Raw genomic sequence first — 72089 nt, forward strand, 5'->3', positions numbered from 1 at the left:
AAGTATGTGTGGAGAAGTTGGAACTAGAACATTGTGATTAACACAAGTACCACTGTTTTAATAATATAAGTATGTGTGGAGAAGTTGGAACTAGAACATTGTGATTAACACAAGTACCACTGTTTTAATAATATAAGTATGTGTGGAGAAGTTGGAACTAGAACATTGTGATTAACACAAGTACCACTGTTTTAATAATATAAGTATGTGTGGAGAAGTTGGAACTAGAACATTGTGATTAACACAAGTACCACTGTTTTAATAATATAAGTATGTGTGGAGAAGTTGGAACTAGAACATTGTGATTAACACAAGTACCACTGTTTTAATAATATAAGTATGTGTGGAGAAGTTGGAACTAGAACATTGTGATTAACACAAGTACCACTGTTTTAATAATATAAGTATGTGTGGAGAAGTTGGAACTAGAACATTGTGATTAACACAAGTACCACTGTTTTAATAATATAAGTATGTGTGGAGAAGTTGGAACTAGAACATTGTGATTAACACAAGTACCACTGTTTTAATTAATATAAGTATGTGTGGAGAAGTTGGAACTAGAACATTGTGATTAACACAAGTACCACTGTTTTAATAATATAAGTATGTGTGGAGAAGTTGGAACTAGAACATTGTGATTAACACAAGTACCACTGTTTTAATAATATAAGTATGTGTGGAGAAGTTGGAACTAGAACATTGTGATTAACACAAGTACCACTGTTTTAATAATATAAGTATGTGTGGAGAAGTTGGAACTAGAACATTGTGATTAACACAAGTACCACTGTTTTAATAATATAAGTATGTGTGGAGAAGTTGGAACTAGAACATTGTGATTAACACAAGTACCACTGTTTTAATAATATAAGTATGTGTGGAGAAGTTGGAACTAGAACATTGTGATTAACACAAGTACCACTGTTTTAATAATATAAGTATGTGTGGAGAAGTTGGAACTAGAACATTGTGATTAACACAAGTACCACTGTTTTAATAATATAAGTATGTGTGGAGAAGTTGGAACTAGAACATTGTGATTAACACAAGTACCACTGTTTTAATAATATAAGTATGTGTGGAGAAGTTGGAACTAGAACATTGTGATTAACACAAGTACCACTGTTTTAATAATATAAGTATGTGTGGAGAAGTTGGAACTAGAACATTGTGATTAACACAAGTACCACTGTTTTAATAATATAAGTATGTGTGGAGAAGTTGGAACTAGAACATTGTGATTAACACAAGTACCACTGTTTTAATAATATAAGTATGTGTGGAGAAGTTGGAACTAGAACATTGTGATTAACACAAGTACCACTGTTTTAATAATATAAGTATGTGTGGAGAAGTTGGAACTAGAACATTGTGATTAACACAAGTACCACTGTTTTAATAATATAAGTATGTGTGGAGAAGTTGGAACTAGAACATTGTGATTAACACAAGTACCACTGTTTTAATAATATAAGTATGTGTGGAGAAGTTGGAACTAGAACATTGTGATTAACACAAGTACCACTGTTTTAATAATATAAGTATGTGTGGAGAAGTTGGAACTAGAACATTGTGATTAACACAAGTACCACTGTTTTAATAATATAAGTATGTGTGGAGAAGTTGGAACTAGAACATTGTGATTAACACAAGTACCACTGTTTTAATAATATAAGTATGTGTGGAGAAGTTGGAACTAGAACATTGTGATTAACACAAGTACCACTGTTTTAATAATATAAGTATGTGTGGAGAAGTTGGAACTAGAACATTGTGATTAACACAAGTACCACTGTTTTAATAATATAAGTATGTGTGGAGAAGTTGGAACTAGAACATTGTGATTAACACAAGTACCACTGTTTTAATAATATAAGTATGTGTGGAGAAGTTGGAACTAGAACATTGTGATTAACACAAGTACCACTGTTTTAATAATATAAGTATGTGTGGAGAAGTTGGAACTAGAACATTGTGATTAACACAAGTACCACTGTTTTAATAATATAAGTATGTGTGGAGAAGTTGGAACTAGAACATTGTGATTAACACAAGTACCACTGTTTTAATAATATAAGTATGTGTGGAGAAGTTGGAACTAGAACATTGTGATTAACACAAGACCACTGTTTTATTAATATAAGTATGATTGGAAGAACATTGTGATTAACACAAGTACCACTGTTTTAATAATATAAGTATGTGTGGAGAAGTTGGAACTAGAACATTGTGATTAACACAAGTACCACTGTTTTAATAATATAAGTATGTGTGGAGAAGTTGGAACTAGAACATTGTGATTAACACAAGTACCACTGTTTTAATAATATAAGTATGTGTGGAGAAGTTGGAACTAGAACATTGTGATTAACACAAGTACCACTGTTTTAATAATATAAGTATGTGTGGAGAAGTTGGAACTAGAACATTGTGATTAACACAAGTACCACTGTTTTAATAATATAAGTATGTGTGGAGAAGTTGGAACTAGAACATTGTGATTAACACAAGTACCACTGTTTTAATAATATAAGTATGTGTGGAGAAGTTGGAACTAGAACATTGTGATTAACACAAGTACCACTGTTTTAATAATATAAGTATGTGTGGAGAAGTTGGAACTAGAACATTGTGATTAACACAAGTACCACTGTTTTAATAATATAAGTATGTGTGGAGAAGTTGGAACTAGAACATTGTGATTAACACAAGTACCACTGTTTTAATAATATAAGTATGTGTGGAGAAGTTGGAACTAGAACATTGTGATTAACACAAGTACCACTGTTTTAATAATATAAGTATGTGTGGAGAAGTTGGAACTAGAACATTGTGATTAACACAAGTACCACTGTTTTAATAATATAAGTATGTGTGGAGAAGTTGGAACTAGAACATTGTGATTAACACAAGTACCACTGTTTTAATAATATAAGTATGTGTGGAGAAGTTGGAACTAGAACATTGTGATTAACACAAGTACCACTGTTTTAATAATATAAGTATGTGTGGAGAAGTTGGAACTAGAACATTGTGATTAACACAAGTACCACTGTTTTAATAATATAAGTATGTGTGGAGAAGTTGGAACTAGAACATTGTGATTAACACAAGTACCACTGTTTTAATAATATAAGTATGTGTGGAGAAGTTGGAACTAGAACATTGTGATTAACACAAGTACCACTGTTTTTAATATAAGTATGTGTGGAGAAGTTGGAACTAGAACATTGTGATTAACACAAGTACCACTGTTTTAATAATATAAGAAGTTGGAACTAGAACATTGTGATTAACACAAGTACCACTGTTTTAATAATATAAGTATGTGTGGAGAAGTTGGAACTAGAACATTGTGATTAACACAAGTACCACTGTTTTAATAATATAAGTATGTGTGGAGAAGTTGGAACTAGAACATTGTGATTAACACAAGTACCACTGTTTTAATAATATAAGTATGTGTGGAGAAGTTGGAACTAGAACATTGTGATTAACACAAGTACCACTGTTTTAATAATATAAGTATGTGTGGAGAAGTTGGAACTAGAACATTGTGATTAACACAAGTACCACTACCACTGTTTTAATAATATAAGTATGTGTGGAGAAGTTGGAACTAGAACATTGTGATTAACACAAGTACCACTGTTTTAATAATATAAGTATGTGTGGAGAAGTTGGAACTAGAACATTGTGATTAACACAAGTACCACTGTTTTAATAATATAAGTATGTGTGGAGAAGTTGGAACTAGAACATTGTGATTAACACAAGTACCACTGTTTTAATAATATAAGTATGTGTGGAGAAGTTGGAACTAGAACATTGTGATTAACACAAGTACCACTGTTTTAATAATATAAGTATGTGTGGAGAAGTTGGAACTAGAACATTGTGATTAACACAAGTACCACTGTTTTAATAATATAAGTATGTGTGGAGAAGTTGGAACTAGAACATTGTGATTAACACAAGTACCACTGTTTTAATAATATAAGTATGTGTGGAGAAGTTGGAACTAGAACATTGTGATTAACACAAGTACCACTGTTTTAATAATATAAGTATGTGTGGAGAAGTTGGAACTAGAACATTGTGATTAACACAAGTACCACTGTTTTAATAATATAAGTATGTGTGGATTGGAACTAGAACATTGTGATTAACACAAGTACCACTGTTTTAATAATATAAGTATGTGTGGAGACTAGAACATTGTGATTAACACAAGTACCACTGTTTTAATAATATAAGTATGTGTGGAGAAGTTGGAACTAGAACATTGTGATTAACACAAGTACCACTGTTTTAATAATATAAGTATGTGTGGAGAAGTTGGAACTAGAACATTGTGATTAACACAAGTACCACTGTTTTAATAATATAAGTATGTGTGGAGAAGTTGGAACTAGAACATTGTGATTAACACAAGTACCACTGTTTTAATAATATAAGTATGTGTGGAGAAGTTGGAACTAGAACATTGTGATTAACACAAGTACCACTGTTTTAATAATATAAGTATGTGTGGAGAAGTTGGAACTAGAACATTGTGATTAACACAAGTACCACTGTTTTAATAATATAAGTATGTGTGGAGAAGTTGGAACTAGAACATTGTGATTAACACAAGTACCACTGTTTTAATAATATAAGTATGTGTGGAGAAGTTGGAACTAGAACATTGTGATTAACACAAGTACCACTGTTTTAATAATATAAGTATGTGTGGAGAAGTTGGAACTAGAACATTGTGATTAACACAAGTACCACTGTTTTAATAATATAAGTATGTGTGGAGAACTAGTTGTGATTAACTAGAACATTGTGATTAACACAAGTACCACTGTTTTAATAATATAAGTATGTGTGGAGAAGTTGGAACTAGAACATTGTGATTAACACAAGTACCACTGTTTTAATAATATAAGTATGTGTGGAGAAGTTGGAACTAGAACATTGTGATTAACACAAGTACCACTGTTTTAATAATATAAGTATGTGTGGAGAAGTTGGAACTAGAACATTGTGATTAACACAAGTACCACTGTTTTAATAATATAAGTATGTGTGGAGAAGTTGGAACTAGAACATTGTGATTAACACAAGTACCACTGTTTTAATAATATAAGTATGTGTGGAGAAGTTGGAACTAGAACATTGTGATTAACACAAGTACCACTGTTTTAATAATATAAGTATGTGTGGAGAAGTTGGAACTAGAACATTGTGATTAACACAAGTACCACTGTTTTAATAATATAAGTATGTGTGGAGAAGTTGGAACTAGAACATTGTGATTAACACAAGTACCACTGTTTTAATAATATAAGTATGTGTGGAGAAGTTGGAACTAGAACATTGTGATTAACACAAGTACCACTGTTTTAATAATATAAGTATGTGTGGAGAAGTTGGAACTAGAACATTGTGATTAACACAAGTACCACTGTTTTAATAATAATATAAGAACATTGTGATGTGTGGAGTGTGGAAGTTGGAACTAGAACATTGTGATTAACACAAGTACCACTGTTTTAATAATATAAGTATGTGTGGAGAAGTTGGAACTAGAACATTGTGATTAACACAAGTACCACTGTTTTAATAATATAAGTATGTGTGGAGAAGTTGGAACTAGAACATTGTGATTAACACAAGTACCACTGTTTTAATAATATAAGTATGTGTGGAGAAGTTGGAACTAGAACATTGTGATTAACACAAGTACCACTGTTTTAATAATATAAGTATGTGTGGAGAAGTTGGAACTAGAACATTGTGATTAACACAAGTACCACTGTTTTAATAATATAAGTATGTGTGGAGAAGTTGGAACTAGAACATTGTGATTAACACAAGTACCACTGTTTTAATAATATAAGTATGTGTGGAGAAGTTGGAACTAGAACATTGTGATTAACACAAGTACCACTGTTTTAATAATATAAGTATGTGTGGAGAAGTTGGAACTAGAACATTGTGATTAACACAAGTACCACTGTTTTAATAATATAAGTATATGTGGAGAGTTGGAACTAGAACATTGTGATTAACACAAGTACCACTGTTTTAATAATATAACATGTGTGGAGAAGTTGGAACAGAACATTGTGATTAACACAAGTACCACTGTTTTAATAATATAAGTATGTGTGGAGAAGTTGGAACTAGAACATTGTGATTAACACAAGTACCACTGTTTTAATAATATAAGTATGTGTGGAGAAGTTGGAACTAGAACATTGTGATTAACACAAGTACCACTGTTTTAATAATATAAGTATGTGTGGAGAAGTTGGAACTAGAACATTGTGATTAACACAAGTACCACTGTTTTAATAATATAAGTATGTGTGGAGAAGTTGGAACTAGAACATTGTGATTAACACAAGTACCACTGTTTTAATAATATAAGTATGTGTGGAGATGTGTGGAGTTGGAACTAGAACATTGTGATTAACACAAGTACCACTGTTTTAATAATATAAGTATGTGTGGAGAAGTTGGAACTAGAACATTGTGATTAACACAAGTACCACTGTTTTAATAATATAAGTATGTGTGGAGAAGTTGGAACTAGAACATTGTGATTAACACAAGTACCACTGTTTTAATAATATAAGTATGTGTGGAGAAGTTGGAACTAGAACATTGTGATTAACACAAGTACCACTGTTTTAATAATATAAGTATGTGTGGAGAAGTTGGAACTAGAACATTGTGATTAACACAAGTACCACTGTTTTAATAATATAAGTATGTGTGGAGAAGTTGGAACTAGAACATTGTGATTAACACAAGTACCACTGTTTTAATAATATAAGTATGTGTGGAGAAGTTGGAACTAGAACATTGTGATTAACACAAGTACCACTGTTTTAATAATATAAGTATGTGTGGAGAAGTTGGAACTAGAACATTGTGATTAACACAAGTACCACTGTTTTAATAATATAAGTATGTGTGGAGAAGTTGGAACTAGAACATTGTGATTAACACAAGTACCACTGTTTTAATAATATAAGTATGTGTGGAGAAGTTGGAACTAGAACATTGTGATTAACACAAGTACCACTGTTTTAATAATATAAGTATGTGTGGAGAAGTTGGAACTAGAACATTGTGATTAACACAAGTACCACTGTTTTAATAATATAAGTATGTGTGGAGAAGTTGGAACTAGAACATTGTGATTAACACAAGTACCACTGTTTTAATAATATAAGTATGTGTGGAGAAGTTGGAACTAGAACATTGTGATTAACACAAGTACCACTGTTTTAATAATATAAGTATGTGTGGAGAAGTTGGAACTAGAACATTGTGATTAACACAAGTACCACTGTTTTAATAATATAAGTATGTGTGGAGAAGTTGGAACTAGAACATTGTGATTAACACAAGTACCACTGTTTTAATAATATAAGTATGTGTGGAGAAGTTGGAACTAGAACATTGTGATTAACACAAGTACCACTGTTTTAATAATATAAGTATGTGTGGAGAAGTTGGAACTAGAACATTGTGATTAACACAAGTACCACTGTTTTAATAATATAAGTATATGTGTGGAGAAGTTGGAACTAGAACATTGTGATTAACACAAGTACCACTGTTTTAATAATATAAGTATGTGTGGAGAAGTTGGAACTAGAACATTGTGATTAACACAAGTACCACTGTTTTAATAATATAAGTATGTGTGGAGAAGTTGGAACTAGAACATTGTGATTAACACAAGTACCACTGTTTTAATAATATAAGTATGTGTGGAGAAGTTGGAACTAGAACATTGTGATTAACACAAGTACCACTGTTTTAATAATATAAGTATGTGTGGAGAAGTTGGAACTAGAACATTGTGATTAACACAAGTACCACTGTTTTAATAATATAAGTATGTGTGGAGAAGTTGGAACTAGAACATTGTGATTAACACAAGTACCACTGTTTTAATAATATAAGTATGTGTGGAGAAGTTGGAACTAGAACATTGTGATTAACACAAGTACCACTGTTTTAATAATATAAGTATGTGTGGAGAAGTTGGAACTAGAACATTGTGATTAACACAAGTACCACTGTTTTAATAATATAAGTATGTGTGGAGAAGTTGGAACTAGAACATTGTGATTAACACAAGTACCACTGTTTTAATAATATAAGTATGTGTGGAGAAGTTGGAACTAGAACATTGTGATTAACACAAGTACCACTGTTTTAATAATATAAGTATGTGTGGAGAAGTTGGAACTAGAACATTGTGATTAACACAAGTACCACTGTTTTAATAATATAAGTATGTGTGGAGAAGTTGGAACTAGAACATTGTGATTAACACAAGTACCACTGTTTTAATAATATAAGTATGTGTGGAGAAGTTGGAACTAGAACATTGTGATTAACACAAGTACCACTGTTTTAATAATATAAGTATGTGTGGAGAAGTTGGAACTAGAACATTGTGATTAACACAAGTACCACTGTTTTAATAATATAAGTATGTGTGGAGAAGTTGGAACTAGAACATTGTGATTAACACAAGTACCACTGTTTTAATAATATAAGTATGTGTGGAGAAGTTGGAACTAGAACATTGTGATTAACACAAGTACCACTGTTTTAATAATATAAGTATGTGTGGAGAAGTTGGAACTAGAACATTGTGATTAACACAAGTACCACTGTTTTAATAATATAAGTATGTGTGGAGAAGTTGGAACTAGAACATTGTGATTAACACAAGTACCACTGTTTTAATAATATAAGTATGTGTGGAGAAGTTGGAACTAGAACATTGTGATTAACACAAGTACCACTGTTTTAATAATATAAGTATGTGTGGAGAAGTTGGAACTAGAACATTGTGATTAACACAAGTACCACTGTTTTAATAATATAAGTATGTGTGGAGAAGTGTGTTAACACAAGTACCACTGTTTTAGATGTGTGGAGTTGGAACTAGAACATTGTGATTAACACAAGTACCACTGTTTTAATAATATAAGTATGTGTGGAGAAGTTGGAACTAGAACATTGTGATTAACACAAGTACCACTGTTTTAATAATATAAGTATGTGTGGAGAAGTTGGAACTAGAACATTGTGATTAACACAAGTACCACTGTTTTAATAATATAAGTATGTGTGGAGAAGTTGGAACTAGAACATTGTGATTAACACAAGTACCACTGTTTTAATAATATAAGTATGTGTGGAGAAGTTGGAACTAGAACATTGTGATTAACACAAGTACCACTGTTTTAATAATATAAGTATGTGTGGAGAAGTTGGAACTAGAACATTGTGATTAACACAAGTACCACTGTTTTAATAATATAAGTATGTGTGGAGAAGTTGGAACTAGAACATTGTGATTAACACAAGTACCACTGTTTTAATAATATAAGTATGTGTGGAGAAGTTGGAACTAGAACATTGTGATTAACACAAGTACCACTGTTTTAATAATATAAGTATGTGTGGAGAAGTTGGAACTAGAACATTGTGATTAACACAAGTACCACTGTTTTAATAATATAAGTATGTGTGGAGAAGTTGGAACTAGAACATTGTGATTAACACAAGTACCACTGTTTTAATAATATAAGTATGTGTGGAGAAGTTGGAACTAGAACATTGTGATTAACACAAGTACCACTGTTTTAATAATATAAGTATGTGTGGAGAAGTTGGAACTAGAACATTGTGATTAACACAAGTACCACTGTTTTAACACAAGTACCACTGTTTTAATATAAGTATGTGTGGAGAAGTTGGAACTAGAACATTGTGATTAACACAAGTACCACTGTTTTAATAATATAAGTATGTGTGGAGAAGTTGGAACTAGAACATTGTGATTAACACAAGTACCACTGTTTTAATAATATAAGTATGTGTGGAGAAGTTGGAACTAGAACATTGTGATTAACACAAGTACCACTGTTTTAATAATATAAGTATGTGTGGAGAAGTTGGAACTAGAACATTGTGATTAACACAAGTACCACTGTTTTAATAATATAAGTATGTGTGGAGAAGTTGGAACTAGAACATTGTGATTAACACAAGTACCACTGTTTTAATAATATAAGTATGTGTGGAGAAGTTGGAACTAGAACATTGTGATTAACACAAGTACCACTGTTTTAATAATATAAGTATGTGTGGAGAAGTTGGAACTAGAACATTGTGATTAACACAAGTACCACTGTTTTAATAATATAAGTATGTGTGGAGAAGTTGGAACTAGAACATTGTGATTAACACAAGTACCACTGTTTTAATAATATAAGTATGTGTGGAGAAGTTGGAACTAGAACATTGTGATTAACACAAGTACCACTGTTTTAATAATATAAGTATGTGTGGAGAAGTTGGAACTAGAACATTGTGATTAACACAAGTACCACTGTTTTAATAATATAAGTATGTGTGGAGAAGTTGGAACTAGAACATTGTGATTAACACAAGTACCACTGTTTTAATAATATAAGTATGTGTGGAGAAGTTGGAACTAGAACATTGTGATTAACACAAGTACCACTGTTTTAATAATATAAGTATGTGTGGAGAAGTTGGAACTAGAACATTGTGATTAACACAAGTACCACTGTTTTAATAATATAAGTATGTGTGGAGAAGTTGGAACTAGAACATTGTGATTAACACAAGTACCACTGTTTTATTAATATAAGTATGTGTGGAGAAGTTGGAACTAGAACATTGTGATTAACACAAGTACCACTGTTTTAATAATATAAGTATGTGTGGAGAAGTTGGAACTAGAACATTGTGATTAACACAAGTACCACTGTTTTAATAATATAAGTATGTGTGGAGAAGTTGGAACTAGAACATTGTGATTAACACAAGTACCACTGTTTTAATAATATAAGTATGTGTGGAGAAGTTGGAACTAGAACATTGTGATTAACACAAGTACCACTGTTTTAATAATATAAGTATGTGTGGAGAAGTTGGAACTAGAACATTGTGATTAACACAAGTACCACTGTTTTAATAATATAAGTATGTGTGGAGAAGTTGGAACTAGAACATTGTGATTAACACAAGTACCACTGTTTTAATAATATAAGTATGTGTGGAGAAGTTGGAACTAGAACATTGTGATTAACACAAGTACCACTGTTTTAATAATATAAGTATGTGTGGAGAAGTTGGAGCTAGAACATTGTGATTAACACAAGTACCACTGTTTTAATAATATAAGTATGTGTGGAGAAGTTGGAACTAGAACATTGTGATTAACACAAGTACCACTGTTTTAATAATATAAGGATGTTTGGAGAAGTTGTGCTAGAACATTGTGATTAACACAAGACCACTGTTTTATTAATATAAGTATGTGTGGAGAAGTTGGAACTAGAACATTGTGATTAACACAAGTACCACTGTTTTAATAATATAAGTATGTGTGGAGAAGTTGGAACTAGAACATTGTGATTAACACAAGTACCACTGTTTTAATAATATAAGTATGTGTGGAGAAGTTGGAACTAGAACATTGTGATTAACACAAGTACCACTGTTTTAATAATATAAGTATGTGTGGAGAAGTTGGAACTAGAACATTGTGATTAACACAAGTACCACTGTTTTAATAATATAAGTATGTGTGGAGAAGTTGGAACTAGAACATTGTGATTAATACAAGTACCACTGTTTTAATAATATAGGTATGTGTGGAGAAGTTGGAACTAGAACATTGTGATTAACACAAGTACCACTGTTTTATTAATATAAGTATGTGTGGAGAAGTTGGAACTAGAACATTGTGATTAACACAAGTACCACTGTTTTAATAATATAAGTATGTGTGGAGAAGTTGGAACTAGAACATTGTGATTAACACAAGTACCACTGTTTTAATAATATAAGTATGTGTGGAGAAGTTGGAACTAGAACATTGTGATTAACACAAGTACCACTGTTTTAATAATATAAGTATGTGTGGAGAGTTGGAACAGAACATTGTGATTAACACAATACCACTGTTTTAATAATATAAGTGTGTGTGGAGAAGTTGGAACTAGAACATTGTGATTAACACAAGTACCACTGTTTTAATAATATAAGTATGTGTGGAGAAGTTGGAACTAGAACATTGTGATTAACACAAGTACCACTGTTTTAATAATATAAGTATGTGTGGAGAAGTTGGAACTAGAACATTGTGATTAACACAAGTACCACTGTTTTAATAATATAAGTATGTGTGGAGAAGTTGGAACTAGAACATTGTGATTAATACAAGTACCACTGTTTTAATAATATAAGTATGTGTGGAGAAGTTGGAACTAGAACATTGTGATTAATACAAGTACCACTGTTTTAATAATATAAGTATGTGTGGAGAAGTTGGAGCTAGAACATTGTGATTAACACAAGTACCACTGTTTTATTAATATAAGTATGTGTGGAGAAGTTGGAGCTAGAACATTGTGATTAACACAAGTACCACTGTTTTATTAATATAAGTATGTGTGGAGAAGTTGGAACTAGAACATTGTGATTAACACAAGTACCACTGTTTTAATAATATAAGGATGTGTGGAGCAGTTGGAACTAGAACATTGTGATTAACACAAGTACCACTGTTTTAATAATATAAGTATGTGTGGAGAAGTTGGAACTAGAACATTGTGATTAACACAAGTACCACTGTTTTAATAATATAAGTATGTGTGGAGAAGTTGGAACTAGAACATTGTGATTAACACAAGTACCACTGTTTTAATAATATAAGGATGTATGGAGAAGTTGTAGCTAGAACATTGTGATTAACACAAGTACCACTGTTTTATTAATATAAGTATGTGTGGAGAAGTTGGAACTAGAACATTGTGATTAACACAAGTACCACTGTTTTAATAATATAAGTATGTGTGGAGAAGTTGGAACTAGAACATTGTGATTAACACAAGTACCACTGTTTTAATAATATAAGTATGTGTGGAGAAGTTGGAGCTAGAACATTGTGATTAACACAATACCACTGTTTTAATAATATAAGTATGTGTGGAGAAGTTGGAACTAGAACATTGTGATTAACACAAGTACCACTGTTTTAATAATATAAGGATGTTTGGAGAAGTTGTAGCTAGAACATTGTGATTAACACAAGTACCACTGTTTTATTAATATAAGTATGTGTGGAGAAGTTGGAACTAGAACATTGTGATTAACACAACACACACTGTTTTAATAATATAAGTATGTGTGGAGAAGTTGGAACTAGAACATTGTGATTAACACAAGTACCACTGTTTTAATAATATAAGGATGTATGGAGAAGTTGTAGCTAGAACATTGTGATTAACACAAGTACCACTGTTTTATTAATATAAGTATGTGTGGAGAAGTTGGAACTAGAACATTGTGATTAACACACATACCACTGTTTTAATAATATAAGTATGTGTGGAGAAGTTGGAACTAGAACATTGTGATTAACACAAGTACCACTGTTTTAATAATATAAGTATGTGTGGAGAAAATGGTACTAGAACATTGTGATTAACACAAGTACCACTGTTTTATTAATATAAGTATGTGTGGAGAAGTTGGAACTAGAACATTGTGATTAACACAAGTACCACTGTTTTAATAATATAAGCATGTGTGGAGAAGTTGGTACTAGAACATTGTGATTAACACAAGTACCACTGTTTTAATAATATAGGTATGTGTGGAGAAGTTGGAACTAGAACATTGTGATTAACACAAGTACCACTGTTTTAATAATATAAGCATGTGTGGAGAAGTTGGAACTAGAACATTGTGATTAACACAAGTACCACTGTTTTAATAATATAAGCATGTGTGGAGAAGTTGGTACTAGAACATTGTGATTAACACAAGTACCACTGTTTTAATAATATAGGTATGTGTGGAGAAGTTGGAACTAGAACATTGTGATTAACACAAGTACCACTGTTTTAATAATATAAGTATGTGTGGAGAAGTTGGAACTAGAACATTGTGATTAACACAAGTATCACTGTTTTAATAATATAAGTATGTGTGGAGAAGTTGGAGCTAGAACATTGTGATTAACACACATACCACTGTTTTAATAATATAAGTATGTGTGGAGAAGTTGGAACTAGAACATTGTGATTAACACAAGTACCACTGTTTTAATAATATAAGGATGTTTGGAGAAGTTGTAGCTAGAACATTGTGATTAACACAAGTACCACTGTTTTATTAATATAAGTATGTGTGGAGAAGTTGGAACTAGAACATTGTGATTAACACACATACCACTGTTTTAATAATATAAGTATGTGTGGAGAAGTTGGAACTAGAACATTGTGATTAACACAAGTACCACTGTTTTAATAATATAAGGATGTATGGAGAAGTTGTAGCTAGAACATTGTGATTAACACAAGTACCACTGTTTTATTAATATAAGTATGTGTGGAGAAGTTGGAACTAGAACATTGTGATTAACACACATACCACTGTTTTAATAATATAAGTATGTGTGGAGAAGTTGGAACTAGAACATTGTGATTAACACAAGTACCACTGTTTTAACAATATAAGTATGTGTGGAGAAAATGGTACTAGAACATTGTGATTAACACAAGTACCACTGTTTTATTAATATAAGTATGTGTGGAGAAGTTGGAACTAGAACATTGTGATTAACACAAGTACCACTGTTTTAATAATATAAGCATGTGTGGAGAAGTTGGTACTAGAACATTGTGATTAACACAAGTACCACTGTTTTAATAATATAGGTATGTGTGGAGAAGTTGGAACTAGAACATTGTGATTAACACAAGTACCACTGTTTTAATAATATAAGCATGTGTGGAGAAGTTGGAACTAGAACATTGTGATTAACACAAGTACCACTGTTTTAATAATATAAGCATGTGTGGAGAAGTTGGTACTAGAACATTGTGATTAACACAAGTACCACTGTTTTAATAATATAGGTATGTGTGGAGAAGTTGGAACTAGAACATTGTGATTAACACAAGTACCACTGTTTTAATAATATAAGGATGTGTGGAGAAGTTGTAGCTAGAACATTGTGATTAACACAAGTACCACTGTTTTATTAATATAAGTATGTGTGGAGAAGTTGGAACTAGAACATTGTGATTAACACAAGTACCACTGTTTTAATAATATAAGTATGTGTGGAGAAGTTGGAACTAGAACATTGTGATTAACACAAGTACCACTGTTTTAATAATATAAGTATGTGTGGAGAAGTTGGAACTAGAACATTGTGATTAACACAAGTACCACTGTTTTAATAATATAAGCATGTGTGGAGAAGTTGGAACTAGAACATTGTGATTAACACAAGTACCACTGTTTTAATAATATAAGTATGTGTGGAGAAGTTGGAACTAGAACTTTGTGATTAACACAAGTACCACTGTTTTAATAATATAAGCATGTGTGGTGAAGTTGGAACTAGAACATTGTGATTAACACACATACCACTGTTTTAATAATATAAGTATGTGTGGAGATGTTGGAACTAGAACATTGTGATTAATACAAGTACCACTGTTTTAATAATATAAGTATGTGTGGAGAAGTTGGAACTAGAACATTTTGATTAATACAAGTACCACTGTTTTAATAATATAAGTATGTGTGGAGAAGTTGGAGCTAGAACATTGTGATTAACACAAGTACCACTGTTTTATTAATATAAGTATATGTGGAGAAGTTGGAACTAGAACATTGTGATTAATACAAGTACCACTGTTTTAATAATATAAGTATGTGTGGAGAAGTTGGAACTAGAACATTGTGATTAACACAAGTACCACTGTTTTAATAATATAAGTATGTGTGGAGAAGTTGGAGCTAGAACATTGTGATTAACACAAGTACCACTGTTTTATTAATATAAGTATGTGTGGAGAAGCTGGAACTAGAACATTGTGATTAACACAAGTACCACTGTTTTAATAATATAAGTATGTGTGGAGAAGTTGGAACTAGAACATTGTGATTAACAGAAGTACCACTGTTTTAATAATATAAGTATGTGTGGAGAAGTTGGAGCTAGAACATTGTGATTAACACAAGTACCACTGTTTTATTAATATAAGTATGTGTGGAGAAGTTGGAGCTAGAACATTGTGATTAACACAAGTACCACTGTTTTAATAATATAAGTATGTGTGGGAAAGTTGGAACTAGAACATTGTGATTAACACAAGTACCACTGTTTTAATAATATAAGGATGTGTGGAGGAGTTGGAACTAGAACATTGTGATTAACACAAGTACCACTGTTTTAATAATATAAGTATGTGTGGAGAAGTTGGAACTAGAACATTGTGATTAACACAAGTACTACTGTTTTAATAATATAACTATGTGTGGAGAAGTTGGAACTAGAACATTGTGATTAACACAACTATCACTGTTTTTGTAATATACGTATTTGTGTAGTAGTGGAAACTACATCATTGAGATTATCACAAGTAGCACTGTTTTAATAATATACGTTTTTGTATACTCGGCAAAATGCTACGTATTATATTTACATAATGTACCAATTGTAGTAAACCAACAATACAAAACTGTTTCTTGACATGTCGGTTTACAAAGGTTTTGGGTGAGGTTCTTGAAAGTTCTGTTGGCAACAATACTGGAAGATGCACTAGTAGTTACATGCATTTCTAAATATATATTTAAATAAAACAAACATTGATATTGAAATAAATATACATTGGTAAACCTGTTAATATTTCCTCGTTAGAGAAATAAAAATTGACATTAGAAAATATGTAACTAAGATATTATATATATACTTATACAGTGTGAATAATTCATTAAATATAATACAACTAAATAAAGTTATACAACTTGAATAATTATAGCAGTATACAACACAACCAACACAAATAACCTTATGATCATAATAGGACATAACACGTGAAAGTACGCCAATATAAATGCCATCTATTTTGCTGAAGACCCAACACAGTCAACAATTACACGACTAGAAGGTACTTTACAAGTTGGGATAAGGTTCGAAAGAGAAAAGGTAATTTTTGGGTAATATTTTCTAACCAAGTGACAGGTATGGCAACATTTGCAAAAACTGAGAAAGACCTTGCCTCACGTTGGCCAAACGAAATGTCTCATAATCTTGTCACATGTCTTGTTGAGATCTAAATGACCTCCCATGGGGAGTTCATGGACAACTTTTAATGTTTTAGCATGATGTACTTTGGAAACAACTATTTGGTAAATTATAGCCCAACTTCCAAAAAGGCACATCTGGTGGTTTCCATTTCTTCATGATCACACCATTTATAAAAACGTAACCGTTTGGATCTTCATCCAGTGCATCTTTTATTGGTGCATATTTAAATAATGAAGAAATCTGAGGAACCTATTCTCAGTTCTTAACTTTTATCAAACGGCACATCATGAGGTGAACCAGATCCTTTACGTCCATGATTGCCACTTGCCAAGAAACTGCCAGTAAGACAGTTATTCACAAGATCCCTGTCAGATCCGAAACATGTTTGAGAAAAATATGTAATATTGTCCTCTGATCGTGTGTCTATTATTTGATTTTGGCTTAATTTCTTAAACCATCAGGGACACACCTCTGGATTTTTCTCAACAATAACATCATTCTTAGATAAAATAGTGATCGGCTCGCTAATCAGTTTTGGCCCATCAACAACTCTTCCAGTAGTCAAATCGTTTCCGAACAACCCTTAATTGGCAGAGTAGGTCTTAGTCCAACCACAAAATGGTCCTGAAACTAGGTGTGATGTTAAACAAACGTTATGAAGAGGAACATTAACAAAGCCACTCTTAGTACCCTGAGTAATAACAGAATTACCAATAACAAAACCTGAATCTAAATGCAGTTTACCTTCTAACAACAATGAATGAGTAGCCCCAGTATCATGGAAAATACAATAGGTATGATATTAGCAGTATCATTTGTCAAAGACACAGAACCAACAGACACAAAATGTCTAAATTTTCCTATGACTACATCAGTCTTTTTATCAGTGACCAAATAAACAACATCAGGTGATTTGGTGAAACTATATGTTAACATGAACTCATCGGTTGTTGCCTCCTTTTCTATTATTTCTTTCAAACACCAACAATCGGACACAACAGATCGAGGTTTTAAAAAAATGGCAGACAGTTCTTGATGATTTTGATGAATGTTTATCCTGGTTCTCACAAGATTTCAAATTAGATAAGTTGGATTTTTTTTAGGAGAGTCCTCAACTTTAGCGGATTTGACAGGTACTGTTTTTTTTGCTGAGATGGCAGGAGTTTCTATTCATGAAAATTTGTTTTACCTGTTAAAGTGTAATCACTGGATGGAGCAAGTGGTTCTTTTCATCCAAGTTAGTCTTGAGATCATCATTTGGATTAGATGTGAATTTCGTGAAATTGTTGCCAATATGTTTCGAATTACACCGTCGATCAAAATAAACATCTTTCTCGTGAGAGAATTCTATATAAATTTGAATATCTTGCTTTCCATAACCTCGAAACTTTTAGCGATAAGCCTCGTTATTAACTCGTATGCTTTGAAAATAGCTGCTTTAACTTCATCATAGTTGGTAAAAACTTCCTGAGCGAGAGAGTTCTGCATAAGCATCTTGTGCTTTGTAACAATAAAGACTGTTTACCGGTGGGACATTCTATTGTTAGGGCAACCTTCTTAAAATATTTGAAATATTTATCAACTTCATTCTCATAAAATGGTGGTATTTTAGTATATCGATTGAATACAAGGTTGTTATATTAGCTTGGTCTGTTTGAGGTGACTCTAATTTCTATTTCTTGCAACCTAATTTTTTTTTCGGCCTCGAGACGTTTACTTTCTTTTTCATCTTCGATAAGAGATTGTTCAAACTCGATTTGTTTAAGTTTTAACTGGATTTCTAACTTTTCTTTTTCACTCATCTCTTGGCTAGTGGAGAAACTGGAGAATTCCCATAATGCTTCCTGCATGAGGAAGCATTGACTGATGTTTCAATAATACGTTTTTTACTTTATTTTATCTCTTTGTTTTCTTAACCTATAATTCTAAAACTTTGGCAATTTTCAGCAATTCACCTTTGTTATACCTTTCGTTTTGTTCAAAGGAGTGTAATTTAGGTAATCCTTGAGATTAGACATGATCTAATCTTGTTGGCATAATAAATATAAATCGAATTATGATTACATTTGAATTTAGGACGAATTTGATCTCTGATTAAGATCCTGGACAATCCCCCAATTTATTATTTTTACGTATTATAATTTGTCCCGGACGAATCTTCGATTTATTGTTACGTATTACGAATTCAAACAGACTGAGCTGCGTTCAATTGTACTTTAGAAATTAACGAAACGTCCATATCTATCAGATTTATGATATTTGCCAACAAGATTGATGCAAACAGTTTTCTCTCTTAAACAAATATATTTTAATATACAAACAACAATACAATTTATGATAATGGTTATTAGAAATAGTTATTACAAATGGTAACTTATACAGAAAAGGTTTACAAATTTACAAACAATAATGAGTGTTCTATCTAATATGAAACTGAATGTTTTATCGACGGTTCACGATGAACGAATTACTTTCACGTTGATACACAGGTACACGTCACTTTTAAGGAAGCTAGCTAGCTTCTTCATATGTAACTTTTTCACCTGAAGTTAAACAGTATTTTCGTAAAAATACTTGTGACAAAAGCTAATTCACTGAATTTAAATTGTTTGTAATGTTCGAAATCTACAAACATTCTTGGTCAAATATCTGTAATTTTCCGATTAATAAGCCTTTATCTCAGTTATAGCTTAGGAGATTTAAATTATACTACCTGTAATAAACCAATAATATTAAGACTTTCTTAGGCGAGGTTCTCGAAAGTTCAGTATTCAAAGATACACCAGTGCTTTCGTAAAACATACATTGTTTTACAGTCGAGAATCTTCTACAAATTTAGAGAATAGACGGGACTTCTGCAGCATATATTTAACAATATCAGTCACATGCATTTCTAGATATATATTTAACTTCAGCAAACACTGATGTTAATAGACATTAGCAAATCCGTTACAACGCGTACACGTGTAGTAGATGAAACTAGAATATTGTGATTAACACAGCTAGCATTATTTGAATAATATATCTATATGTTTAGTAGATCTCCAGAGCACTGGTTATTTTTGTGTTTTGAAAAGTTAATAATCATTAAATATTTATCGTATTTATCCATTGTTAATGATGTTAAAATCCTAGTGGATCTTCCTCATTCAACTTATCCACAACTCATGAGCTTGAGAAATCTAGGTTCTAAATCTTCTACCATCCTATCTGTCAGGGAGAAAAAAAACTACATTTAGGACCTGCATGGGCAGGTGGTTAAGGCGCTTAACTCGTAATCTGATGGTCGCAGGTTAGAATCCCCATCACACAAAACATGCTCGCCCTTTCACCAGTGAGGGCATTCTAATCCCACTATTCGTTGGAAAAATAGTAAACCATGAGTTGGTGGTGGGTGGTGATGCCTAGTTCCTTTCCCTCTTGTCTCACACTACTAAATTAGGAACGACTAGCCCTAGTGTAGCTCTACGCGAAATTCAAAAAAACAAACAATGTTATTGATTTTGTATAAGTTATTCTTTTTACCAGTTTAGAACAAATACCAGATTGTTTTCTTTGTATTCGAATGGTTTGGTTTATTTAAAATTTTGTGCAAACCTACACGAAGATTATCTGGATTAACTGGTCCTAATTTAGCAGTGATAGACTACTAGGAAAGCAGCTATTCAAAATCACCCACCGCCAACTCTTAGCTACTCTGTTACCGACGGATAGTAAGATTGACCGTAACATTATTATGCCTCCACGGATGAAACGATGAAGAATACTCGAATCTGCTACCCCGAAGTTGTGAATCGAACGCCCTAACCACCGGGTTTTAAGTTCGAACTTCAATGTGTATCGTAACGTTATCAGTACTTTAAATTATATTTAAACTTTATTTATCAATGAATATAACTGTTCTGAATATATGTGTATATTATGTTATTAGAAGCAAACTCAAGGCTTTTAATACGACATAAATTTAATAAAGATGTATTAATGTAAAGTTATTATCCAATAAAGAGTACAGAAAGATGGCTTATGGGAGTATTCAAGATTGATATAAAATATCACCCTATGACATAATATTCAAGAATAGAAAAAATAATAGGATATAATTTCATTATTTTATTGTTTTTTTTTTAATTTAACGCAAAGCTACACGAGGACTATCTGCGCTAGCCGTCCCTAATTTTGCAGTGTAAGACTGGAGGGAAGGCAGCTAGTCATCACCACCCACCGCCAACTCTTAGGCTACTTACTCTTTTACCAACAAATAGTGGTATTGACAGTCACATTATAACGTTCCCACGACTGAAAGGGCGATCATCTTTGGTGTGACGGGGATTCGAGCCTGCGACTCTCGGATTACGAGTCGAGTACTTAAACCACCTGGCCATGCCGGGGCCTTTATTTTTATTAAATTAGAAAATATAAGGATATGCTAAGTACGCTCCGTAATAAAAATGATAAGTTAGTGTGTACAATTTAAAATATTCTATATTTTTCATCACTGACTACAGTTATAAGTATTTTTGAGAGAAAGTGAACAATAATATGTTAACAACACTATATGTGGTATATCCAGTGTTGACTCGGCCTCTCGTCCAGTTTGGGATACGACAGATACGGTAGTGGTGTAGGTGTTATTCATATAATCAATTCCACCCAAACCAACTGTTAATTAAGTGAAGTGTAATTAATATCAACGTTTGTAAGGTTTTAATGTTGAAATACTTGAATTAGAGATAGACATACATTTGTTAATTGTTTTTCCGACTGTCTTGGTTTTTTAGCGATTTTAGGTTAAATTTTAAAATATTTTAATTTCATTGTCTTATCTGTTGTCTAAACACGATAGTGTTAAGTTTTCACCTTCTAACTGCATGTTTATTATTGTTACCACCATATAGAGTAAACATTTTACCTTTTGTATGTGCCCGTGTCATAAAAAAAAAAACGATTCCACCTTTAAATGTGTTAAGTCGTTAATTAAAGTGAGCACAAGGGGTATAAATACGATCTATTAACACATTGTTTATTAACACACCACCATACTCTACAGCTGGCTTGTGACAACGTTTACATGTAAGAAACAGACGCCGATCGTCTCTTTGTTCTATGTTATGTCACTAAAGCTGGTGAGCTCATTTTGTTTTATGGTTTTTCAGAGAAAACTCAACAGAAAATGAGAGACAGTTGAAGAGTACCTAGATTTGTTTCTTTCAACACCTTTAGTGACTACAGAATAAAATTCAAAATAAAAAAAAAAACAGGTGATGTTATGTTATTTTCACTTCTACATAATATAATATGAACAAGCATGCCGACGAGTCACTAGAACTATATAATATACGCAGACTGACATTATTTGTATTTTATTTTACGACTTCTCTGCTTGACAAACCTCAGACTAATAAGATAGAATTATTAGATAAATGTGCCGTTTCATCCTCTTCTACAAAGCGCACGCGAAATGAAGTCATTACTAATTAATCCCAGCACTAAAAGTCTTGGTGATGAGGACATTCTGGACGAAGTGACCAGAGACCATTTTCTGAGTTGTTGTTTTTTTTTTTGTTTGTTTTTTTCAACGCCAACTGAAAAATGTATTTGAATGAACCGGAAGTAAAACAGTGATGGTCCAACGATGATGAACGGGATATTCTATCTGGGTGTGAGGACCTTAAGGTGATAAAACGTCCCAGAAGACTTTTAACAGCACACCGTATACACGGATTTAACTGACATGATACGAGTACGGTAACAGGTGGTGTTTCACAACACACACACACACACACACACACAAATCGAAGCTGATAACACGTAGGAAATCAGCTGGGTTGGTTCCAAACTCCTCTGAGGTTGTAGCTTGTCTCAAGGCACAATGTATGGGCCAGAAACCACGTGATAAGTAAGAGGACGACGTTACAGATAATTATGCTTCCTTGGCTGGTATGTTGTCCATGGTGCATAGCTGCTGGCTTATCCCCTAGTAGAAGAAATGGTTTAAAATGAGCAAACATTCGCTGTGTACATTTTGAAGCCACTTAATAAAGTAAATAAAATAGTTCGTAATATTATTTTGTGTTAGTTCTGAAAATGGTACTGTATTAAGTTTTCCAGCTACACAAGCAGCGTTACAATATTCAAAACTGCTGTACCTTAGTGGTGATTTAGGAGACATTATGCAGATATATCAGTTATGTATTTACAGACAAGGAACCAATTACTCGTGTGTCACCCTTTTATCATCAAACTACAATCATTATTCATTTGTCGTAATGTGAAAGTAGTATGAACTACTAGTTTGTTTGTCACCCCCTTACCACGAAACTAGAATCATTATTTTTTGTCGTAATGTGAAAGTCCTATGAACTACTAACTTGTTTGTCACCCCCTTACCACGAAACTAGAATCATTATTTTTTGTCGTAATGTGAAAGTCCTTTGAACTACTAGCTCGTTTGTCACCCCTTACCACGAAACTAGAATCATTATTCATTTGTCGTAATGTGAAAGTAGTATGAACTACTAGTTTGTTTGTCACCCCCTTACCACGAAACTAGAATCATTATTTTTTGTCGTAATGTGAAAGTCCTATGAACTACTAACTTGTTTGTCACCCCCTTACCACGAAACTAGAATCATTATTTTTTGTCGTAATGTGAAAGTCCTTTGAACTACTAGCTCGTTTGTCACCCCTTACCACGAAACTAGAATCATTATTCATTTGTCGTAATATGAAAGTCCTTTGAACTACTAGCTTGTTTGTCACCCCTTACCACGAAACTAGAATCATTATTCATTTGTCGTAATATGAAAGTATTTTGAACTACTAGCTTGTTTGTCACCCCTTACCACGAAACTAGAATCATTATTCATTTGTCGTAATATGAAAGTCCTTTGAACTACTAGCTTGTTTGTCACCCCTTACCACGAAACTAGAATCATTATTCATTTGTCGTAATATGAAAGTACTATGAACTACTAGCTTGTTTGTCACCTCCTTACCACGAAACTAGAATCATTATTCATTTGTCGTAATATGAAAGTCCTTTGAACTACTAGCTTGTTTGTCACCCCTTACCACGAAACTAGAATCATTATTCATTTGTCGTAATATGAAAGTCCTTTGAACTACTAGCTTGTTTGTCACCCCTTACCACGAAACTAGAATCATTATTCATTTGTCGTAATATGAAAGTCCTTTGAACTACTAGCTTGTTTGTCACCCCTTACCATGAAACTAGAATCATTATTCATTTGTCGTAATGTGAAAGTCCTATGAACTACTAACTTGTTTGTCACCCCTTACCACGAAACTAGAATCATTATTCATTTGTAGTAATGTGAAAGTACTATAAACTACTAGCTTGTTTGTCACCTCCTTACCACGAAACTAGAATCATTATTTATTGGTCGTAATATGAAAGTCCTTTGAACTACTAGCTTGTTTGTCACCCCTTACCATGAAACTAGAATCATTATTTTTTGTCCTAATGTGAAAGTCCTTTGAACTACTAGCTTGTTTGTCACCCCTTACCACGAAACTAGAATCATTATTCATTTGTCGTAATATGAAAGTCCTTTGAACTACTAGCTTGTTTGTCACCCCTTACCACGAAACTAGAATCATTATTCATTTGTCGTAATATGAAAGTCCTTTGAACTACTAGCTTGTTTGTCACCCCTTACCACGAAACTAGAATCATTATTCATTTGTCGTAATATGAAAGTATTTTGAACTACTAGCTTGTTTGTCACCCCTTACCACGAAACTAGAATCATTATTCATTTGTCGTAATATGAAAGTCCTTTGAACTACTAGCTTGTTTGTCACCCCTTACCACGAAACTAGAATCATTATTCATTTGTCGTAATATGAAAGTACTATGAACTACTAGCTTGTTTGTCACCTCCTTACCACGAAACTAGAATCATTATTCATTTGTCGTAATATGAAAGTCCTTTGAACTACTAGCTTGTTTGTCACCCCTTACCACGAAACTAGAATCATTATTCATTTGTCGTAATATGAAAGTCCTTTGAACTACTAGCTTGTTTGTCACCCCTTACCATGAAACTAGAATCATTATTCATTTGTCGTAATGTGAAAGTCCTATGAACTACTAACTTGTTTGTCACCCCTTACCACGAAACTAGAATCATTATTCATTTGTCGTAATGTGAAAGTACTATAAACTACTAGCTTGTTTGTCACCTCCTTACCACGAAACTAGAATCATTATTTATTGGTCGTAATATGAAAGTCCTTTGAACTACTAGCTTGTTTGTCACCCCTTACCACGAAACTGGAATCATTATTCATTTGTCGTAATGTGAAAGTACTATGAACTACTAACTTGTTTGTCACCCCTTACCACGAATCTAGAATCATTATTCATTTGTCGTAATGTGAAAGTCCTATGAACTACTAACTTGTTTGCCACCCCTTACCACGAAACTAGAATCATTATTCATTTGTCGTAATGTGAAAGTACTATGAACTACTAGCTTGTTTGTCACCTCCTTACCACGAAACTAGAATCATTATTTATTGGTCATAATATGAAAGTCCTTTGAACTACTAGCTTGTTTGTCACTCCTTACCACGAAACTAGAATCATTATTCGTTTGTCGTAATGTGAAAGTCCTTTGAACTACAAGCTCGTTTGTCACTCCTTACCATGAAACTAGAATCATTATTCATTTGTCGTAATGTGAAAGTCCTTTGAACTACTAGCTTGTTTGTCACTCCTTACCATGAAACTAGAATCATTATTCATTTGTCGTAATGTGAAAGTCCTTTGAACTACTAGCTTGTTTGTCACCCCTTACCACGAAACTAGAATCATTATTCATTTGTCGTAATGTGAAAGTCCTTTGAACTACAAGCTCGTTTGTCACTCCTTACCATGAAACTAGAATCATTATTCATTTGTCGTAATGTGAAAGTCCTTTGAACTACTAGCTTGTTTGTCACCCCTTACCACGAAACTAGAATCATTATTCATTTGTCGTAATATGAAAGTCCTTTGAACTACTAGCTTGTTTGTCACTCCTTACCACGAAACTAGAATCATTATTCATTTGTCGTAATGTGAAAGTCCTTTGAACTACTAGCTTGTTTGTCACTCCTAACCACGAAACTAGAATCATTATTCATTTGTCGTAATGTGAAAGTCCTTTGAACTACTAGCTTGTTTGTCACCCCTTACCACGAAACTAGAATCATTATTCATTTGTCGTAATATGAAAGTCCTTTGAACTACTAGCTTGTTTGTCACTCCTTACCACGAAACTAGAATCATTATTCATTTGTCGTAATGTGAAAGTCCTATGAACTACTAGCTTGTTTGTCACTCCTTACCACGAAACTAGAATCATTATTCATTTGTCGTAATGTGAAAGTCCTTTGAACTACTAGCTTGTTTGTCACTCCTTACCACGAAACTAGAATCATTATTCATTTGTCGTAATGTGAAAGTCCTTTGAACTACTAGCTTGTTTGTCACTCCTTACCATGAAACTAGAATCATTATTTATTGGTCGTAATGTAAAAGTCCTATAGTTTAAATCGTCAATGTACGGTTGCTCACGTAACCCTTTTCATTCTCGCATTCACTTTCTTTCATAAATTAGTGGGAAATTCATTAATTACCAAATTATATCAGAATATTATTTATAGACATTCATAATAATATTTTCAAAACAAACGTTTCTCTTTAAACTTATGTATGTGGAGCAACAACAGCTAAAACCAATACTTTCCATATTACTGGCTAAAGAACATGTTTTACCAATAACATAATTCTGAAACGAATAAAGAAAAACCGATTAGAAAACTTAAAGACCGAAATAAACATTAAAGGTCCTTTGTTTTCCGTCTTAGATAAAGTCAACTTTGTAAAACAAACATAACAAAACAGAATTCTTTCAACTTTAACCCGAACACTGATTGGTTACTCCATCTGGTCCTCTTTCAAATATTGTCTTATTAAAACATTTTATACAACAACAATGGAGAGTTCGCTTGTTGTTGTTGTTTTCTAAAGTCATTGAGACGTTCCTAGCACAACCCGTTATCAATTTTTGCTTTGACAATGCAGATAAATGTGTGAGTTGCATGTTGTACTCGTCGAACCAGAATATTTACTAGCACTAAAAATAAGTGTCGTTGTCCGCCTTAACATTATAAGGATAAAGGTATACTAAAGTCTATGATTTTTTAAGAATGATTAAATTAATCAGTGAGTCCTTTAAATATGCCCTGAAATATTACTCGTTTCACGTGGTTTTCAGAGGTGGAAGACGTTCATGACCAGCAAACCTGAGCTCAATGTGCTTGTGTGTTTTGAATTTCGTGCAAAGCTACTCTATGGCTATCTGCGCTAGCCGTCCCTAATTTAGCAGTGTAAGACTAGAGGGAAGGCAGCTAGTCATCACCAGCCACCGCCAACTCTTGGGCTACTCTTTTACTAACGAAGAGTGGGTTTGACCGTCACATTATAAGGGAAGGCGAGCATGTTTGGCGCGACTCGGGCGCGAACCCGCGCCCCTCAGATTACGAAGCGCACGCCTTAACACACTCGGCCATGCCGGTCCTGCTCGATGTGCAAGGTGGTACGGGGTATGTCCCATAAGTCGATTCAGACTACTCTACTACAAACCCACTACCGATCCGTTTCGAAATACTCTGGTATTCACGAAGATACCGAAAATAATTAGATTTAATCATTCGAGAAAGGAACAGGAATCTACATAGCCTTCAAATTAGGAACGATTTAGATTGACTTGGTATTATTTTCAAGGAATTACTACGTTTGATTAATATAATAACGACCCCGTTAAATTTGCATTCTCACAGGAAAAACCTTACCGTATATCTTATCCAGTGTCTGAATGAACTACACAAGTTTAGGGTTAATGAATTTATGTGGAATTTGCCTTCATCATCTTTACCTTTAATCCAACGTTTCAAGACGTTAGTTTACTACTCGTAAACGAATTTAAGAATTCTCAAACAGCTTGTTTTGTTTTTTTTATTTCGCGCAAAGCTACTCGAGGGCTATCTGCGCTAGCCGTCCCTAATTTATCAGTGTAAGACTAGACGGAAGGCAGCTAGTTATCACCACCCACCGACCAACTCTTGGGCTACTCTTTTTATCAACGAATAGTGGGATTGACCGTCACATTATAACGCCCCCACGGCTGAAACTGGGATTTGAACCCGCGACCCTCGGATTACGAGTCGAACGCCTTAACACGCTTGGCCATGCCGGGCCCTCAAACAGTTCTGCGAACAAAATTAAAGATAGGCTGTAACATATAGCTATCTACCACTTATAATGTGTGACAAATAAAACTTTATTATACTTTCCAGGCTAGACAACTTTGAATTACGCAGACTTTATTTTGGTAAAAAAAAAAAATCTGTAGAACTTATCATGAGAAAATCCTGGACATTTGGTTTCTAAAACTGTTGTGAATTATATTAAGATATCAATTTTGATCCCCAAAAATAACCTTTATATCTTGACCTTGATTTCGTGCTAATGTCAAAGTTATTCCACAATGTGGAATATCACGGCCCGTTTTTCTTCAGATGTTTGAACACAGGAACGCGTAGGGACTTCAATGCGCGGAATAACAAAGTAAAAATAGAATTGTGTTTTAAAAGCAAGTCCGTAGTCACATTATTATTACTACAAATGCATCAGTTGGTACATCAGAGCTGGTTCTTAGCCATTTAGAGACACATTAATACCAAAAATAACTGGGAAAGCTTAAGAAAATAGGCCTTTTCTTCATGAGAATATGTGTCTTTATTCTCAGAGACAGTTGATAAACCTTACTACATGGAGTTAATCTAGAACAATTCCTCTACACTTTCACACGTGGCTGACGGTAGCTACTCTCAAAATATCGAGTGAGCCAAGTATTTGTATACAATTTTCGGATTATTTATTATCTCTTCTTATCTTTTCATTCAGAGTTTCCTACTAGAGTCATAGAACAAACTTAAAGATACGTGGTTATAACCACTTAATCTACAATCACACAGTTTTGTGAACTGAGAAAAACTACGAAAAAAATAGTGTAGTATTTTCCTACCATGTCACCCTTCTCCCTCAAGTTAATGCTGACATCAAACGTCCTGAAGATAAGGGTGACAGGTGAAACAGTTAGAGTTATGAGAAAGTATGGTGACATACAGAGTTTGAGTAAAACAATTGAACTGTTTATTAATAAAACCTTAGGAGATGTAAAACAGACCAAAAACGTTCGTAAACACGTTTACTGGCCAGTTTTGATGTAACCTCTCTCTCCACAAAAGTCCCAACAACTGAAGCCTGCTAGATAGCTTTAGAACAACCCTAGCAAGCAATTACCAACCTTTATAGAATTTACTACCATCAAAACTTTATGTTCAATAATCAAAACTACCTACAAATAAATTGACTAAGTATGGGGAATCCCGTGTCACCAGTTCTAGCTAACATTTTTATGACACAGACTGAATCTCAAGCGATCAATTCAGTCTTACGACCACCACTATACTGGTACAGGTATGTTGATGATACAATTGCTGGATTCACATCTACAGAACACACACTTAGTTTGTTCAACCATGTTAACTCGTAACACACACAACAGGAAAAAAAACTAACCAAATAGCATTTCTTAACCTCAAGATCACAAGAACTGATACACAATTCAAAACAGAAATTCACAGAAAAATCACCCATACTGGATTATACATTCCCAGCACATGAAACAAAACAAAAACTCAGCATATTAAGAAACCAAATAAACACAGCCACAAAACTATGTTCACCTGATAAAATGAACAAAATAAAACAACACTTCACCAACATCAACAGATTTCTTCGAAAAACCGTTGAAAAAAATTATATGCACACATCTAAACCAACAACAAACAAACAATAATAAATACCAAGATACAACAAACTACAAAACCTTATACTGCTGCATACCATATATTCCCGACATCAACAGAAAAATAACCAACATTTGGAAAAAAAAAACTTATAATAAAACACAAAATTCCAGTAAACACCAAATTTATTCAATAACCAGGTACAAAACTAAAGTCAAAAGTACGTAAAAACTACATTGACAAACACAACACCAATATAATTTATAAAATACAAATGCCACGACTTCTATATTGGAGAAACAAGCAGAAAAATGGAAACCAGTTTCAAAGAACACAAAAAAACACCTTCACACGTTTTTGAACACTGCAAATAAAATAAGCACAACATAACCAAAGAGAACACCCAGATACTAAGTAGAGAAACAAATATAAAGAAACGCAAAATCAAAGTAGCCCTATTTATACAACAACTAAAACCAAAATTAAGCCAATATAAAAGAATATCTTTATACCTATACTAATTAATAACCTAATATTTAACTGCAACGCCCCCTACAATCCCATGCCCTTTTATACTCTCGTCCCTAAGATATGTTCCCGGTAATGGTCAGCAGTAAACTCTCCCTTTGTTAACCTGAAAATGACCTAAGAAAGTTGACACGTTGTTCTGTACTTTATTTTAATTAAAGTCATAATATCAATAACAGCCATCTTAAAAATATAGCATTGTTACAGAGTGTATTCTGTATATCCACTACTGTCAGTGCTATGTGTCATTATGACAATATATACGTAATTGTAATGTGTTCGAACATTGAAACGTCAGAAGGGTTTACGTTATATTTGAGACTATTCTTTGGGCTATAGCTCTACTCACCATCGAGAACGTGCACGGTAATATTTGCAGGTTCTGAATACGATGGTGAACATGAATAATTTCCGGAATTACTCGACTTAGCGTTTTCGATCCGAAGCTTGCTAACCGTTGTAGGACCTTTGTCTGTTACCACCTCAATTCCTTTGTCGGTTTCATAATTTATCATTTTCCCATTGTGGTACCAGAAAACGTATATAGGAGGGTCCTTGTTGTCCGTGATGACGCACGTCAGGTTAATGATGCTTCCACTTTGGATGTAGAGTTTTTCTCCTTCTATAATTACTGCTTTAGCCACTAGGGAAATTAAGAAACATTTATATTTCAACCATTATTTTATAATGAATTCTGAATTTTGATTTTGTTTAATTTTAGCATGCAGGGTACTTATATCTATTTCATTAAAAAGCAATTTTTTTATTTTGCTATGAAGACGTATTAGGTTCAGTTCGAACTTTCCTAATATAGTCTTATTTTTACTTTTATTATATGAAAATGCGATCCCTTTTCATCTTGTTCTCCGCAGCTTATTCGATGGTAAAATTATTCACTTCACATAGACAACTCCGAACTAAAATTACACAAATTAAAATAATTTCATAAATTTATTTTGTATTTATTATTAGGTATAGAATTATTAAATTAGAAAAATGCGCCGAAAATTTTGTTGTTTTTTTTTGAAAACTCATATTGAACTTAAATTAGAAAAATGCAACCCGGATAATCGATACCTAAAAAGCTTATTTAAGGTCTTTTTTTTTATATGTCTAGAAGAAGATAAAAGCTGGAACAGCGGTAAGTCTACACGGACTTACAACGCTAAAATCAGTGGTTCGATTCCCCTCGGTGGACTCAGCAGATAGCCCGATGTGGTTTTGATATACGAAAATCTCTCACACACACAGTAATACAAGCTTAAATAGAGAATGACTTGAAGACATTGAAAATAATCCTAACCAACACCTCCTAATTAAAGTTGTGTGTTAAGATCCATGTCACGTTTAAGAGCAACACCTACGTTCAATTAACGTAGTACAAAATTCTTACCGACAACGTTCAAAGTGTAATTCAGACTAAGTTTTGGCTCTGTACTGATCTGGCACTCGTAAATTCCACTGTCGTGCTTTTTGGTGTACTGTATTTTCAACGTCCAATCCGTTGTGCCTTCCAGATGAAGGGATTTGAATCTCTGGTCACTGGTATAGGTGTAGCTACCAACAGTCAATATGTGGAGATCATGTTGTCGAACCCAGGACACCTAAATAAAAACAAAGAATCAGGCGTAATATCATTGCTTATATCCCTTCCAAAACACTTTCACACACTGTGCATTGTCAGTAACGAACAATAAACGCCATTTTGATTATGCTTTCAGTAATTTTTTTTTAGCTTTGCATGTTAATTTAGAAATAGGCGTATTGTTTTTTCCTGATCAACGAAATGAATTTGTTTTTTATGATTTTTTTAAATAAAATCCAAACCTACTTCTGCGACGTTTATTCAGCGAATACAAATGTGCATATAAAAAAAGAATAATTGTTAAATTCGATGTCACATTGTTGCTGGTTCTGTTTTTGTTATAAGTTTTAAACAGGAAGCACTTCTACGTACCTGAGCTAAGCCTAATTAGGCTAAATAATTTTATGAGTATAGATAATGATAAGGTGCAATTCGGAAGGCTTGAAAATACCTGATTAGGTCTATAAATATGTACGAAGTAATCTAGGTAACTGATACTAAGCTTTGATATCAAAATGAGAACACGTGCTTAAGAATAGCTGAGCTATGGTCGAAACGTGAGAAATTCGAGAGTTTTTTACGCATATTCTAATTATGTGTCATAATGTGTTAAAATATGTGGAAAACCATCCATTTCAACCCTCTTTTTAATTTCGTTTACAATTAGCTGCCAGTTCTGGAAAACGATCTCGAAATTTCAGTGTACCAACTCTGTTTGGTTTGTTTTGAATTTCGCTTAAAACAACATGAGGGCTATCTGTGCTAGCCGTCCCTAATTTAGCAGTGTAAGACTAGAGGGAAGGCAGCTAGTCATCACCACCCACCACCAACTCTTGGGCTACTCTTTTACCAACTAATAGAGAGATTGACCGTCACATTATAACGCCCCCTCGGCTGAAAGGGCGAGCTCGTTTGGTGTGACGGGGATTCGAGCCTGCGACTCTCGGATTACGAGCCGAGCACTTAAACCACCTGGCCATGCCGGGCCATCATTTTTATTAAATTAGAAAATATAAGAATATGCTAAGTACGCTCCGTGATAAAAATAATAAGTTAGTGTGTACAATTTAAAATATTCTATATTTTTCATCACTGACTACAGTTATAAGTATTTATGAGAGAAAGTAAACTATAATATGTTAACAACACTATATGTGGTATATCCAGTGTTGACTCGGCCTCTCGTCTAGTTTGGGATACGACAGATATAGTAGTGGTGTAGGTGTTATTTACATAATCAATTATACCAAAACCAACTGTTAATTAAGTGAAGTGCACTTAATATCAACGACTGGTGTGACGGGGATTCGAACCCGCGACCATCGGTAAGCTTTCCACATTTTAATAAAAAGGTTAGAAAAAACAATTTCCTCATAATTATTAAAGAATTTTTTTTGAACCAATGTTTCAACTTTGAGGCTTCATATTATATCAAACGTTTGTATGTTCTAACCCTGGTAAAAAGCGAAACGTTGATTAAAATAAAATGTTTTTTTATAAATTACCTAGCGTATAGAGGTTATTTCTTCTAGCCTTTATATTGGCAGTAAATTTGTATTTTTAGACAGATTACGTTGTGATCATCGCGGGGAACAGAACCCCAGATTGTAACGTTGTAATTACGTAAAAACTTTTTCTCTCTCGCCAGGGGGCACCAAAAGCAGTAAAAAAACAAAAACAAAACAGAAACGTGAATGCCTATTTTCGGATCAGGTGGTTTTCGTGAATATTGATTGTGCAGTACAATTAATTATTCATAACGTTTAGATCAGAACAAACACACTTTACATTTTTTATGTTGTTATCTTTATGTTTCCACCACAGTTATGGAAACCCAAACTTTAGTTTGATAAACCCACTTACTTACAGTTCATGTTTCCACCACAGTTATGGAAACCCAAACTTTAGTTTGATAAACCCACTTACTTACAGTTCATGTTTCCACCACAGTTATGGAAACCCAAACTTTAGTTTGATAAACCCACTTACTTACAGTTCATGTTTCCACCACAGTTATGGAAACCCAAACTTTAGTTTGATAAACCCACTTACTTACAGTTCATGTTTCCACCACAGTTATGGAAACCCAAACTTTAGTTTGATAAACCCACTTACTTACAGTTCATGTTTCCACCACAGTTATGGAAACCCAAACTTTAGTTTGATAAACCCACTTACTTACAGTTCATGTTTCCACCACAGTTATGGAAACCCAAACTTTAGTTTGATAAACCCACTTACTTACAGTTCATGTTTCCACCACAGTTATGGAAACCCAAACTTTAGTTTGATAAACCCACTTACTTACAGTTCATGTTTCCACCACAGTTATGGAAACCCAAACTTTAGTTTGATAAACCCACTTACAGGTGTGTCACTGTATAGAGAGTATATTTTCTCTGTCGATAACATAGAGGAAGCTAAAAACTACGCATGAATAAATCGTTAAATGAAATTGGTCAAACACCGCATATAGCACCTTGATTTTATACAGATTAATATTACCTATTTTAGGCCTATTTCACTGCAAAGAACAGCTAGTAAGGTTATTGTCCTTTGCATTTGAAGGAGCCAAAGACTGTGTTTATTTAGCACTCACCTTAAATGTAATGAGTAAAAATGTTACAGCTCACGAACTGCAGTAATAACATTACATAAAATTCCTCTGTTTACCCTCTTTAATTTGGTAATAAATTAGTTAGTTTCATGTGATAAAACTGATACACAGGTTTACTCCTTCATAATTGGCTCACGCTTTGCTTCTATATCATTCCAAATTAACCAGTAGAACTCTGACTTTCTCCAACTTAAAAAAAAGTAGTACCCGATTTCTTAAGAACGTCCATCTTGAATACAGACATCTGATTTCATTATACTTTAAAGGACTTTAAAAAAAAGTGAAAACAAAGCTGCATATTTTATTACACTTTTGGTTAATATCTTCATACGCCAAATATATTCGGTATTAAGAAACTTCTAGAGGATTATACAATTAATTTCTTCTATTTGTGCTAAGCCTACATGTAATTATACATTCTTTTGTATCATAAAACCTCCAAGATATTACACAATAAGGTTGTCGAGGATTAACACTATTTGACGTTATACGACGAACTATATATCAGAGGCCTAAGTAGCAATCAAGTAGTCCAAGACGTTTTACGCCACATGGTTAATAAATTATTACACTGAGGTGATAAAGCAACTAGTATATTTATAAACCGAAAAAAAAGACTGAACCTCTTTGTATAACCATAGCAAGAAAAACAAATCATATACTTTTGTAATAACACGAAAACAGTTATTTTCTTTATAACGAGGTTTAAAATAACTTAAATATATCGACTTAAATATGAAACATAATTTTTATCCTGAAGTCCACTCAATAGTTTTCTGCCTTCTGTTATCGATTATATATCTATTTTTTTACTTAATGAAAATCAGATTTTAGAATGGAAAACCAATAAGGCGTGGCGTTCGGATGACGTGATATCACGTGGTTTGAGCTGTCAAGATGGACCATAGTTCAAGCTTACGTAAAAGACAGAGGTCTGATAAATGTGCTAGCCCAACTGTCGAGATCATGAATTTTTTCAACATAATCCCTGCTTCACCATTCACTAGAAGAAGGCTGGTTCTAAAGAAGACCTCCGAAACACAATCACAGATGAAATCAGACTTCACTGGTGAAAAAAAAAGGCCATTGTAATATGTAAATTGAAATATTCGTTTTGTTCCACTCAGTCGGTTTTGGGAAGTCAGTTGAAAAAAAGGTTTCTCTTAAACGTAAGATAAGTTTGATTAATTTTCTAATAACGAATCTTGGTTCTAATATTCTTTGATGCCGAAGTATAAGAACCCCTTTGGTGTGTAGAAACTTCTTTATTGGAAAACCCGTTGTAAAAAAAACAGCATTGATAAAATATTCATATATTAATTTTCCAACTCTTTGACTTTTAGAAACTACAATCTAGTCAAATTACGTTATCCAATTCGTTTAATTAAAACCATCACAGATTTTATTTAATGTAAGAAAAGTCTTTTATCTCGAAGTTCAACTAGCATCTTTAGGGATTTCAATATATAGCTATGTCACGTGCACTGAATTTCTTGAATATTCATGTTTTAACAGTAATGCTATGATACAAATACGTATACTGTCAGTGATTGTCGTGCATTTCTTTAATCGACGCTATTTATATGACCGAATCTGAATATTAAACTTATATGCACGTGTTTTACTCAGCCATACGCAGCATGTGTATTATTACTGATAAACACGCCTCAGTATGAATTAAAAACTATCCTACCAACGTGAGTCTAGCAAAGATAATCTATTCTAACTAGAAGTGGTAGCGTTAAAACATATCCTAATAGTATAGAACTTGAACTAAAGTATTACGGACTTGTACACCAAATTTTAAGACATTGATTTTATATGCTTATGGCCTATTTACGATTTATTTTGCTATATAATCCAAGAAACTTTCTATGATGGATGAATTCGCGCAAAATTCGTTTCATAATGCGAAAATTCATAGATTGAAATTTATGTGACTTTTCAAGAGACCCCCAGTAGCTCAGCGGTATGTCTGTTGTTAACGTGTTAAACATAAAAGAAAACTCTTTCTCCTGATGTTACAATTTGTCATTATGTTTAAGTCACAACTTTAAGTGACTGAAATCATTCATGGAGTTATATTAGACAGCTGTGTTCTCATATCTATATATATATTATGGTTTAGCATTGCTTAATGTATAAATATCCCTGTCAAACTAAACATGCTTGCCCTTTCAGCCGTGGGGGCGTTATAATGTGACGGTCAATCCCACTATTCGTTGGTAAAAGAGTAGCCCAACAGTTGGCGGTGGGTGGTAACGACTAGCTGCCTTTCTACTAGTCTTACACTGCTAAATTAGAGACGGTTAACGCAGATAGTCCTCGTGTAGCTTTGCGCGAAATTAAAAAAAAACAAAGTATCAACATGAAACACACTCTGTTCATTGGGAAAGCGCACACGTATTACCAAGTTACTCACTGGTCCTCTATTAATACGTTTATGTTAAGCCACGTACGTGTTCCACAACCAGTAAGAAAAAAAAAATCTAAGTTGAAATTTTACACGTAAACTAATAACGGTTATTCTTCGTCAGAACTAGGTTTTACTTTTTGCTTTTCGCAAGCAAAGTAATCGAAAATTCAGTTGTCTTATCTTATTCTAATAAGATTTCAGCATAACGTTAAGACCAATCTTACGGTTGAATCAAACCAATTTGGCCACCGCAATGGTTTAAATTTCTTTCCTTTTATAACTTTTTTTTCCAATCGATTTACATGAAAAATCTATATGTACAAAACATAAGTATAGCAGTGAAAATATATGGTTTGTTTCGAATTTCGCACAAAGCTACTCGAGGGCTATTTGCGCTAGCCGTCCCTAATTCAGCAGAGTAAGACTAGAGCAGGGGTCCCCAACCTTTTGGCACTCGCAACTTGAAAATGTAATTGATGAAATAAAATTAATGTTATCCCAAGCTACTTCTAACAAGGCTACGCGACTCCCCTGCCAAGGCTTCGCGACCCACCGGTTGGGAACCCCTGGACTAGAGGGAAGGCAGTTAGTCATCACCACCAACCGCCAACTCTTGGGCTACTCTTTTACCAACGAATAGAGGGATTGACGGTCACGTTATAACGCCCCCACAGCTGAAAGGGCGAGCATGTTTGGTGCGACCGGGATTCGAACCCGCGACCCTCGGATTACGAGTCGAACGCCTTAACCCACCTGGCCATGCCGGGCCAGTAAGACAATATTGTGAGAATTAATGAAATATGCGATTATCAATATAAGTAAGGGCTAAGTGCTCTGAGACCGTTATTTCTCCTCAATTATCCTATCATTTAAAGAAAAGACTCCAGTTTTTTTTTTATTCAGTTGATTTTCCCTCGACGATAAACAGAAGATTAGAGATCAAATCGATTATCTTTTATACTTGTTGACGTCATTCGCACGTTTCCCTGTGCGACAAAAACAAATGAATAAAAAATATTTAAGATGGCGTGACGTTCACTTGAGTCTAAAGCTAACGCATTGAACTTACTTAGTATTCGATTCGGTGATTGCAATCTTGAACTTTCAACTGGACCTGAATGGATGAAAGTCATCTTTAAATGGAACAGGGAAACTATTTTACGCGGTTGTGGCTACAAACTTGATGTATTTTTCTCTGTAAAACCTCTTTTACTTTTTTTCGGAAAATGTAATGGAAGGTACCATTTAGATCGGTCACACACAGCCTTTCTGGTAACAAGTCCAGTACAGTTTTACACCATGCAACTTGCCTGGCCAAAAAAAAATTTACGATTGTGTAAAAAATACAAATGGGTGTGATTTACCACGAAATATTCAAGAGAATGGCAAATATTTTGAAATACGTGTGTATGTGTACGCACGCGCGCGCGTGTGTAGGCAATTACTTATTTCCTGCCTCCCATTTGTAACTTCTTATAACAAAAAAAAGAAAATAAAGTCGTTGCGCATAGTAACATCGGACAGAAACGTAACTTACTTTGAATATTTTATTAGAATTTTGTAGTTACCAAAGCCAACTGCCCCTGAGGAATTTGACAATGGTTTAGAACCAATTTTTTTTACAAAAAAAAATTCTTATTTCGTTGAATAAAACTTGTTATTTTGAAAGTTACACACAGCATCGTTCTTTCTTCTATACTTAATTTAGTCCTAGAATTATCGAAGGATTCACAACACAATCAACTCGTGTGTCCAGGTTTACTTCTTTGCATTCAGTGTGATGCATACAACGCTAAAATCAGGGTTCAATTCCTCTCGGTAGACTCAGCAGATTGCTCGACGTGGCTTTGCTATAAGAAAACACAAGCACATGCTCAATGTGATCCAATACACGTGACCCTCGTCATCAATGGAAATAAGTTGGTAATATTAGGGTTAACTTTACACTATGTTACCACTTATTTCAAAATTACGGTTTTTGAATTCAAGCAAACCTACTCGAGGGCTATCTGCGCTAGCCGTCCCCAATTTAGCAGTGTAAGACTAGAGGGAAGGCAGCTCGTCATCACCACCCACCGCCAACTCTTGGGCTACTCTTTTACAAACGAATAGTCACATTGACTGTCACATTATAACGATTCCACAGCTGTAAGGGCAAGCATGTTTGATGTTACGGAGGTTCGAACCTGTGATCCTCAGATTACGAGTCGAATGCCTTAACCACCTGGCCATACCGGGCCTCGACTAGTGTAATCCAGTGAAATGATAAACTAAACGTTTTTGCAAATCATTTCTATAAATTTGAACAAACGATAAACTTATTGTGTTTCTTTATAATGTAATTCGAATAATATAGTAAATCAAACCAAACCTTTTGTATGTGTGGATATATATATATATATATATATTTCTCTAAAGTGTATGCGTTTGGAAATACGTTAATTTTGAACTACTGAATAACTTCGTTTTTTCCAAACATGGGAAGTCTTTATGTCAAAATGTTGTATAATTACATACAGATGTTAATAGGACGTTGATATTTTGTGCTGTTTCAGCACAAAACTCGACAATGCTATCCACGCTGTGTTTGCTACGAGTAACATTATGTTACAAAATTTTTATCTGTTAAAAAGTGTTATTTCCCAATTACTTAGGCCTAAAGTAAATGGAAAAGACCTATTTTTTTCAAACTTTGATTTTCTTGACTTGTGAACATCAGTGTGTGTTTTCTTATAGCAAAGCCACGTCGAGCAATCTGCTGAGTTTACCGAGAGGAATTGAACTCCTGATTTTAGCGTCGTAAATACGTAGACATACCGCTGTACTAGCGGGGGACACCCGGGAACGTATAACGAAAACATGATGGGAGACTATATTTGAGGACTGATACGTGAAAGTGATTTACATTACAGTCACAAATCTCGAAAAACTACTCACTTCTAAACATTTTTGTATAACTTTAGTATAAATACATGTAAATCTTGATTCGTATGTTGTTTTATTCAGACCTTATGTAAATAAAAGTGTTCAAGTTTGCCCGCTTTTACATAGAAAATAGGTTAATTTTTAAACTTCATTATTCAGGTCACAAAACCAAAGTTTGAAGGGAATAATGGCCATTTTCTGTCCTTTTACAACATAAGCAATTAGGAAATAACACATACTATCCAAGAACAAAAACTGTATTACATAGTGTAATCGAATCACTAATTTTAACACAGTACGAGGGACAACCAAAATGTAAGTTAGCTGATTTAGAGTTGCTGACACACGTACACCATTGACTGAATACTTTAGCTGATCAAATAAGAAGATATTGTTAATTAGCCTTAACGATACTTGTTACGATATTTATAATGCCTTATTCCAGCCAAGCCTAATCAGTTACCCTAACATCAAACCACAAAAAATCATAATTCATATCACTTCACTTTCCCCACTGAAGCATATTAACAACAACAAAAAAACAACAACATAATTTGTTGTATGCCCAGCTGACCTGATAAGTTCAGGTATTGTGCGAAAGACCTCGATGGCAGCCATGCGTAGCGCACGTGAGCAGTCAAGGTTCTTATAGATCAGTAAAAAAGAATTTGTTTGTTTTGGAATTTCACACAAAGCTACTCGAGGGCTATCCGTACTAGCCGTCCCTAATTTAGCAGTGTAAGATTAGAGGGAAGACAGCTAGTCATCGCCAACTCTTGGGCTACTCTTTTACCAACGAATAGTGGGATTGGCCGCACATTATAACGCCCCCACGGCTGGGAGGGCAAGCATGTTTGGCGCGACGGGGATGCGAACCCGCGACCCTCAGATTACGTGTCGCACGCCTTAACACGATTGGCCATGTCGGGCCCCAGTAAAAAAGAAATTGTTCAAAGTTATTCTTTTTGTGATGTAATATCACAAAACTACCAATAAGAACTTGTTCATCTTATAAAAAACTCAACAGGTTAATAATTCATTCATGCATATTCTAGGTTATAGACGATCCCCTAAACGTATAAGATAATCTCTTTTTCTTTTCAGTTTACATAACTTTACAAACAACCTGATTTCTCGGGTTGTTTTTTTTTTTCATCTTTCATACTAAGTAGTTTCCAGATGGCTCAGCGACAAGTCTGAGACTTTAAAACAACCAGAATTTGATTTCATTAATTGGTTGTTAGCAGTTAGGCATAAAGTTACACGGGTATCAAAACCCGGTTTTAAAGCTAGAAGCCTTCAGATTTATCGCTGAGCAACTGGAAGAGAGTATGCAAGTGAAAACAAATAATGTTTCATTAGACCATTTTACCAAGGGTTAGACCGATTCCGATGTTTTCCATGAGAACAGTTCATGTTTGATTTTGATAACGTTTTCAGTGCGAGGTGAACTTATTTTTATAATAAATTGTTTGTTTATTTTTCTTATCTTTGCACATTTCTTTATTATCTTGTTTGTTTGTTTACAATATTGGCAATTCAGATTTTTGTTTGTAAATTTATACAACCTGTTTGTTTGTTTTGTTTGAAGTTAAGCACAAAAAGTTACACGGGAGCCCGGCATAGACAGGTCTTTAAGGCACTCATAATCTGAGGGTCGCGGGTTCGAATCCATATCACACCAAACATGCTCGCTTTTTCCCCGTGAGGGCGTTATAATGTAACATCAAATCCCACTATTCGTTGATAAAATAGTAGCCGAAGAGTTGGCGGTGGGTGGTGATGACTAGCTGCCTTCCCTCTAGTCTTACACTGCTAAATTAGGAACGGCTAGCACAGATAGCTCTCGAGTAGCTTTGTGCGAAATTCATAAACAAACAAACAAACTAGATTTTGACGTTACTCTTATTTCGCAGTACAAAACGACATTTTACGAGATTTTATTGGACTGAGAAGACACTACCATTTAACCTCGTATCCACAGACCGATGTGTAAACAAATGGGTCGCGTTCAGACCATTTCAAAGAAAACTTAAATTTGAATGTAAGTAAATGTATATTTATATAAACATACATGGCCCGGGATGGCCAAGATGGTTAAGGCGTTCGACTCGAAATCTGAGAATCGCGGGGTCGAATCCCGGTTGCACCAAACATGTATCGTGAGGGCGTTATAATGTGACGGTCAATCCCACTATTCGTTGGTAAAGGAGTAGCCCAAGAGTTGGCGGTGGGTGCTGATACTAGCAATCTTCCCTCTAGTCTTACACTGCTAAATTAGGGACGGCTAGCGCAGATAGCCCTCGAGTAGCTTTGCGCGAAATTCAAAACAAACAAATAAACGTATATGTGACGCAGTTATTAAACCCCAATGTTTCGCTTGATTTGTTTATTCATTGTCGCAAGTTGATGTTATTTTTCGTTTAGCTAAGTTTCCTTTTGAATTTCTCACAAAGCTACACGAGGGCTATCTACGCTAGCCGTCCCTAATTTAGCAGTGTAAGACTTGTAGTAAGGCAACTAGTTATCACCAACTTATCACCAACTTTTGGGCTGCTCTTTCACCAAAGAATATTGGGATTGACTGTAACTTCATTATGCCTCCATGGCTGAAAGGGAGAGTATGTTTTGTGCGACGGGGATTCGAGCCCGCGACCCTCAAATCACTTGTCAAAATCCCTAACTACTTAGCCTTGCCGGGCCTGTAGGGTTAAGAATAAAGCTTATTTTTTTCATTTCCACCTCACGTGCTCACAATGAACAGCACCTGTAACTGCTTTTGAATATTTTAAAGTTTCATTTGTGGATTGAATATCATTTTACATCTTATTCGCTAAAACTAGTTAAATCTGAACGATACTGTATCCCCACCAGTGTGTTCATCCTACTTCTGTGGCTACCTTCCCTAAAATGATGTCTGTAACCTTGCTTTATTGGTCTGCCTTTTATGGTTTGGTTTGAATTTATTAAACTACTTCGCAGTTTAATAACTGCGTCATATATACGTTTATTTGTTTGTTTTGAATTTCGCGCAAAGCTACTCGAGGGCTATCTGCGCTAGCCGTCCCTAAGGCAGTTAACACCAACTCTTGGCTTACTCTTTTACCATAGATTGGTGAGATTAGCCCTCACGTACTAGTACTCCCACGGCTGGAAGGCCGTGCATGTTTTGTATGACAGGAATTCGAACCCCCGCCCTGCAGATTACGAGTCAAAAACTCTAACCATTAGGCCATGCCTAAAATATGCGATAGTCTTGGGTTTTAGTCTGGTTATCTGAAAAAAAAATTGTATATATCTACAAGTAGATGCCGATGATTTATTTTATTTATTCATTAAAAATAAAGTGTTAACGTATTTAATTACAGAACACAAATGACAGCGTTAATGAGAAAAATATTCAAGGAATACTTTCCACTGACTAATACACGGGTTGCGAAAGTAAACCCTTTAGAAGTATGCATCACAGTTGCTGTGCATGGGTAATTATTAATACTTGACTGCTTGCAATCACGTGAAAAATCACGTGACTTCTCTGATAAGTCTCTTCAAAGATCTTGGAAAAATGTATTAAAAAAAACCTTTTAAAGAAACAACCATTTAGATTCTCGGTGTCTTTTGATAAGAGCAAAATAATCGTATATTAAAAAGTACTCCACGTTTTGCAAATGTTATGTTACCAGTTGTTTCTTCCTTTTCTTTGCTGATTTATGAGCGTGTAGCAGGAAGCATTTAAAAACAATTCTATTTCTGTTTTCTCTTCGCGATATTAAAATCTATCTTTCATTATCAAAACAAATTTTCTATTATCTATTTTCTCGATAGCAGAGTGTGATGACGTGATTTTGGAAGAATAAAAGTTTCAAAATAATTTGATTTTTGTCGCTATTTGGTAACCGTATGCTGCAAAACCCCCACGTGTCATTGCACGTTCATTTGGTGATGAAACTTACTTTAAACAGATTATGAAACTTTTGTTCTAACTTTCGTGTTTATTACCAGACACTATGTCGTATTAAGAAACATGTATGTTTGTGTTTTCCTTATAGCAAAGCCACATCGAGCTATTTGCTGAGTCCACCGAGGGAAATGAAACCCGTGATTTTAGCGTTGTAAATCCGTAAACTAGTAGACTTACCGCTGTACTTGTGGGTCACATTAAGAAGCACACTTGGTGTTTTAGTTTTTAATGTAAATAATTAATTGTTTGAAACGAAAATATCTATTTATTATATGTATGGTGTTCTGATATGTATTTTACTTTTCACAGTAACCCTAAATTTCTACGAATTGTCAAAAATATATAGCAGTGACACGTCGAACTTTATGGGCCTGGCATGGCCAAGCGTGTTCAGGCGTTCGACTCGTAATCTGGGGTCGCGGGTTTGAAACCCCGTCGCGCCAAACATGCTCGCCCCTTTCAGCAGTGAGGGTGTTATAATGTTAACGGTCAATCCCACTATTCGTTGGTAAAAGAGTAGCCCATGAGTTGGCGGTGGGTGATGATGACTAGCCGCCTTCCCTCTAGTCTTACACTGCTAAATTAGGGACGGCTAGCGCAGATAGCCCTCGAGTAGCTTTGCCCGAAATTCAAAGAAACAAACGGTAGATACGTTGTTTATTTTTTATATCACTAATTATCTCTTAATAAAGCAAAATTGTTTAGACAGTCCTAGTTTTTAAATTAACTGCTATTAATAAGAAAATATTAGTGTTTAAAGCCTTGCATTGTTATTTACATCTTAAAAAACTCAATAAAATAGCAACAGATATATACTGAAGTTAACAGTATGTTATAATATTTCAAGACTACCCGATTCCCGTGTCCATAATTAAATAACGCAATTTTCACTGTAATAAATTTTTAAAGGCTTCTGAACTCTATCCTAGACTACACATCTTGGCAAATTTTCCACAGACCTTTTATCAAATATGTAAAGCTCAAATAAAGCTTCACTTGGAGGCGTGGCAGGTTTGTGGTTGAATAAGTCCTGGTTTCTCAGCCGTCTTTATTATAAAACAATTTTTGATTCTGAGTTTTGAGCGAAAGCTCAAAAACTCTTGGCTTGTGGGCCTTCGTCAGTTTCAACTTTCACTTTGCAATTCATATTGGATTGATGTTCTTTGAAATCTGTTCCAGAACTAAACACTTTGCAGTCTGAGAGTTGTTTTTTTTACAAGGAAAATGCTGAAGGTTCCTCCTCCAAGAAAAGCTGGGTTCGTCGTCTCTACATAATCGAACAATCTAGATATACCAAAATCTCTTTCCTTTCATGGGCTATAATACACAATTCAATCTTATATTCGGAATTATATTATCGAATGCTCGATTATTCTCCTTGAATCAGATGTACATACAAGTTTTAAAACTTGTCAACTGAGACATCAAAGTTTGCATCGTAGTAAATTACATAAATTGAGTTTTATTAGAGCAAATAGCTCTATTTGCAACCATGACTTTATAAATAAGGTTAGACTGACCAGACAGTGGGAGAAAACTTGTGGGTTTTAATATTTAGCCAATTTCACTAGAACCTCATGTAGTTAAGAATTTTTTTTAAAAAAGAAGAAACGAAAGTTTGATTGTCAGCTTGCCGGTCTTTTTACTTAAAGAAACGTTGTTTTTCTTCTATTCTGAAGTAACTTCAAATTTTCCTTTATTGAGTTTTTACATGTTGTAAGGGAAGTTTCTAGAAGATTAGCTCAATGTTCCATTTTTAAATCTAAATAACAAACTACTTCTTCCTTTCGGTTTTCTCTCGAAGGGGCGTTTTAAATGTCAAGCATGACTCAGTTCTTTAACTTAATTAACGCTCCAACTTAAAGACAAACATCTCCACTGTAGACCATCTCCAAAGAAAGGTCCACCAGAAATATGTTTGTTTATAAAACGCCTTAACTAACACAGGAGCATCCAAGCTTGAGGATAATTAGCATTGTTTATCTTAAATGATTAGGACAACTGATATATTTCACGCATAACGTTTTTTTCTGTTGTAAGACGTGGGGGTTAAAGTCCGTGAACTTTAACTTCATTCCCTGGATCGTTTTGTGACGATCGTAAAAAAAATTATTCCTTATGAATAATGTATAACAGTGAAGTTCTGTGACACTTGGAGTTTACGAAGTCTGGTACTTTTATTTTTATAGAAGGAATGCAAGTTCAAAATATGTGATCGTTTTCTGTGAGAACATTTTCTGCAGTTGTAAAGCGAAAAGAAATGTACTTCGCTAGTACAGCGGTAAGTCTGCAGACTTACAACACTAAAATCAACGGTTCGATACCCCTCGATGGACTCAGCAGATAGCCTGCTGTGGCTTTGCAATAATAATAAAAAAAACGCACGCGCGAAAAAGAAATAACTACAGTGCCATCTTCATAATCAGTAACTGTGTAAAATTAAAGATGTTACGTTTAACCCACAAATCAATCAAACGGTGTGAAATAAAGCTCTAGTCTATAATACCAGTGACAAGTTAATATTAAAAAAGAAAGGTTAAATAGATCCTGAAACCAAAGTAATCAGGTTTTCATTAGCATTTATATTTTTTTACCAATCCCCGAAAATCTAGTACTGCAGAGCATAACATTGTGTTATTCTGAGTTCACGGGTTATGATTTTGTTTTTGAATTTCGCACAAAGCTACTCGAAAGCTATCTGTGCCAGCCGTCCCTAATTTAGCAGTGCAAGACACTTTAGGGAAGGCAACTAGTCATCACCACCCACCGCTAACTCTTGGGCTACTTTTTTACCAAAGAAAAGTGGGATTGACCGTCACATTATAACGCCCCCAAGGCTAAAAGGGCGAGCATGTTTGGTGCGACGGGGATGCGAACCCCGTCCTTCAGATTACGAATCGCACGCCTTAACACGCTTGGCCATGCCGGCCCTTCACGGGTTATGAACGGAAATTATTTACAATTTTTAACTTTGTAAGGCACCTTATATAAGTGGTATGAATATCCAGGATAGATATCCCTAAGATTTGGTTAACCTGTACTTAATCTGAATAACTATTTATGAGTTAAAGTACACATTTAGACGAAGTGTTTTACAAAGATATATTTACTATCAAACTCATAGAGTGAGGAATACCTTAAGTTTTCAAATCAGAAACGTCACATAATTCTGATAACGTTAAAAATTAAGTTGATTTCAGTATTTGGTGAGAACCTAAGAAAGAAAATTTACCTTTGTTATTCGTCGAATGAGCCTTCTATTGTAAAATTAAAAACCGACCGTAGCGAAATGGTTTATTAAAAAGTTACGAGAATGAATGGAGTTGTAAACTTACCGTTCTGTCTCCCAACTGATTTATTTTGCAGTTCAAATAAGCTGTTTTTCCCAACTGTACAGTCACGTTCCTATCGGTGTTGTTTCCAAAGTAAGGCTGGTTGTAGCCGTCCCCACTCGTCAAGTGACTGTTTGGACGAGACGGAGGCTCCTCTTTGTCGTTACCAAAACTCCTTTCTGGACGAGATGATGGTACAAGATCTAAAATGTGAGAACCAAATACTTTATGAATCTAGATTAGATTCGACCAATTATAATTAACCTGTTCAGTGTCGTAGACGAGATAACTCGTCCAAGCCGATCGGTAACACAGTACCACGGATGAGTTAATTTGTTGGGCCAAAGTTACAAAATGAAGAATCATTAGAATTGTATTGTAGCAGCTGAAATACTTGGCAGTCAACAGGTTAAACAAATAATACGCCATCGAGAGCAGTTTAAAGTATTGGAGACACTGCGAATAAAGGAAGAGAAATCATCCAAGATCAGTCCGATTCTTGCTCATGAGTAGAACGACTCAGAGGAAATAATCGTTTTTTTTTTCTCTTTATCCAAAATAAAATAAATAAAGAAAAAAGTGTCTCTATGTATTTCGCAGGGACATGGTTTTTCTTGAAACGCCTTTTGAAGCCATTTCAGAATAAAACTTTTTTTTACACACGTAACAAATCTTTTCAATCCCAAATCGGGTTTACAACGCTAAAATCAGGGGTTCGATTCCCCTCGGTGGGCTGTAAAAAAAGCCCCCGCTAGTACAACGGTATGACTCCGGATTTACAATGCTAAAATCAGGGGTTCGATTCCCTCGGTGGGCTGTAAAAGCCCCGCTAGTACAGCGGTATGTCTCCGGATTTACAACGCTAAAATCAGGGGTTCGATTCCCCTCGGTAGGCTGTAAAAAAAGACTCCGCTAGTACAACGGTATGTCTCCGGATTTACAACGCTAAAATCAGGGATTCGATTCCCCTCGGTGAACTGTAAAAATAGCCTCCGCTAGTACAACGGTATGTCTCCGGATTTACAACGCTAAAATCAGGGGTTCGATTCCCCTCGGTGAGCTGTAAAAGAAGCCCCCGCTAGTACAGCGGTATGTCTCCGGATTTACAACGCTAAGATCAGGGATTCGATTCCCATCGATGGGCTGAGCAGATAGCCCGATGTGGCTTTGCTATAAGAAAAACACACACACAAACACACCCAAATCGGGATTTATATCGATTTTCATATCTTGTCCTAATCATCTTTCATAACTATGAATGAAAACTCTTAATTGTGACTAAAGTTTTTAGCTATCCTAGTGGTACAGCGGTACGTCTACAGACTTTTAACGCTAAAACCCGGATTTCGATGCCCGTGGTGAGCAGAGAACAGATAGCCCATTGTGTAGTTTTAGGCCTGGCATGGTCGAGCGCGTAAGGCGTGCGACTCGTAATCCGAAGGTCGCGGGTTCGCGCTAAACATGCTCGCCCTCCCAGCCGTGGGGGCGTTATAATGTGACGATCAATCCCACTATTCGTTGGTAGCCCAAGAGTTGGCGGTGGGGTGATGACTAGCTGCCTTCTCTCTAGTCTTACACTGCTAAATTAGGGACGTCTAGCACAGATAGCCCTCGAGTAGCTTTTGCGAAATTCCAAAACAAACTAAAGTTTTTAAAGCAAAAGAAAATTGCATGAAAAAATAATAACTAAATAAATTAGAACGGAGTTGAAAATTAAATGCGCACCACACTTAAATAATTCTAAAATTTATCCATCACACTGTAAGTGTAAGCCTAACATGAGGAAAAATATACCTCAATATACTTGCAATTACGATAAGGCTATTTGTTTGTTTTTTTAATTTCGCGCATAGCTACATGAAGACTCTGTCTGCGTCAGCCATCTTTAATTAAGCAATGTAAGACAAGAGGGAAGGCAAGTAGTCATCACCACCAACCGCCAACTCTTGGGCTTCTCTTTTACCAACGAATAGTAAGATTAACCGTAACTTTATAAAGCTTTCACGGCTGAAAACGCGAGCATGTTTAATGTGATAAGGATTCGATTCCGTGCCCTTCACATTGCGAGACGAGCGCCCTAACTACCTGGCCATGCCGGGCCTTATCGTATTAGTAGTTTCTTTTGACATAATGCGTACTGGATGAAAAAAGTTTAAACTCCTTATGACGTAGTAACAACCTGAATTTTATCTACTGGAGAAAGGGTAGCTTCTTCCACAACAATAATTCGATTCGACTAAAAACTTGTCTCCTATAAAGTTCGTGAAGTTTCTTCCTGTAAAAATACGAATTAAAAATGTCCCTTAGTCAGCCTGACGTCACGAGGATTTGAAAAACGTTTATTGGTTTGATTTGTTTTGAATATCACGCAAAACTTCACGAGGGATATCTGGGCTAGCTGTCCCTAATTTGGCAGTGTAAGACTAAAGGGAAGGCAACTAGTCATCACCACAAACCGTCAACTCTTGAGCTACTCGTTTGCCAATGAAAACTTGGATTGACCACCACATTATAACGCCCCCACTGCTGAAAGGGCGAGCATGTTTGATGTGACAGATATTCGAACCCACGACCCTCGGATTACGAGTCCAGTACCTTAACCACCTGGCCACTTTTATTCCATGTAGAACAGAGTTATACAGATTATCGTAATATTCCCAAAAAAAAAAAAAAAAATTATTCTTTCTCTTCCTTCCGTACCCAAAGGTAATTGTAACCTTAACGACCACAGGTTTTAACGTCGTATAATAGCAAGAGACAAAAATATAAAGATAGTATGTTCATATACAATCTCCAATTTAGAAACAAAAACATTAAAAACAGAGAAAACAGAAATATGATTTATTTGTAATCCTAGTTCCTCCTAGGAAGAAAGATATAATAATTATCTAGGCCTCACAAATAAGAACCTTAACATAAATGTTTTACACAGGTCTCACTAAGGGACCATTAATTGAGATAGTTAAAACAAGATTTAGTGTTAAGAATAAAAGAGTTTTCGTAAGCAGTAACGTCCACAATAAAAGAGGCCACAAAAGCAATGAGCAACTCTCCTTAAAGAGCACCACCTTTTCGCATATAAGAACTGATCTGAGCTCTGTACGAGACTAAAAAATGTTGTTTTTTTGTTGTACAAGCATCATCAATTGGTTCGCGAGAAAGATTTATGAACATTGCAGGTTCTACGTATTTTTGTATTAAAAATTAAAAACAAACTACACGTCCGCAGTACTGAAAGATAGTTCTGACTATTTTGTTCTGTATAGACACGTGATGATAAATTGTCAGTTTTTATGTTATTCGCGTTCGTATCATTCTGAAATGTAAAAACGGCAAAAACACAACTCTGTTTGCTTCTTGTTTATTGTTTGCCAAATTCCAAAGGTCGTTATTTGGGGGCCCTGCATGGCCAGGTGGTTAAGATACTCGGTTCGTAATCTGAGGGTTGAGGGTTCGAATCCCCGAAACACCAGATATGCTCTCCCATTCAGCCGTGTGGGCGTTATAATGTTACGGTTAATTCTACTATTTGTTGATAAAAGAGTAGCCCAAGAGTTGGCGGTGAGTGGCGATGACTAGCTGCCTTCCCTCTACTCTTACACTGCTAAATTATGGACGGCTAGCGCAGATAGCCATCGTGTAGCTTTGCGCGAAACTCAAAACAAACTAGTCGTTAATTAGATGAATTAATCAACAAAGTGCTGAGATGGAAAAAAATTAAATAAAAAACGAAAGTGATTTCTCACCAGTACTTACGAGGACCTTCCTCATTGAAAACCATACTTCCAAGTTCACAGTTTTTTGTAACATAAAACTACCTTATATATGTATGTATACGGTATACTTAGTTCTACACACTTATAAACTACATTCTAAAAATGTAAGCAGAAGGCCTTACAAAGTACTTAACTACCAATTGTAAATATATGAGAATTAAACGTTTTTGTTGTTTTTATTTTTTTAAACACAAGCTCACTAAACGAAGACTTGGAGCACCAGGAACTTTGCCAGCTCGACAAGATAAGTTTTGCTGAATTTATCTAGAGCGGCTAAGCACGTTTCTAAACGCGCTTCTCTGTTTCTTTCTTTGCAAAAAACATATATATATATTCTCAATTAAATTAAAATTTAACTGCTGTAATTCGAACTACAAAGCAAATCGCAAAATATTACAAAAAACATAATAAATAAAAGTTCAGCTTGTAATGCTTTATATCTTTAAAACTAAACTTTATATCTTTTCGACAATTCTGTTCGTTTATTTGGTAAACCAAGTTTTTCGATATTCATTTCTAAACGAACAACTTTAAAACATATTTTATTAAGAAAGTCCAAATTACAGTTGGAAGTACAGACTCATATTTGTGGGCCCGGCATGGCCATGTGGTTAAGGCACTCGACTCGTAATCTGGGGTCGCGGGTTTGAAACCCCGTCTCGCCAAACATGCTCGCCCCTTTCAGCAGTGGGGGCGTTATAATGTTAACGGGAATCCCACTATTCGTTGGTAAAAGAGTAGCCCAAGAGTTGGCAATGGGTGGTGTTGACTAGCTACCTTCCCTCTAGTCTTACACTGCCCAATTAGGGACGGTTAGCGTAGACAGCCCTCGAGAAGCTTTGCGCGAAATTCAAAACATTAATTTTGAATATTAATATTTGAGTATTAATTTTGCTTAATAAAATTAAAGAAAAACATTTTTCCATAGCTTTAATGCAAATACATTGTCTTCATGTAATTCCCAGAGAATGTATTTAATTTTCTTACACTTTAATTATATAATTGTTAGTTTCGAGCTTGCAAAAATGTTTTTTTTTCATTTTATTGTAAGTTTGTTTGTTTAGAATTAAACACAAAACTACACATTAAGTTATGTGTGCCCTCTAATCGTCATAGCTATGGAAAGCCAGATTTTAGCGATGTGAATTCGCAGACTTTCCGCTGTGCAACTAGGGGGCGTTTTTATAAGACGTTATAATACGAATAACTTTTAATTTTTTAAAAAACACCAAACTATGAGTAGCTATTATTTTCTATAAGACACTATAATACGATTAACTTTTACTTTTACAAGACACTACATTACGATTAACTATTACTTTTATAAGACACTATAATACGATTAACTATTAATTTTATGAGACACTATAATACAATTAACTATTAATTTTATGAGACACTATAATACGATTAACTATTAATTTTATGAGACACTATAATACGATTAACTATTAATTTTATGAGACACTTTAATACGAATAACTATTAAATTTTATGATACACTATATTACGATTAACTATTACTTTTATAAGACACTATAATAAGATTAAATATTAATTTTATGAGACACTATAATACAATTAACTATTAATTTTATGAGACACTATATTACGATTAACTATTAATTTTATGAGACACTATAATACGATTAACTATTAATTTTATAAGACACTATAATAAGATTAAATATTAATTTTATGAGACACTATAATACGATTAACTATTAATTTTATGAGACACTATAATACGATTAACTATTAATTTTATGAGACACTATAATACGATTAACTATTACTTTTATAAGACACTATAATACGATTAACTATTAATTTTATGAGACACTATAATACGATTAACTATTAATTTTATGAGACACTATAATACGATTAACTATTAATTTTATGAGACACTATAATACGATTAACTATTAATTTTATGTGACACTATAATACGATTAACTATTAATTTTATGAGACACTATAATACGATTAACTATTAATTTTATGAGACACTATAATACGATTAACTATTAATTTTATGAGACACTATAATACGATTAACTATTAATTTTATGAGACACTATAATACGATTAACTATTAATTTTATGAGACACTATAATACGATTAACTATTAATTTTATGAGACACTATAATACGATTAACTATTAATTTTATGAGACACTATAATATAAGACACTATAATCGATTAACTATTAATTTTATGAGACACTATAATACGATTAACTATTAATTTTATGAGACACTATAATACGATTAACTATTAATTTTATGAGACACTATAATACGATTAACTATTAATTTTATGAGACACTATAATACGATTAACTATTAATTTTATGAGACACTATAATACGATTAACTATTAATTTTATGAGACACTATAATACGATTAACTATTAATTTTATGAGACACTATAATACGGTTAACTATTAAATTATTTTATACTAACAACGACGATCTGAATGAGTAATGAGATACGAGTGAGAATCACTTTTCATAAAACAACGACGATCTGAATGAGTAATGAGATACGTGTGAGAATCACTTTTCATAAAACAACGACGATCTGAATGAGTAATGAAATACGTGTGAGAATCACTTTTCATAAAACAACGACGATCTGAATGAGTAATGAGATACGTGTGAGAATCACTTTTCATAAAACAACGACGATCTGAATGAGTAATGAAATACGTGTGAGAATCACTTTTCATAAAACAACGACGATCTGAATGAGTAATGAGATACGTGTGAGAATCACTTTTCATAAAACAACGACGATCTGAATGAGTAATGAAATACGTGTGAGAATCACTTTTCATAAAACAACGACGATCTGAATGAGTAATGAGATACGTGTGAGAATCACTTTTCATAAAACAACGACGATCTGAATGAGTAATGAAATACGTGTGAGAATCACTTTTCATAAAACAACGACGATCTGAATGAGTAATGAGATACGTGTGAGAATCACTTTTCATAAAACAACGACGATCTGAATGAGTAATGAGATACGTGTGAGAATCACTTTTCATAAAACAACGACGATCTGAGTGAGTAATGAGATACGAGTGAGAATCACTTTTCATAAAACAACGACGATCTGAATGAGTAATGAGATACGAGTGAGAATCACTTTTCATAAAACAACGACGATCTGAGTGAGTAATGAGATACGTGTGAGAATCACTTTTCATAAAACAACGACGATCTGAGTGAGTAATGAGATACGAGTGAGATACGTGTGAGAATCACTTTTCATAAAACAACGACGATCTGAATGAGTAATGAGATACGAGTGAGAATCACTTTTCATAAAACAACGACGATCTGAATGAGTAATGAGATACGAGTGAGAATCACTTTTCATAAAACAACGACGATCTGAATGAGTAATGAGATACGAGTGAGAATCACTTTTCATAAAACAACGACGATCTGAGTGAGTAATGAGATACGTGTGAGAATCACTTTTCATAAAACAACGACGATCTGAGTGAGTAATGAGATACGTGTGAGAATCACTTTTCATAAAACAACGACGATCTGAATGAGTAATGAGATACGAGTGAGAATCACTTTTCATAAAACAACGACGATCTGAATGAGTAATGAGATACGTGTGAGAATCACTTTTCATAAACAATTTTTTTCGCCCAAAACAACGCAAGAGCTATCTTTCATATCCATACTTTTTCTTATAAATGAACTACAGAGAAAGCACCATCCGCCAACTCTTGCTCTACTCTTTTTACGACTCAGTTGGGTTTTTCACCGTCTCTTTTGTGAGACACCCATAGCATCAAGACTTGGAGCGATTTATTTTCCTAATTTGTGATGATAAACTGGTTCTTCGGATACACGCTAACCAAAATTACAACTTTTATTTTAGATGAAAGAAACAAACTTGGTATTTAACAAAATCGTGTGCTGTTGTTGTTTTTTTTAATCACAGTTATTTCGAAGAAGTGACACTTTTACCACGCCGAAACTTTGGGACTACTACAGCAATTTGAAATATTAACAAAACATTAGAAGGTCTTATACGTTTTTCGATGGTTCTTGTTGGTTCTACTGTAGAGCTTTGGGCTCCGAGGCTGGTGGATCAGATTCAAATCCATGTGATACCATAAAATAACCCCATCCCCGCTTATGTTACAGATATATTATAAGAATGGCAGTCAATACCTTAGCTTGGTTAGTGAGTTATGCTAACTGGCTGTCTTGCCACTGACCAGTAGCTCAAAATCAGGACGTCAACCAATAATCTTAATAGCTTTGACCTCAACGGAAAGTACAAGTTATTTTCTTGAAGACGTTCTTGTTATTGGTAATAGATTACCACAAAAATGACAACCATGTGACTTTAAAGAATGCTACAAACAATCGTGATTATCACGTCTATTTTGGTTTGTATGTTTGCTTTGAATTTCGCACAAAGCTACACGAGGGCTATCTGTGCTAGCCATCCCTAATTTAGCAGTGTAAGACTAAAGGAAAGGCAGCTAGTCATTACCACCAATCGCCAACTCTTGGGCTACTCTTTTACCAACGAATAGTGGGACTGACCGTCACATTATAACGCCCCCACGGCTGGAAGAGTGAGCATGTTTTGTGTGACGAGGATTCGAACCTGCGACCTTCGGATTACGAGTCGAGCGCCCTAACCACCTAGCCATGCCGGGTTTCACGTGTATTTAATTATGGGGTCAGTGATAAAATATGTCCATTCACGGGTTCAAATCTCCATAACTCCAAACATGCTCACCCTTTCAGCAGATGAGGATCATAATGTGACGGTCAATCCCCCTTGGTAAAAGAGTAGCCCAAGATTTGGCGGTTGGTGGTGATACCTAGCTGCCTTCCCTCTAGTCTTATACTCCTAAATTAGGGACGGCTAACGCAGGTAGGCTTCGTGTAGCTTTGCGCGAAATTAAAAAACAAACGATGGAACAAAAACCAACGAGAAACAATTATTTTCAGAGATATCTTATAAATGTTTCAGGTTCTTTTATAATCCGATCCACGTTTCTTTCACCCAAAGTATCAAAAGTCTGCAGTGTCACGTGCGGTCTGGTGAACCGAGTATATAAAACAAAAAGCAATACAAAAAAGTCTATTTATTGAACAAAATATTATTTACTGCTACAGATAATACTGAGACAAATTACAAAAATAACCCAATGGTATAATAATAAATTGGCTCGAGCTGGAGAAAATAGCTCATTTTATGTGTTTCTACTTTTTGTTTTAGTTCATTCAATCAATCAACACGTGTCAAATCGTAACGTTATACCTAGCCAAGACATAATTCCATGAGACTGCAAAGAAACTACTAAAATAAAGAGTGATGCATTTCTGTGCACAAAGGTGAGATCGATGTATTTACTTAGTGTCAGAAATTATCTAGTATTAAACTTTCCACTTCAACAAAGACCCGTTTGCGAGAAAGATAAATAACTGGGAGTGAGTGTTTCTTAAAACATCACCACCGTATTAGCTACCTGACGTTTAATTCTAAGCAGACGTTAAAGAGAAGTATTTCAGCTCATCAAATTAGAGTCGCACCTTAAAGTTCGTAGTGTTAGAATGACAGAGTGAATAGCTAACAAACAGCGTTGGCTTCTGAAACGACGTTAAGGTAACCCTACGTTACAAACACGATAAAAGCAAAACTGAAGCAATGAGCAAGCTATGGCACAACGATCGAAGTTTGAAATTTAAAGTTATGAGATTAAAACTCACAACCGAGCCAGTGGATTGCAGGTGGCATTATTACTTATATAGTTTTACATATTTTAACATTAAGTTGGTGTGTCTTGACAACAGTAACTGTTAATAAAGTTGTCCTATAATCATACCGACTGTTACGCTTTTAACAGTGTGATCAAACTGAACGAAACCTAAACACGAATTCCTACCTTCGGCGAGACAGGACCTGGTACCGTAATATTTAAATATAGCGTATGTTTTATGAGACTAAAATGTCAGTTTTTAAGGCATAACTCTGTTGGCGTTAATATGTTTGTATTTTTCTTTCCTAAAATAGTCTCCAGTCCATGCTGGTATCACTGTATAATGAATACAGGAACAAGAAGTCATGAAACGTGTCGAGACTTGTCCACCCTTGAAACAAACCTAAAGTAGCTGCTACCAAATCGAACTATTTATACCGGTGTGTAAAAGTGGAATACTATTAATAGGAGTATAAATAGGTTAATTAGCTGTACACAACGGTGCATAGTGAGTTAATTTCAAATATATTTCGCTACGAAAAATTATATCTACAATATGTTAACGTGTCAGTTACATTTTAACATTTTGTAGTAGGCCCCTGCATGGCCAGGTGGTTCGGGCGTTTGACTCGTAATGTGAGGGTCGCGGGGTCGAATCTCCGTCACACCAAACATGCTCCCCCTTTCATCTGTGGGGGCGTTCTAACGTAAAAGAGTAGTCCAAGATTAGCAGTAGGCGGTAATGTCTTGCTGGTTTCCCTCTAGACTTACGCTGCTAAATTAGTGACGGTTAGTGCACATAGTCCTAGTGTAGCTTTGCGCGAAATTAAAAAAAAAACAACAGATATTTTGTAGATTTTGGAAATAGATTCATGCATACAGTTGTCTCATCGGTAATTTTCAACAAATATTTCAAAATCATACAAGTTCAAAATACACTTGTTTTGTTCGTTTTCAGGGCAAAGCTACACTAAAAACTAACCACTTCACTGAGTCTAACTCGAGATATAAGCCATCAAGTTCACCATTGAGCCATCTAAGAACTAGCGACAAGCCTAAAAAGTGATTTCTATATAAATGAAAACATAGAAACCTGATATAATAAATTAATAAACTGTTATTAAAATGTATTCAAGATAACTGCTTTTTCGTAATCATGCAAGTTCAGGTTACCAATTACAACGACGGTTCAGTACAAGATAAATTGTCAAATATTATTCATCTACTCATTCCCCCGCTAGTACAGCGGTAAGTCTACTGACTTAAAACGCTAAAATCAACGGTTAGAGTCCCATCGGTGGACTCAGCAGATAGCTCTATGTGGCTTTACTATGCGAAATAAACACACACACACCCATTTAATCAGCGAATATATAGTTAAATTTAGCAACATGACAGCTAAGAGTGCCGAAACCAAAACATTTATTTTGCTTGTGTTATTTTTTATTTGAAAGCGCAAAGTTTATAAACTACAAGGCAGTTCTGTGTGTTTAAAGTACATTAAATAGTTAAATGACCTACCTAGAATATTCAAGTATGAGCTCAGGTACGTAGACTTTTGAACGAATCTGATGGCCGTGCAGGGCGTCTCGCTGGCTGTTAGGTTAAAACTGTTCCAAAACACGTGATAAAAAAACCCTGGGTATTGCGAGCATCTGCTGAAGTTCAACAGAGTTAAACAGGACCAACAAACCAAGTATCTATAAACGAATGAAGAAACTCGCACACAAAACCTCAGTGAATAAAAAAATTGGTCGTTAAGAAATGACGTATCCATTACCCATGTACCTTTCTTTTTGCAATACGTAATTGGACCCCCTTTTCTTACACAGATGATGACGTCATCCTTACTTTCCTGTTCTTAATTTAATTATTCGATAGTTTTAATGAAGTTTAAAAGGCTTCCCCCCCAATTCTCACCAATTACACTTTTAATTACGTAGATAGGCCCGGCATGGCCAGGGGGATTAAGGTTTTCGACTCGTAATCCGAGGGTCGCGGGTTCGAATTCTACTCGTACCAAACATGCTCGCCCTTTCAGCCGTGGAGGCGTTATACTGTTATGGTCAATCCCACTATTCGTTGGTAAAAGAGTAGCCCAAGAGTTGGCGGTGGATGGTGATGACTAGCTGCCTTCCCTCTAGTCTTACACTGCAAAATTAGGGACGGATAGCGCAGATAGCCCTCGTGTAGCTTTACGCGATATTCAAAACAAAAACTAATTAGTCCTAGAAAATAACAAAAAAACAGGCTTGTTGTGAATAATATTTATGATATTGACCACCAGCCACTAATATTGAGAAACCGTAAGCTGGCCAATTCACATACCTAATGAAAGATACGAAGTCGTATCCGTTACATCAGGATAATGGAAATTTCAAAGGAAAATATTTATTAAAACAGAATTTGTTAAGTCGAAACACGTGAACATACAATAAAATACACTTATAATATTTCTAAAATAAACCAGTCATTGCATAGTATCACAAGCTCAACTAATAATTTATATGATTTTTTATCCTAAAACTAAAACTAAATCAAATAAGAAACAAGTTTCGTCGCAAATAAAACAACCGAAATCCAGTGAATAAACATTTTATTTTTATCTACACAGTTTTGGAAAAGTTAAAATCTGTACTTTGGAAACTGAAATAAACAGAGCAGTTTCTAAATGGAAGAGCATTAAACCATGAACTGATAACAGAGTCGATCATTCACAATTATGATAATTGAGTGTTAAAGTAATAAATGCATGCTGGCCCGCCATGGCCAGGTGGGTTAAGGCGTTCGACTCGTAATCTGAGGGTCGCAGGTTCGAATCCCGGTCGCACCAAACATGTTCGCCCTTTCAGTCGTGGGGCGTTAATATGTGACGGTCAATCCCACTACTCGATGGTAAAAGAGTAGCCCAGGAGTTGGCGGTGGGTGGTGATGACTAGCTGCCTTCCCTCTAGTCTTACACTGCTAAATTAGGGACGGCTAGCGCAGATAGCCCTCTGGTAGCTTTACGCGAAATTCAAAACAAACAAACATACAAATTATGTACATAAGACGTAACAACATAATATAAATAATTTGATTAACGAAAGAACAGGAACGCATTTAAAAATAGGTCAAATGTCAAGGGTCTGTTTGAACAATAAAATAAATAGAAATAGTATTTTTAGCGTAAGTCATCTAGTGAAACTTAGACGTGGTTTTTTTACTATCGTCAAAGCGCTTGAAATAAGCGTTGGCTTTTCTGGCAATATTTGTTTCGCGCTTCAGTAAGTCAAGACGTCCAACCCCCTGCCTGGTAATCTTATCCAAAGCTAGGCCTCATCATGATTTAATGCTGGTCCTCTCAAGAGCAATGAATCAGTGCAAAAATCATTGCAATCTACTCTCAAGATCTTGTCGGGAAAAGATTTCTTTTCTCTGACTTCAGCAGTCTTCCCAGTGGGTAGGATTTCCAATCCAAGCGTAGTCACCTGGCTAGCTTTCTCAAGATAATATTTCACGAGCTCTTGGGAAGTTCACATCACTTGAATGAACGTGAATAACGTAGGTGTCCACATGATTTATCGGAGATACATCTTTATACACGTATCTTTTACGTCTGCCATTCTTGTAAAAACCATCGGAACAGCAGCAACTTCTTCGAGGATATATAACGTAAAAGGTATTTGTTTTATTATCAGAGGACACATATATTTACCAAGCTCAACTAAGAAACGGAGAATCAGAATCCAGTTCGCTGCCTTTACTATTTTTATTACCGCATGTTTACGTGTTTAATAAAACAACTCTTTTGTTTTGTTGTTAATTATCCGGCTTAGTTTAAATTTATATAGCATATGGTAAACAGTTTAATTTTTTTTTCATTTTTCTAATCAAATTGTAAAAGGAATGTTTAGCCTTTATCGTCCGTGGCACTCTAACAGATCTGTAGTTTTCTCTTTTATTTTTTTTCCTTATGCTTATTTCCGCATTACGATTAGGGCTGAAACTGACCAACTAATGCCCATTTGGTTGCTACATAGTGCAGATGTCCACTTTATGTTAGCACTTGCAGGTGACTGTTTCGTTCGCTACACAGCCCGTTGCGTTTCTCATTCCCGTGCAACAACGGCACGAGACGGATATATATTAAGTTATCGAGTATCTTTTCTGCAAATGGATAAATAACACGTTTTTGCTTTCATATTCATTGAAGTTTGAAGCTTTCCAAGTTGGCCATTCACAAGGAAAACTACGTGAAAATAATTCTGTTATGCATGATGTGTTACACATTGTGAGTCGAGTGCTCTAACCACCAGGACATATCAGGCTGTCGTCCTGTATGAATACCGTAGTAGTCATAACATTTACGTTGCAGCATATAAGTCGCATTGGTTGTGAGCGTTGCATGGCATTGCGCAGCATTTAATGCGCATGCCTGCATTCCATGTGCTGACGATTCTTCCAAAATGAGAGGTTCAGTAGTAAGCTGACAAGCCACACTAGATTGTCACCTTAATATCATGGAGATCCACAGGAAACGTTAGATTTTGATCAGTTTCCAACAGATGATGGAGATGGTCATGACGTCACTTCCATGTGAGTTAAATGTGCTTCATCATTCCAGAAAATATTGATAGCCATTGGTTATCGACTTATACTCTCGCCAAGGACCAAGATTTAGTACGCCTGCCTTTTCTTCGGGTTTGCCACCTGTTTTCTGAAAACGCTTTACTAACTTGAGCACAAGAACACTGGAACAAGAATTTATATAGCATTTCCAGAGAGCTGCCCCAAAATTGTATATTATAGTATCGTAACGTTTCACCAGCGCACCTCCTGTCACATTCATCAGTTGCATGTTGGAAAAATTAGTTGTCCTGTGATCAATGAGCCCCATGGAAAATACGCACACAAAACTACGGTGGCGCCCCCTGGTGGCATCATCCGACTACTTTGATATCATCACCATGATACCTTTGATACTCACATACAACTTTACTTTTCTATGACTTACCTTTCACCCGGCATGGTCAGCTGGTTAAGGCACTCGACTCGTAATCTGAGGGTCGCGGATTCGAATCCCCGTCACACCACACATGCTCGCCCTTTCAGTCGTGAGGACGTTATAAAATAACGGTCAATCCCACTATCCGTTGGTAAAGGAGTAGCCCAAGAGTTGGCAGTGGGTGGTGACGACTAACTGCCTTCCTTCTAGTCTTACACTGCAAAATTATGAACGGCTAGCGCAGATAGCCCTCGAGTAGCTTTGCGCGAAATTCAAAACAAATCAAGCCTTAAATTTTGTGAGATCACACGTTCAACACGAAGCTTCCTTTAGAGCCACCTGAAATTACTTATCTATTATTTCAGGAATAACGTAAAGAACGCTCCTGTCTGCAGCTACACAAATAGCACGTATTGAATTTCAATAAAGTTTCACCTGGAGTCGTACTTTGTTCTCCAAAAGTCAAGCACGGAATCCAAAAAATTCGAAATCTTAATTTGCGGGCAGTGCTATAAAATCTTCAGCTCAATTCTAAGTTCGAACATTTAAGTAAAGCCCAATGTAGAGATTCTCTACCCTGAGAACAATTCTGCCACTACTAAGACAGAGATGAAATGTTAGAGTAAAAATAAATTTACAACTTTTGAAAATGAAAAAAAAAAAACACGATTGGTTTAGAGGTACCTCTTTATAAACCTTTATAGCTATCAGTTTAAGAGATGCTTTAATATTAAAAGTACGGCATATATCGCTCAATGAATTAGCAAAATTCTTGATAACGAAAAACCCACTTGAAGTAAAATGTATCTCAGAACGGCTGGTATGGGTATTAACACTTTTACTAATAAAGCAGAAAAAAACGTTTTGATCTTCTTAGGTCATTTTCAGGTTAACAAAGAGATAGTTTGCAACTGACCGTTTCCGGGCACATGTCTTAGGGACGAGAGTATAAACGGTCAGTTACAAACTCTCTCTTTGTTAACCTGAAGCTGATCTAGGAAGGTCAAAACGTTGTTCTCTGCTTTATTAGTAAACATTTGCAAAACATGTAAATCCAACATATCCGTACTCGTGAAAGCCTTACCACGTTATTATGTATTAACTAGAGTTAATAACCTCCGTTAAACTGGTTAAATAAAAAATATCCGTTTGTGACAAAGGATAGGAAATTCTTCTTCTATTTCTTTTCTTAACATAGTTGTTTGTTTGTTTTTTAATTTCGCGCAAAGCTACATCAGGGCTATCTGCGCTAGCCGTCCCTAATTTAGTAGTGTAAGACTAGAGGGAAGGCAACTAGTCATCATCACCCAACGCCAACTTTTGGGCTACTCCTATATAAACAAAGAGTGGAATTGGCAGTCACATTTTACGACCACACGACTTAAGGACGAGCATGGTTGTTGTGACAGGGATTTGAACCCGTGAGCCTCAGGTTACGAGTCGAGCGCACTAACCACCTTCCCATGACGAGGCCTGTTTGTTGCTGGTTGATTAAGAAATATCGAAACGTATATTGACGTTTATTTATATAGATTGTATAAACATCACATTTGTAGAAGTTTGTTTGCTTGAAGCTAAGCGCAAAGCTACACAATGGACGATCCGTTTCCTGTCCATCACGGGTCTATGGAGTTGCAATGGCTTCTAAATGAGACCCAAAACTGGAGCACTTTCTAATAACTCGCCATTGCTCATCAGAAGAATAAAACTGTGAGTCCACAAACTCACCACTGTGTCTCTGTGAGGCATCTGTACAGTTGACGTTTAATCTTACTGTACTACAAAATACAATTCAATTAGTGGGGCAGGCTTCTAGAAATTCAATATTTCACATTAAACTGCTGACACAAAGTTATATTATTTTTCCTTTTTTTATCGTCGATTATTTTTAATATGAATACTTTCCATCTGAAATATATCAACACGAATCAAGTTTCATTTAATGATTTGTTTCCCAATAATATAAGATTTCCAATTCATGTTCAAGACTCAGTCATGCAACTTCTTTCATAGATTCTACAATATCTAATGTTAGCTCCAACTCATCACAAAGATAGTAAAATCTGTTTCAGAGATTTCACTTTTTTTATTTGTTTGTTTTGAATTTCGCGCAAAGTTACACGAAGGTTATCTGCGCTAGCCGTCCCTAAGTTAGCAGTGTAAGACTAGAGAGAAGGCAGCTAGTCATCACCACCCACCGCCAGCTCTTGGGCTACTCTTTTACCAACGAATAGTGGGATTGGCCGTAACATTATAACGCCCCCACAGCTGAAAGGGCAAGCATGTTTTGGTGCGACCGGTATTCGAACTCGCGACCCTCAGATTACGAGTCGAACGCCTTAACACGCTTGGCCATGCCTGGCCACACCTGAAAGCTCTCATTTTGTTCTAAAACAACGTTAATATCACAGGGTACGATGCTAGAAACGTAAATTTCATAATACGTAGGGTTAAGAGGCTGCTAGGAATTTTTCTTTTATTGTCAAAGCAACGTAAATTTTACAAGATAAATTATTATAACGTTTACCAGTAAGTTTGATTACTTTTATTATTTTACGAAAGCAATGCTAATTTCACTTTATATAATGTGTTAATGTCACCAAAATGGCCGTTGTTCTGGAACGACAAAAGAACACTCATGGACACTTTTCTTTCGTTCACCACAATGTTTTTATCTCTTTCTCAGAAAATAGAAGTTTTTAGCTATCCTGTTCTCAGAATCGATTCATAAATAAAATAAACATTTTTAGAATCAGTGATTTTTTTAAGATAGGGATACAGTGAAGCATAGGAGGAACTGACCATCATTGTTTATTTCGAAACTATAGATACAGCATTTGACAAGGTCCACGCGCTCAAAACACGCGGGGATGTATAAAAAAAATGTCTTATCTTACTTGTCTTGACGGCAGCTATACAGTGCAAAAGATTATAATGGTGTATTTTGTGCAAGCTGTCACTCATTTCTTTCTTGAGTGTTTGGTGTTGAATAAAACGGGCATCCAAGAAATGCGACCTATAAAAATACAGTGTTCGATAAGGCGTGTACTTAAAAAAAGAAACACACAAGATAAGGTCTCTCTATTTTCTGTTTTACTGTGCCCATTATTAATAGATATGTTCCGAAACTACTTCTAAGTTTTAATAAATAAAGGCAGAAACATAAAATATGGAAATTCCTACTAACTTTGCTTTACAACAAATTTATGGTAAATTTATATGGATACACTGAACTCGTGTTCTATGTGCTTCTATTATTGCTCTATGAAAGTAAATAGATTTAATAACCTGTTTCGCTATTGCTTTATAGGATGTATTGGGAATCGATAAACATCTGCCAGAACACCCCTAGGATCAGTTCCCTCCAGTGGGCCAGTGCTAACTTTATGGATTTCGGGCACAAGAAGCTGAAACTTTTCCACATTGGAGAGAGTGTTTTGGATTAAAACTAACAAACCATCGAAGCAACTAGTTATGGAATACCATTTGTTTTTAATGAAGTGTAACAGAACTGTTGCAACCCAGTGGCACAACGGTGCGTCTGCGGACTTAGAACAGTAGAACCCGAGTTTAGATACCCGTGGTGGGCAGATCACAGATAACTTATTGTGTTAACTTATGCTTAACTTTAAACAGAAGCGTTTCGGCTTATTCACAAATTTTCGTTTATTTTTTTTTAAGTTCGTTTTCAGCAAGAATTACTTATTTCGTTCGTAAACGCAAATTCCATTCTATTGGGCCTGACATGGCTTAGCGCGTTAAGGCGTGCGCTTCGTAATCTGAGGGTCGCGGGTTCGCGCCCGAGTCGCGCCAAAACATGCTCGCCCTCCCAGCCGTGAGGGCGTTATAATGTGACGGTCAATCCCACTATTCGTTGGTAAAAGAGTAGCCCAAGAGTTGGCGGTGGGTGGTGATGACTAGCTGCCTTCCCTCTAGTCTTGCACTGCTAAATTAGGGACGGCTAGCACAGATAGCCCTCGAGTAGCTTTGTGCGAAATTCCAAAAACCTAACCTAACCATTCTATTAGTTGTTTATATCCATTACAAGCAAAAGCATTTTAGATGCTTTATGGTAATAAAATTATATAATGTGAATATTTCTTTCGATAAATTTGATGTCTTCTTCAAACTTAAAAAAAAAAAATCGAGTTTCGTCCTTTGTAGACTTTGACGCGTTATAACTGTAACTGTCAGATCCCACCGTTTAAATAAACCACGCGTCGGCGATAGATGGTGTTCGGCTGGCTGACTTTGTTCCAATCTATCAGTTCAATAATAAGAAGAGCTTACGTAAACAAATTTCGAGTAACTTTGCGCGAAATTCGACAAACTATATCAAACCGTGAAATATGAGTAATGTTGTTTCACCATTTTCTCAAGTGTTTGGTACGTAATCCTACGAACCAAGGTACGGTTTCACTTCGGGACTAAAAAGTACATATAAGGTCCTCCACATTTTTCACCCGTTAAGAGGAAGCAAAATTACGTTTAAATTACACCTGAAAATTATTCTCAACTTAACCAAACCTCACTTCTCTTTCAAGCTTGACGCAAGCAGCTGCGAGCCATCTGTTAAAAGCAGTCTTCTTGATAGCACCGTGGTGACAGTTGACAAGGATACATCATGACTCAAAACTCTGCTAAATTTTTCAGTTACTTTCGTAGAAAAAATTAGAGAGTTAAATTTGGTAGCCTCGGTGAAAGATCTCGTGTATGAAGGCGCCTCGAGGAAAATCAGTTTTCATCACTAAGTACGCAAAACGAATGTTGTTTCGAATGCACATAACAAACCGAGGACTGTCTTAAAGCATAGCAAAAAATATCCAACCATTTTAATTCCGCATTCGTCCCGTAAAATATTTTTTAATGTTTCCATCTTTACACATCACGTATCTATTAATTTTCTTTCTATATATATATATTACCTGATGTAACGCTCGTGCCGTGTTCGAAATAATAATAAAAAAGACAAACCAGGGATATATTCTAATCACACAATACTTAGATTATACGAACTACTATCGTTATACGTTGAAAACGAACGCACATACACTAACATCAACTGCTTCTTGAAAGATTATTTAGGCCACGTGCATCAAGTTTTTTTTTATCATGGTAATTTATGTTTTCTCAAAATTGTTGACCTGTGAAAAATTCATCGTGGCTTAAAAACAGGAACTCCTCTGTCTTACGTTGCTTTCTCACGTGCCAGAAAATTCGCTAAAATGCAGGAAAAATGCGTTAAGAGAAGTACTGTTGATCACTAAGTGCGAGCTGGTCAAATGATGCATAAGAAAGGTGAAGAAAAACACACACCGTCCCCTTTGTATGCTGTTGTGTTAGAAACTGGGGATACCTAAGAGATATAGCTTTAAAAAACAAAAGGCTAAATCCAGAGACACTGAAATGACAAAGTTTAAAACGGAATATTTCGTTTTCCCTAGTATTAGATCTTTTACTGAAACAATAAGTTTAGCAATTACCTTTACAATACACACAAAAAGATAGTAACCATCATTTCATTCCAGAGAAACTAACTTCGTTCAGATGGTAATCGTCTATCAGAGATCCCTTTTTATGCAAATTATGTTCTTACAAACCTATAAACTAGTTAACAATACGAGAATCGCTTTAAACTAAAAATATCTGATATCATTATTCGCTGTGCTGTTTTTTTATAGGTCATGAATATCATTGCGAAAATAACAGAATCCGAATGAACTCTTCCATAGGTTATATTCAAATTACTTACACGTGTATTTCTTGTATGATTTTAAGAACATCCATCATCCTTTTACATGCTACGAGATTAGTTGTTTTATTTTTTGTATGTTTAATTTCTGCCTGAAGGGGATTTCTATCGACTTTTCACCACTTTTCTTATTAATGTTTTAGATATCAAGAAACTAGAATGTCGTACAACACAATGGATGAGTAGAGATATATCTAATCCCTCTTGACTACAAAATGAACTTTATTTTATGAAAGCATTATTTAGCAACTGCTGGAACTTTAAACTCGAAAACAAAAAGTTCGAAAATAATTAGAAGTAAAAATCACTGAGTAGATTTTCAAAGTTTCATGTTTTTGTGCTTGATACAAAAGTCTTAACCTAAGACATGATAACTGGACAAGTTTCAAAAGTAACATTACCCAATAATTTAAGGGTGAATGTAATAGGTGTATAACAGAAATTCGAGGTGTGTGTGTTTTCTTATAGCAAAGCCACATGGGGCTATCTGCTGAGCCCACTGAGGGGAATCGAAACCTTGATTTTAGCATTTTAAATCCGTAGACATACCTCTGTACTAGCGGGGTGGCACAACAAAAATTCAAAGGAACATCCATCAGTTGTGATACTTTAGATATTATGTCTATACATAACGTTTAGCGGCTACAGACAACTTTCTCATTAAGAAAGTGTGGTTTGATACCAGTACTTCCAAATGAAGAGAAAGATATGTCCCATAAGTTAACATTAAACCACTGTAAGAGTGAAATAATTAACACTAAGAAACTATTTTAAAGTGAGATACTGAGTGAAATGACTTTAATAATCTATAGAGATTCTCATTCAAATACACTACAGACCTACAGCTATCCTCAGTGAGATAAAACTGGGAATTTACAGAGATTCTTAGTGAGATAAGAATCTGAAAAACATGCAAAGGTCTTTAATGAGATTGGCCAGGTGGTTAAAGCGCTCGACTCGTAATCCGAGGGTCGCAAGTTCGAATCCCTATCACACCAAACATGCTCGCCTTTTCAGCCGTGGGGGCGTTATGATGTGATAGTCAATCCCACTATTCGTTGGTAAAAGAGTAGCCCAAGAGTTGGCGGTGGATGGTGATGACTAGCCGCCTTCCCTCTAGTCTTAAAGCGCCAAAGTAGGGACGGCTAGCGCAGATAGCCCTCGTGTAGTTTTGCGTGAAATTCAAAACAAACCAATCAATGAGATAACACTAAGAACCTATAAAGTTACACATTCAGATACTCAGTTAACCCTAACAAGCTATAGAGACAATCAGTGATATGACAATATAAATCTAATGAAATAGACAATAACATAAGACTAGGATCACAGAAAAATACTCACTAAGTTAACCCTAACAGTCCATAGAGACAATCAGTGATATGACAATATAAATCTAATGAAATAGACAATAACATAAGACTAGGAACACAGAAAAATACTCACTAAGTTAACCCTAACAGCCTATAGAGACAATCAGTGATATGACAATATAAATCTAATGAAATAGACAATAACATAAGACTAGGATCACAGAAAAATACTCACTAAGTTAACCCTAACAGTCCATGGAGACAATCAGTGATATGACAATATAAATCTAATGAAATAGACAATAACATAAGACTAGGAACGCAGAAAAATACCCACTAACTTAACCCTAACAGCCTATAGAGACAATCAGTGATATGACAGCAACAACTCATTGGAAACGTACAATATGCAGGTGTAATAAATCAAAAATCGTGCGTGACTAACCCATGTCAAAACGTATGCCAAGCTTGTTATTAAAGAAGTATAAGTAACTACATGGTCGAATGGGTACATTTCGGAATAATGCTTACTTCGACTACATTATCATTTTAAATTCCAAAATTCGATCTCAAACTTTTTCACAGAACGTGTACTAAACTTGAACATCATGCATGCCTGATAGCATGCAAAGTCCATTGATTTATTATTTCAAGTTTCTTATAATAAAGAATCTCAAACGGAAGTTATTGCAATATATATAATTAGTTTTTACCCAGTATTCAGTGCGCCACATTCTATCTGGAAACTGTTAGAAGTGCCTGGAATTTCTACAGTATGCACCATTGACTTATGGTTTCAAGTCGCTGGGATTAAATATATGGAAGTGATTATTTGTATACAGTCAAGAATGAGTTTGTGTTTTTACCATAGCAGAGATAATAGAACTTGCTTACTTAATACTGGCGTGTGTGAGCGAGTTACACATATAAATTATACTTATGAAATCTAAACTGTTTGGGGTCATGTATCGGGCTGTCATGTCCAAAGCACACTACTCTATCCATTATGATTTTTTATAGTATATCTGTATGTTAGTAGATGGTTTATCAGAACGGCTGGTATAGTATTAACACTTTTATTGATAAGCAGAGAACAACCTGAAGACCACCTGGGAAGGTCGAAACGTTGTTCTCTACTTATCAATAAAAGTGTTAATACCCATACCAGCCGTTCTGAGATACATTTTTATTTCAAGTGGGTTTTTCGTCATCGAGATGGTCTCTCAGTGTTCTTTCAACAGTCCAATCGCATATAATTGCATCCGTAGGTTTTGTATAGCAAACTATAACTACCCGTTTGAATGTGTAGTTGCTTGAAATATGTGACGGTTTTTCTAACATGACTGGAAGCTTTATTTTGGAGAACCTATACTCTATTAGTCTAGTTCTCAGAAGGAGAGGCCACTGGTTATATTGACTTTTGTGTTTGTAGGTTCTCACACATTACAAGACGCTACACTTTTCTCAAAGAGCATGGATACGACTTATTGCAGATATTTTTTCTGAATTCTTCTGGTGCCCCAAACTGATCCATATTTCTTGATTTTCCAATACTTGGAACTTAATCTTCTGTTTGATATTATGATTCTAATATGTGACTATTTTATGCTAAAAAAGACTGTTACACATCTTTCTGAAATAAGAGATAAGTTTTCAGCTACATCACACTACCTACGAATGCCGAAAGTGTCAAAATATATTTTTATCACATTCTATTCCATCGTGACTTTATATCGGCTGTGACTGTTACACGACTTGCTGTTTTAAATATGAAAAGTAGTTTTAATATTACTTACTCAACCTCTGTATGCTTGTCGTATACGATACCACATGACTAAATCAATGAGCAATAATTAGCTTTGGCTAAAAACTCGAACACAATGCCAATTATAGCTTGGAATACAAACACAAAGTAGTAACTTAGTTTTAGACACTGAGAAATAGGGAAGAAAAGTTAATTTCATATTTTCCAAATTTTCAGATTTGTTGCAATACAAGTTTACCATTATCTTGTAAAGATTCACTCACAACCATTCAAGGACCAGCGTAATCACAGTTCAGTCATTTTTATTCTGTTATATGGTTCTATGTTACTTCCTCGGTGTAAATATAAAATTATTTTGTTGAAGCCTCTCATTGGCCGGTAAGTCCGAAAGCCTATAATACTAAAAACCAGGTTTCAATGGACCTGATGGACACAACACAGATAAACCATTTTAACTTTATAAGCCTTGACACTTGTCACTTAGCTAATCCACCGAGGTATATGCTGTTATGTGGCTTATAGGAATTAGTAGCTGATATAGACAGATAAAGGATACCACGAGAAAACGGTGCTTACAGTCCTTTACAGAAACCTGTATTTATTGGATGTAGCACCTAAGATATGAATGTCCAATTCTTTTCGATAACTTAATAAAAAACTAGACTTAATAATCTGGAACATTGGTCAAAGATTCGTCCATGCGCGCTCGGAAATGTGCTATAAAACGAAGCCACACATCCAGAACTTTAATACGGGTTCAGACAAGCTGCAAACCACAAGCCGCTTACTACAACTCTAAAAGTAAGGCTTTGATACCTCGAACGTTGGGTTAAGAACAATGAGAAAAATCGTGTGAAGCGATGAATTTTTATTTCTTATCATGTGCCTCAGGTGAACGGGTCTGAGTTTGAGAGAAACATGAACAAAGCTTTGAATGTTACTGTTGTTGAAACCATGAAGGATGAACCGATTAGTATCACAGTGTAGGCCAGTCCAAACTGGTTTGAAGTGGTTATAAGTCATTTGTCTATATGTGATATATGCCACGCTGCCGTCACTGATGGAATTGTCAGGAAAGCAGCCTGCTTCTAGCATTATAATAATGTATTCCTTACTGCACGCTGCATCTAGCGTTCATTGAACACAAATAACGTCAGAAAACTAATTTGGCCAACCCAAACACCATAGTGTGTGTGTGTGTGTGTCTTATAGCAACATCGGGCTATCTGCTGAGCTCACCGAGGGGAATCGAACCCCTGATTTTAGCGTTGTAAATCCGTAAACTTACCGCTGTACCAGCAAGGGACATT

The 72089-nt window shown here is 34.9% G+C and overlaps 1 protein-coding gene across 1 annotated transcript; it reads right to left on the reverse strand.

The window, feature by feature from the left end:
* Positions 1 to 22175: 22175 nt before the first annotated feature.
* On the reverse strand, positions 22176 to 47854 carry LOC143223913 (neurotrimin-like). Its single transcript, XM_076452387.1, has 5 exons — positions 47744 to 47854; positions 47429 to 47659; positions 31983 to 32193; positions 30939 to 31232; positions 22176 to 23150 (listed from the first exon to the last, which is right to left on the reverse strand). Exons 1-5 carry the CDS (start codon positions 47852 to 47854, stop codon positions 22993 to 22995), a joined length of 1005 nt encoding a protein of 334 aa, XP_076308502.1. The 3' UTR covers positions 22176 to 22992.
* Positions 47855 to 72089: the final 24235 nt, after the last annotated feature.

Source organism: Tachypleus tridentatus, chromosome 8 (assembly GCF_004210375.1).
Source record: "Tachypleus tridentatus isolate NWPU-2018 chromosome 8, ASM421037v1, whole genome shotgun sequence".
NCBI lineage: Eukaryota > Metazoa > Arthropoda > Merostomata > Xiphosura > Limulidae > Tachypleus > Tachypleus tridentatus.

Excerpts from the sequence above, each read along its gene's own strand:
- LOC143223913 (XM_076452387.1), bottom strand. The coding sequence starts at position 47,854 with ATGGCGTATTATTTGTTTAACCTGTTGACTGCCAAGTATTTCAGCTGC. Across the intron at positions 31,233-31,982 it reads TTACACTTTGAACGTTGTCG|TGGCTAAAGCAGTAATTATA; the intron begins GTAAGAATTTTG and ends TAATTTCCCTAG. Across the intron at positions 23,151-30,938 it reads TACCGTGCACGTTCTCGATG|GGGATAAGCCAGCAGCTATG; the intron begins GTGAGTAGAGCT and ends TTCTTCTACTAG.